At 40.1% G+C, this 72089-nt stretch overlaps 3 protein-coding genes and 1 pseudogene across 4 annotated transcripts in view; 3 read left to right on the top strand and 1 right to left on the bottom strand.

Annotated features, from left to right (window-relative positions):
• The window catches only part of LOC308509652 (uncharacterized protein), a 14923-nt gene extending 10576 nt beyond the window's left edge, over positions 1-4347 (top strand). Inside the window, exons 3-4 of the mRNA XM_081077959.1 lie at positions 1-16; positions 424-4347. The exon at positions 1-16 is cut by the window's left edge and continues 54 nt beyond it. Coding sequence (XP_080934085.1) covers positions 1-16; positions 424-2179 — 1772 coding nt within the window. The 3' untranslated portion in view covers positions 2180-4347. The remainder of the gene's footprint in view (positions 17-423) is intronic.
• Positions 4348-17750: 13403 nt separating this feature from the next.
• LOC308509125 (uncharacterized protein) lies at positions 17751-26088 on the top strand. Its single transcript, XM_081076811.1, has 5 exons — positions 17751-17884; positions 20592-20650; positions 21865-21991; positions 22194-22254; positions 22640-26088. Exons 2-5 carry the CDS (start codon positions 20621-20623, stop codon positions 24351-24353), a joined length of 1932 nt encoding a protein of 643 aa, XP_080932937.1. The 5' UTR covers positions 17751-17884; positions 20592-20620; the 3' UTR covers positions 24354-26088.
• A 14658-nt stretch (positions 26089-40746) lies between these two features.
• LOC308509053 (uncharacterized protein) lies at positions 40747-54341 on the top strand. Its single transcript, XM_081076663.1, has 4 exons — positions 40747-40925; positions 49359-49485; positions 49706-49766; positions 50170-54341. The coding sequence occupies exons 1-4, from the start codon at positions 40875-40877 to the stop codon at positions 51911-51913; spliced, it is 1983 nt and encodes a 660-aa protein (XP_080932789.1). The 5' UTR covers positions 40747-40874; the 3' UTR covers positions 51914-54341.
• LOC308508958 (transcription factor BTF3 homolog 4-like) lies at positions 41064-44984 on the bottom strand (annotated as a pseudogene). The gene is made up of 2 exons: positions 44446-44984; positions 41064-41201 (listed from the first exon to the last, which is right to left on the bottom strand). The product of its transcript is annotated as a transcription factor BTF3 homolog 4-like (transcript).
• Positions 54342-72089: the final 17748 nt, after the last annotated feature.

The following is a 72089-nucleotide window of genomic DNA, read 5'->3' as shown; positions in this document are numbered from 1 at the left end:
AACTAAGAAAATTAAGGTAAGTGATATTCACAGTAGAAAGTAGTGATTTGAGAATCTTGTTATGTTAGGAAATTTAAAAAGAAGGAAACAAAACACACACCCCTGCTTCAAATTTAGTTATTAGAATTTTTTCACCAAAAATACCTTCTTTATACCTGTATGGCATAAAATGTTCAGTGTTTGAAAAATAACTCACTTCAAAATAGTATTATTAAATTTTATATATGAATATTACTGTTTTGATAATATTTTGGTGAAGTCCTCTTATAGACCATGTCTTATATTCAACTTTAAACAATTCAGACAAAACTGAAAATCTGCACTTTTGATATAATTCGTAAAAATGTGTTTCAAATGCCCTACTAAGAAATAAAAAACTGTTAATAAAGAAGTTATTAATACTGTATTTCTCATTTTTTACAGAAGTCATATGGTAGAGAAACTTTGTGAAAGTAAAGAGGGTAGTGAATGTGGAGAAAACTTTAGCCTTATTCCAAATATGAATCTGAACAAGAAAACCACTGGAGTAAAACCACATGAGTGCAGTACATGTGGAAAAGTCTTTATGCATCATTCATTCCTTAATAGGCACATCAAATGTCACACTGAACATAACCCATATGAGTATCAGAAATATGGAGAGAAGCCATATAAATTTAAGAAATGTGATAAAGCTTATAATTATCTCCAATTTTTTGATGAACAGGAAAAAAGTAATAATGGAGAGAAAAAATATAAATGTAAAGAATGTGGGAAAACGTTTTGTGTTCGTACATCCCTTCAAATACATAAAAGGATTCACACAGGAGAAAAACCGTACAAATGTAAAGAATGTGGGAAAGCCTTCATGTGGCATACAGCATTTCAAAGACACATGATAATGCATACTAGAGATTCTCCTTATAAATGTAAGGAATGTGGGAAAGCTTTTAATTGTTCCACTTCATTGCAAATACATGAAAGAACTCACACTGGCGAGAAACCCTATCAATGTAAACAGTGTGGAAAGGTTTTTAGATATCAAAATACTTTTCAAATACACAAAAGGACTCACACAGGAGAGAAACCATATGATTGTAAGCAATGCGGTAAAGCGTTCAGTTGTCCCAGTTCTCGTCGAAAGCATCAAAGAACTCACACCGGAGAGAAACCTTATGAATGTAAGGAGTGTGGAAAAGCCTTTGGTGAACTCTCAGGCCTTCGAGTACACATGATCACTCATACTGGAGAAGGACCTTATAAGTGTAAAGAATGTGAGAAAGCATTCCTTTCTCCCAGTTCATATCGAATACATGAAAGGATTCACACTGGAGAGAAACCCTATGAATGTAAAGAATGTGGTAAAGCCTTCAGTTATTACTCTTCCTTTCAATCACATGAAAGAATTCATACTGGAGAGAAACCCTATGAATGCAAGGAATGTGGGAAAGCCTTCTCTCGTCATCAAACTTTAAAAATACACATGAGAGTGCACACTGGAGAAAAACCCTATAAATGTAAAGAATGTGAGAAAGCCTACAGATGTTACCTTTCCTTCCAAATACATAAAAGAAGTCATACTGAAGAGAAACCCTATGAATGCAAACAATGTGGTAAAGCGTACAAACATTACAGTTCCTTAGAAGCACACAAAAGAATTCATACTGGAGAGAAACCGTATGAATGCAAGGAATGTGGGAAAGCCTTCTTCCATAACCAAACCTTAAAAATACACATGAGACTGCATACTGGAGAGAAGCCCTATGAATGTAAACAATGTGGTAAAGCCTTCAGGTATTACTTTCCCTTCCAAAAACATGAAAGAAGTCATTTTGTAGAGAAATCCTATGAATGTAAGCAATGTGGTAAAGCCTACAGAGATTATAGTTCCTTACGAACACACAAAAGAACTCATACTGTAGAGAAACCCTATGAATGTAAACAATGTGGTAAAGCCTTTACGTATTCCTTTTCCTTCCAGAGACATGAAAGAAGTCATACTGGAGGGAAACCTCATGAATGTAAGGAATGTGGAAAAGCCTTCTCTCGTCACTATACCTTAAAAATACACATGAGACTACACACTGGAGAGAAGCCCTATGAATGTAAACATTGTGGTAAAGCCTTTAGATATTCCTCTTCCTTCAGAATTCATGAAAGAAGTCATGAGAGAAATCCTATGAATGTAAGCAGAATGTAAGTTCTACAGAGCTTATAGTTCCTTAGAAACATAAACAAATTCTTATACGAGAGAAGCTTTATGAATGTTTAAGAAAGTTGGAAAAGCCTCAGATGTTATCAAAGTTTTTGATGACATGAAAGAAATCACACAGGAGAGAAACCCTATGAATATAAATAATGTGGTAAAGCCTACAGATACTAGATTTCCTTACAAACACACAAAAGGACTCACACAGGAGAGAAACATTGAATGTAAGCAATGTGTTAGAGCTTTCATTTCTCCTCTAAATTCATTTCTAAATACATGAACTCACGCTAAAGAGAAATTCTATGAATGTAAATGTGGTAAAGAAACAGCCATTCGAAGATATATGAGAGTGCACATTTGCGAGACATCATATAAATGTAAAGAATGTGGAAAGACTTTAATAGTCTCAGTTTTTACCAAAGGCATGAAAGGACTCACTGGGTAAAACTTCTTGAGTGTAAGCTGTGGGAAGCACTTCCACTGGCCCACATCCTTACATGTGGAAAATCCCACCAAACAGAAATAAAAAATGTAACATGAGAAATTGATGAAAATTAATCCATGTGTAATGTTCTAGGAATCTTTCAACATGAAAGAGTTAATAATAAGTTGTAAATATATTGTGTTTTTCAAACCTTTCAGTGTGAATCACTGAAATGTGGGTTTCTAGTAATTGTTTTCAGAAATGGATGTTGAAGAGAGATAATTCTGTGAGTCATCTTCAGTAATAGTATGTAAAATTAATAGGTAGTGTTTTTGTCTTAAATCAGTTAATATTTTCTTTTATTTTGAAGCCTGTTGGATTGATGGGTGAGTTGAAGTGTATTTCTAATTAGTTTTAATTTTTTTATAACGTTTTGTTTTGTGGTAACAGGCCATTGAAATTTGACAGAGTGGTATTTTGGGGGTATTTTCATACTGGCCTTGTGGCAGTTCCTGTAAATCCTTAGTTTATCATACTGTTTCCCCGAAAATAAGATCTAGCTGGACAATCAGCTCTAATGCATCTTTTGGAGCAAAAATTAATATAAGAAGTCTTATATTAATCCAGAAAATGGGCTAGGTTGTCCAGGTAAAGTCATATTAATGTTTGCTCCGAAAGACGCATTAGAACTGATTGTCCAGCTAGGTTTTATATAAGACCGGGTCTTATAGTAAAATAAGACCTGGTTTTATATTAATTTTAGCTCCAAAAGACACATTAGAGCTGATTGTCTGGCGAGGTCTTATTTTTGGGGAAACATGGTATATATTCTACCTTTCTTACTGACAAAGTTTCTTTTTTGGATCACAAGTATAAGAGCCTTTCTCCATTTTCCATACCTATAAATTGTTGGAATAATTGTTTTGTATGGAAGTTTATGAAAGAATATAGTTTCATGTAAATTATTATTTTCGTATTTGGACTTGTGCATTTTGCCCTTTTTTCTGGCTATTTGCTGAATAGACTTTGATTTAAGAAGAGAAACCTGTGATACGACAAAAATCTAGAGCTGGAGATATTCCCCTGTGGGTAATATTACTAACTAGGTTTTCCAGAATCTGTCCTCTGTATGGTTCCACCTTAGAATTCACCAATAACCTCACTGAAATGAGATTTTGGAGCCACCATTCAGGAAGAGAGAGAGACATAGGCGTTTCAAAGACACCATTCTAGCCCATTTTCTGGATTTTTTGTACTTCCAATTAAGGGTATCCTCAACGATCATCAGCTGTTTCATATCAATTTTCTAAGAGGCATAGATTTCCACTCATACTTTCAGAAGATCTACATCAAAGATCCATCAGAGCTTGGAGTTTTCTGTAAGCTTTCTTGTATCCACCAAGAAACTGATTCAGACTTTTGTGCTTGGGAATATTGTGCGATTCCCCTTTTCTCTAGATTATACTGTCTATAATTTGTATAGGACACACCTTAAGTTGTTAACAGTACTACTGAGTATGTTTTATTGATTCACCATGACATCTACAATGGTGCCATCGAAAAGAACAACATGGGAGTTTGTTTCTCTACTGCACTGTACAGTGGCTGCCTTGACCCACTCCTTCCATGTGAGAAGAAGCACCTTTCTCTTATGTGGAAGACCTTGGGTGTTTGTTACTTGGAGCTGAATATATTCTTTCAATATGTTTATAATTACATTTGATGATACATGATTAGAAGTATGTGTAGTTTTTTCTCAAAAGAATGCTTCTCTTGTGGTTCCATTCCAGAAATATTTTATTACTGTTTTCTAAGTTGTCAAGTGCTAAGAAATATTACAGACATGCACCACTTAACAATGGGGATACATTCTAAGAACAGCATTGTCAGGTGATTTTGTCGTTGAGCAAACATCATAAAGTGGTTACACAAACCTAGATGGTAGCCTACTACACACATAAACCCACACTGTACAGCCTGTTGCTCCTAGGCTATAAGTCTACACAGCATGTTACTATAGTGAATACTGGAGGCAATTATCACACAATGGAATTTGTGTGTATAAACATATCTAAACATGGAAAAGGCATACTAAAAATATGGTATAAAGAATAAAAAGTGGTACAGCTGTATAGGGCACTTACCATGAATGGAGCTTGCAGGACTGGAAGTTGCTCTGGGTGAGTCAGTGAGTGAGTGAGTGGTGAGTGACTGTGAAGGCCTAGAACATACTGTACACAGCCGTAGACTGTAAACACTGGACACTTAGGCTCCACTAAATTTATAAAAAATATTTTTTTCAATAATAAGTTAACCTTGGTTTACTGTAACTTCTACTTTATAAACTTAAATTTTTAAACGTTCAACTTTTGTAATAACACTTAGTTTAAAACAAACACATCGTACAGCTGTACAAAAATATTTTCTTTATATTTTCATTCTGTAAGTTTGTTAAAAACTAAGACATACTCACATTAGCCTAGGCCTACACAAGGTCAGCATCATCAATATCATTGTCTTTCACCTTCACATCCTGTCCCATTAGAAGGACTTAAGGGACAGTGACACTGATGGAGCTGTCATCTCCTATGATAATGCCTTCTGGAACACCTCCTGAAGGACCTGCCTGAGGCTCTTTTTTGAGGAGGTGCCACTTTTTTTCAGAAATATGTCCTCGGTGGTTTGCTTTTTCATCATATCTGCTTGTAAGCAGATAATGAACCATGAACATTTCTCTTAATGAAAATCATTGTTGGGGTCCATGTTTTCAAACTTTAAGGAGCATGTTGAAGTTTGTAAAAGCTGATTTTTCTTGGGGGTTCTTTATCTTCAGTTTTCTCTTGCTGCTTTCATCTGTGTGTTCCTGTTCTAATTACAACAACCTCTCAGAGTCAGTTCCTCAGGAACCCCCTCTCGGAGCCCCTCAGTGTCACCCCCATCTACACTCACGTTAAAGTTATTTGTCATCTCAGCCACAGCCTTGTGGATTTTTACAGCCTCATCCTTGGCAAATCCTTTTTAGTCATGCACGAATCTCTTGAGTGTGTTCTTCCACATGCCATCCATACACTCCTTGGTGACATCACCCCAAGCCCAAGCAAGGCTCTTGATGCAGTCACAGGTGCGGTAATCCTCCCAGAATCGCATCAGTGTCTTCTCAGTGTCTTCCTCGGTTACAGCAATGGCCTGGGCAGAGGTCCTCAGGTAGGAGTCCATCCAAGCTGCTATAACTTCTCAATCCATTGTTTGGATCATAGAGATGGTGTTTGGTGGGAGAAACACCACTTTGCTAATGGGAAGAAGATCTCCATAAAAGGAATATGTCCAGGAGCATTATCAACAATAAGTAAACTCTTGAAAGGTATGTTATCCTCCAAACAACTTCTCCATTTTGCTGCCGTAGTTATTCAGGAGGGCATCTTGGGAGGGGAGTTGGGTCATTCATGACTTATTCCTGGGGTTCACGGGCACTGTGTGCCGACTGATATGCTTGAAGGCCCTGGGCTTCTCACTGCCAGCTGCCAAAGGGTTTCAATTGGTAGCCTGCAGTATTGTCCTAGGTTAGACCGATATCCTGTCCTTAAAAGCTTTGAAACCTGGCATTGACATGGCCTCCTTAGGAATGGAAATCCTCTCAGGCATCCATTTCCAGAATAGGGAGGTTTCATCCATACGGACTATTTGCTTTGGCAAGTAATTTTACTCTAAAGTTTTTCTTGAGTTTCCAAATAATTCTTCAGCTGCCTTAGTATCAGCACTCAGAGACTCACTACTCACTTCCACTTCATGTAATGAATAACAGTTCTTGAATTGTTTCAAGCATCCAGAGCTAACAGAAAGTATAACATTGCAAATAAACTTTGTGTTCTGGCTGTAATCATCACTGTGCAGAGAGGGCTAATGCTTCTGTATCTGGTCTTCAGGTCATTAGAAGTTCCTCCAGGTCTGATATAGGTCCTTCTCAAATTTTTGTTACTCGCTGCCTTCAATGAAAAAACCAAAGTTGGAGGTACCACACTTCCTAATCTCAAAACTCACTAAAAGTTACCATAATTAAAACTATGGTACTGGCATGGCATATAGACCAGTGGAACAAAATCTAGAGCCCAGGAACAAACTCTCACATACGTGGTCAAGTGATTTTGAAGAATGGGGAAAGTGGAAAACTGAAGGTAATGTTGGAGTATTTCCTTCCATGTGTGTAGAGGCCAAGGCAGAGTTCTTGAGAGGGCACCATTCCCCGGTGTGGTCAGCCCTGGGTGGTAGGGCTAATTTGGACTAATCTGGCCATAGAAAAGCAATGTGTTGTTCCCTCTGAAATAGATATTTACTCTGGACACAGATTTGCCTTCCCTGCATGCAGTGCTTCTGTGAAAACTGCCCCGCATGGACTCACAGATGTCTCATGCACTGTCATGGTGTTCCCCACAGCATTGCTTCCGATGAAGGAACTCACTGACAGGAAATGAAGTGTGACAATGAGCAAACAGTCACTCCTCCTTTCATGTTCCCACCGTCCTGAAGCAGCTGCCTGGCAGCAGTAGAAGAGGCTTTGAAAGACAGAGTCAGTATCCATGGGTTGGTAATACCATGCAGGACGGGCCATGCTCTCCAGGAGACTGTGTGTGCTCTAAATCAGCATCCATTACATGGCACTGATTTTCCCATAGCCATAGTTCACGGGTCCAGGAATGGAGGGTGGAAATGGGAATGACACCACTTGTATTACCACTATTACTCCTGGTGACCCACCATCAGAATTGTGGCTGTATGTCCCTGTGACTTTATGCTCTGCTGGTCCAGAGTTTTTCATTCCTAAGGGAGCTGGGCTTCGACCAGGAGACATTTTGATTCCACCGAACTGGAAGTTAAGAGTGCCCCCGGTCACTTCGGTCCCCTCAGGCCTCTGCACCAACAGGCAAAGAATGGACTGTGTGTGCTGGCTGGGGTGACCGGTCCTGTTACCAAGTGGAATTGGTCTGCTTCTCCACAATGGAGGGAGGGAAGCCCATGTCTGCAATTCAGAAGATTCCTTAGGGTACCTCTTGATATTGCCACTATGCCCTGTAATTAATGTCAATGGCAAACTATAAGAAACCAATCCAGGCAGGACGACTAATGGCGCAGACCCTTCTGATTTTGGAAGTTAGGGTTTTGAAGGTTAGGGTCATTCAACTAGGCAAAGAACCACGACCAGCTGAGGTGCTTGCTGGGGACAAAGGTGAATATGAAATGGCTAATGGAAGAAGGTAGTTATAAATACCAACTATGAAAAGGGACCAGAGGCAAACACGTGGATTTGTTATGAGCATTCTGTTTTGTATAAGTTTAAGGGCAATATATATATATAAAAAGATGGGTGACTATAGACACTTGCTGCAAATGTGGGTCTCTTCTTGCTGATGATCAGTGCACTCTTTCTGTCAGAAGACCAAAGTTGCAACACATCATCCCTCCTTTGCCATAGTTGTACCCACAAGACATGAAATGTTGCTACATGCCAAGTCTGCTCTCGGAGTCCTTACAGTCCTGCAGGAGGACGCTTCAGACACCAGGGCCTTCCTCCCTGCCCTGGATGAGCCAGGGGACCTGGCGCTGTCTTTCTCTTTGGAGGGAAAGTGCAGCCTTACCTGTCTGTCCTTTAGCAACTCACTTTCCTGGAGAGCTGTACCCTGTCCAAAAGGGTCTTGGCACCAGGAACCAGGATTTATACTGACTATACTGAAAAGGTCTCCCTGGCAGAGCCCAGCCTGCTGTGTGTGTGGGTGACGTGCAACTGTCGGGGGGGGGGGGTAACCCAGAATGCCAAGCAACTCATCTGGCCCTCTCTTTTACAGGGTGTTTCCAGGGCTGAGGTTCCACCTGCCAGGTGGTAACCCTTTAGCTCCTGATCATGGGGTGGGGACTCAGGGTGAGCTCAGAGCAGTGACTGTTTACCAACCAGATGGGAAGCATGTCAGTATTTTGTTAAGCCTGTGTTCATGAATGCCTGTGGCTCATCAGTTTAGTGGCACTCCCCTGCTGGACCCCTGCCCTTCTCATGCCATATCTTTCGAAGTTTCCAGTGCATCCGCAAGTCCCAGCTGTGTCCCCATTTGAACTGGTCTCAGGAGTGTCATCTGCCACAGGAAGTGCTCATTACCATCACCCATTTCACCCAGGAGGAAACCGAGCCCTGAAAGGTGAGGACAGTGACCTCATCACAGGCCTGCTTGGTAGTGGAGCTGGGATCCCAGCAGCGGCTGTCCAACTCTCCAGGCCCACGCCCAGCCCGAAGCTCTGCTGAATCCCTGAATCCAGTCACTGCTGGCCCCTCACTCGGCCCTGGTCCTGATGATGGTCATGCCTTCTTGGCCTTGAAAAGCATTCTCATCTTGCTGGCCCAATGGTTTGGGGGCTCCAGCTGGCAGGACAGGTGATAGCTACGGGACCAGGGGCACCTATGAGATCCTAGGAGTCACCTCAGGCATCCCTGCCAGCACCTGCTGGAGTCCCAGTGCTCCAGGGGTCACCATACAACAAGGTCTGGGACTGACCAGGAAGCCACGTCTGCCGGTTCTCGGGAGCTGCCCATCAGAGAGAGTGGGTTCTGCCTTCACCTGGCTCCTCACACCTTACCTCCATCCTCGCTGAGCAGCTCCATGGCCTGGAACCAGGCTCCAAATTGTAGCAGGCTCCAGGTTGTATTGATGTGCAGCCTCCTGGAGGAGCTGCATCTCCCTAATTACTTTGATTTTCTGAAACAGAGGGAAGGACAGGAAGGCCCCGGTTGGGGACGCCTGGGGATTGGAGGGCAAGGAGTGGGGCAGGGGGCCGGTTCTGGGTCTTTGCTCACAAGGGAAACTTTCTTCCCTCCAATTCCATCCAGGCTCCGTCTGTTCTAACAGCTGGGTGTAAATAACGCCTCGTTCAGGAAGTTCCTCACCCACCCATTCCATTGGTTTCCCTACTCTGTGTATCAAAATGGCCCATTAAATGTAAGACCTAAGGGATAGGGCCAGAGAAGTCCTACCCAGGGGGGCTCTCTTATTTCCAAACGCTCCCCTCCAGTAAGGAGGCCATAGCTGCTCACATCACTCCTTTTCTGGAAGGCAGACAGCTAAAGTTCATCAGGAACAGCCCCCTTCCCCAATCACTAGCCCCCATTTCTTCTTCTCATATTGCACTACCGCCAGGGCCCACCAGGAGGCAGGCGCGCCCAGTAACAGGACTTGGACGTGGGCGGGCTCTGGGCTCCACAGAAGTGGGGACAGGGAGGCTGAGGCCAGAGAACTTCCAGCCCAAACCGTCTCTGATGACAGAAGGGCATACTGAGGCTGAGGTGTGCCCAGTATTGAGAGTTCAGCGCTCAGTGTGGGGCTTTCTCCTCCCAAATCTCAGGATCCTGCTCCTTCTTCCAAACTCCAGGTTCACTCACCTCCAGATGATTCTCCATCAGTGTCCAGCAGCTACAGGTAAGTGAGGAAAGTTCTGAGGAAGGGGACGACATCCATTGTCGTCAGGGTGAGGGTGGTGATGAGCTCGGCTCTCAAATGCCTCCACAGAACCTCCCCTGAAGTCTCTCAACTTCAGCGTCCTGTCCCCAGCCTCCCCAACTCCACCCCAGGGCTCCCACATGGAGTCCCTAGGACCCTTAGCAGCCTCCCCTCTCTTCCAAGACACCAGAGCCCCTCCAGTCACCCCCCAAAGCTGGCTTTGGGCAAATCCCAGGTTAACTGGTCCCTGTCCCTCCACCCTTCAAAACCATCCTGCACCCAGCTTTTCCAGGCCACCACCTGGTCATGTCCAATGGAGGCATTCCAGGCTCTGTGACACCAGGAGCAGGGCTGGAGGAGGAAAACCCCATCTCTGGTGGAGGCCTCCAGCTGGGAGGGAGGAGCCCCCTCTCCTCTGACTCCTGGGCCCCTCCCCACAGGCACCGTCACCTGCTGCTACCTCTCTTGGGCTCCGTGGAGGTCCGTTTCCAAGGTAGTCAAAGTGGAGGTCACCCCCTGCAGGACCAAGGACAAATCAGTGAGGCCATACTCCCCTCCCACATGTCTCCCCAGGAGAGACTTCAAATCCTGGACATCTCGTCCAAGTCACCTGGTACCTGAGTAGCTCCCAAGTCCAGTGTGCTCTGATTCCAGGTCAATCCCAGCTCTACCACTCACTGGTGTGTGTGTGACCTCGGGCCTGCCCTGGCCTCCCTGAGCCTCTTTTTTTCATCTGGAAAATGTGAGGAGAACTCCCCTGCCTGCAAGGATCTCCTGAGGACACTGTCATCTGACTGTCATCACGGGTCTCCCTCACCCTACGGGAGGAGCCGGCACATAGCACATGCTCACTTGAACCTCATCACCCTGCGAGGACTGAGCTCAGAATCATCTCCCTCCACTTCCCGGGTAAGGAGACCGAGGCCCAGAGGGGCAGAGAGTGGCTCAGAGGCCACAGAGGAGGGGCTGCCCTCCCTCCCAGCCAGAGTCCCTGTCCCCACTGCCGTCACCCACCTCCAGTCCCACCACTGACCAGGGTCATGCCCTCTGGGCTCTCGGTGGGTATCCAGCAGGCTGAACCATGGAGGGAGAGGGACAGCGTGACTCAGGGGGCCTGGCCAAGTGGCTCCCACCTGACTCAGCCCCAGGGAGTCTCTTCCCCAGGCTGGGCCCAGGGCCATGGCAGAGACCTCATCTCCCTGGAACTCTCAGATGTCCCCCTGCGCACAGCTCTTCCTTCATTCACTCAGGAAGGGGACCCTCTGAGTGTCATCTGTGACTGACAGGTCGGGCACCGGTGGTAACATCTGCTTCCTCTTTTATATGTAAACTTCAGTCAGGAAGGATCTATTAGGCATCCCGCAGGTCCCCAGAAACTTCTCATTGCCATCAGGGCTTTATGTCATTGTCCACTGGGCACCAAGTGCAAATCCCACCAGGACTGATTAGCAGTGACCGCAATAAGGCCAGAGTGGGGAGTCACAGAGAGCACAGTTCTCTGTCCCTGGCTCACATTTCGGACCCCTGGCGGGGCAGCCCTTGTGTCCCCCTGGCCAGTGCAATCCCACAGAGCCCATCCCTGGTGCAGGCAGCGTGCCCTCCCCTGGGAGGTGCAGTGGAGACACAAGGAGCAGTGGGGACCTGGCATCCTGAGGGCAGACTCAGTGGGTTTAGGAAGAAAGGACCCCCACCCACCCCACCCGCCTCCGGCCTGGAGGAACCTGAGCGCCATCTGATGGACCAGCACGGAACAGAGACCTGCTGATTCTCCAGCTCCTCAGCATCCTGGGACAGTCCCGCCATCACCACTGCCCATGACCGGGTTTCCTGTGCCCCGACTGCCACCACCTACCCACAGACCACCCACATCCCTCTTCCTCTCAATTAGGACAAGGGAGACGGAGTTTTCAGAGACCTCTAAGTGACAAACCAACCGAACCACATCCTGCCTGGCCCCTCTCACCTCTCCCCTGTCCCTCCTTCCAGCTCTTCAGCCTCCATGTTACTTCCATGAGCACATTACAGCTCATCCATATACAAAGAATTATACACCGTGACCAACTGGGATTTATTCCAGGGTTAACATTTCAAAATCCATTAATATAATAAATGAGATCAGTAAAGAGCAAAAATGGCAAGATCCTCTCAACAGAGTCAAAGAAATGAATTCACAAAATCCAATACCTTTTCATGATTAAAACACTCAGCATCCCCAGAATAGGAGGAAATTTCCAAACCTCATTGTGAACATCTGTGGAAAACCCACAGCTAATATTATGTTTAATCTTGAAAGAATACTTTTCCCTGAAGACAAAGAATAAAGAACATCTACTCTTGTCACTATATTCAACAGTTTACTGGAGATTTTAGCCAGAACCATTAGGCAAGAAAAGAAATAAAATGCATGCAGATTGGATAGGAAGATGCAAAATTATCTTTACTTCCAGAGGAGATATCTTGTATATAGAAAAGACTTAAAAAAAAAGAAAAAAGAAAATAAAACTTTTGGAGACAATAATTGAATTCAGCAAGGTTGTAGGATTCAAGATTAATATAAAAGTCAAGTGTATTTCTATACACTTGCAATGAACAATCTGATAATGAAATTAAGAAAAGAAATGCATTTACAATATAATTAAAAGGAATAAATACTTAAGTAAATTTAACAAAAAAGGTCCAATATTCTGAAAACTGCAAAACATGGTCAAAGGAAATTAATAGGGCCGGCCTGGTGGCTCAGGCGGTTAGAGCCCCATGCTCCTAACTCCGAAGGCTGCCAGTTCGATTCCCACATGGGCCAGTGGGCTCTCAACCAAAAGGTTGCCAGTTCAATTCCTCGTGTCCCGCAAGGGATGGTGGGCAGCGCCCCCTGCAAGTAAGATTGAGCATGGCACCTTGAGCTGAGCTGCCTCCCAGATGGCTCAGTTGGTTGGAGCGTGTCCTCTTAACCACAAGTTTGCCGGTTCGACTCCCACAAGGGATGGTGGGCTGTGTCCCCTGCAACTAGAAACGTTAACTGGACCGGGAGCTGAGCTGCGCCCTCCACAAGTAAGACTGAAAGGACAACAACTTGAAGCTGAATGGCACCCTTCACAACTAAGATTGAAAGGACAACAACTTGACTTGGAAAAAAGGCCTGGAAGTACAACTGTTCCCCAATAAAGTCCTGTTAAAAACAAAGAAATTAATAAATGTACAAATAAATGGGGAAAAATCCCAATATCATGGATCAGAAGACTTAACATTGTTGAAATGGCATGACTCCATGAAATGTTCTAGATATTGAGCACAATACCTATCATGATCCCAGCTGCAATCTTTATAGAAATTGGCAAGCTGTTTCATAAATGTATATGGAATTACAAATGAACCAGAATTATCAAACTGTTGTTGAAAAAGAAAACAGAGCAGTAGGACTAACATTCATCGATTCCAAACATTGTACAAACCCAAGGGAATCAAGATAGTGTGGAACGGATACACAAATAGACAGATCTATGGAAGATATTCAGATTTGAGAAATAACCCCCTATAGCTACAGTCCACTGATATTTGAAAAAGGTACGAAGAATGGGGAAAGAATAAATTGGTTGTGGGTCAGCTGAATAATCACATGCAAAAATAACAGGCTGTACTGTTACTTGACACCACATACTATAATTTACCAAAAAGAATCAAAGACCTAAACTTAAGACAAAACTACAACAAAGTTAGATAAAATATAGAAAAAAATTCCTGACCTTGGATTTGGCAAAATATTGTTAGATATGACACAAAAAGTAATAATGGACAAAACAGGTAATTTAGACTTCACCAAAATAATGACTTTTGTGCTTCAAAAGACACCATCCAGAAAGTGAACACACCCATTAAAACCCTCGTGTGCTATTGCTGAGAATATAAAATTGTGTTGCTGGTATGGAAAACAGCATGGTGATTCATCAAAATATTAAGAATTGAATTACCATCTCATCTAGCAATTCTATTTCTGGGTAAACATCCAAAAGAATTGAAAACCAGGACCCAAATAGATATATGTCTACTCCTGTTCATATTGCCATTATTTACAATAGTCAAAAGGTGGAAGTAACCCAAATGTTCATCAACACATGAGTGGATCAAAAAGAATTGGCATGTCCACCCAACAGAATATCATTCAGCTTTAAAAAGAAAGAAAATCCTAACATATGGAAGCATTTTAAGGACATTGTGTTAAGTGAAATCAGACTGTCAAAAGGCCAAACATTGTATAATTTCATTTGTATGGGGGAGTGAAATTCATAGAGACAAAATGTAGAATTTCTATTGCCAAGAGATGGGAAGAAGGGAGAATGAGGAGTTGGTGTCTAATGGGTTCAGAGTTTCAGATTTGCAGGATGAAAGTAGTTCTGGAGATTGGTTTTATAATGTCAATGTCCTTTTCTGGACTGAATGACACACTTTAAAAACGCTGAAAATGTAAATTTTATGGTATACACATATTACCACAATTTAAAGTAAAAATTTTAAAGCAAGGGAGTAGGAAAACAACCCACAAATGTACGAATTTTGAAATACGAGGTGTGATCAAACAATACAGTGCATATTTAAGTAAAAAAATTTATTGCAGGGGGAGAGGGTTATCACTTTGTGAGGGGTGAAATGTCTATTACATTGTTTTGTACACCTGAAGTTGATAAAAATTAATTAAAAAATTTATTACAGTAAAAGACACATTGCAGTTAATCTCCCTCAAAATATTTCCCCTGGCTTTGAACACGCTTATCTCATTGTTCTTGCCACTCTCTGAAGCAGTTCTGGAAGTCCTCTATCATGAGTATCTTTAGTTGTGCTGTCATAACTGCCTCGATGTCCTGAAACTTTTTGACTTTGGGGAAGAGACTGAAGTCTCACGGTACCAGATCCAGTGAATAAAGTAGATGAGGACACACTGTAATATGTATATTGGACATAGATCGATGTACCAGAAGTGATGTGTGACACAGAGCATTGTCATGATGGAGGATGATTTACAACACATTTTAAAATACACCTTCTCTCAACTGTAGCTCACACCTGACTGACTGCACCGAACAAGTTGAAACTTGTCACACACTGTTCCTAAAGTTCCACGCACCACTTCCCATATTGAAGATCCCTGCCTTTCCATTGGATGGCACTCGGCAGCAGCATTCACTGTATTTTATGATGGCAATGGAAAGACTCCATGTCATACATCACTTCTGGTACAGCAATTTCTGTCAAATAAAAACATTACACTGTGTCCTCATCCACCTTATTCACTGTGAGACTTCTGGCTCTTCCCCAAAGTCAAAATGACCCTGAAAGGTAAATGTTTTGAATTGATTTAGGACATCGAGGCCATGACAGAGCAATTAAAGACACTCACAAAATAAGACTTCCAGAACTGCTTCAGAAAGTGGCAAGAACGATGGGATAAGTGTGTTTGAAGTGAGGGTGAGTATTTTGAGGGGGATTAAATGGCAATGTGTCTTTTACTGTAATAATTTTTTTAAAATTTAAACATTCACCGAATTGTTTGATCACACCTCATATTATATATCTGATAATGAACTTGTATGGAAAATATCTGAAGACCTCTTATAACTTAATTATAGAAAATCAAACAACTCAATTTAAAAATGACAAAGTATTAAATACACCTTTTACAAGGAAGATACACAAATGGTCAAGAGCACATGAAGAAATTCTGGATATTATTACCCACAAAATGCTAAAATGAACACTAAAGTGAAATGAAGTCATTAATCAAAACACCAATGAGATGCTACTTCACAACCACGAGGATGGCTAGAATCAAAAAATGAGACAGTATCGAATGTTGTCAAGGACATGTGAAGGTATTTGAACTCTCATACACGGGTGGTGTGATATAAAATGGTGCAGCCACTATGGAACACATCTAGAATTTTCTCAAAAATTAAACTTAGAAGTACCATATGATTCCTCAATTCCTCTCACAGGAATATGCCCAAGAAAAATTAAAACACATCTTTGAACAAAAACTTGTACACGAAGTTTATAGCAATGTTATTTATAGTAGTCAAAAAGTGAAAATTAACCAAAAGTACACTAACGGATGAATAAATAACTTGTACTTTATCCATCCAATGGAGTATTATTTGGCCATAAAAGTAAATGAAGTATTGGTCCAGCTATAGCATGGATGACTTTGAAAAAAATTATTCTGTGTCAGTGAAGTCAATCTCAAAGACCATAGATAATAGCATTTCTGTCCTATGAAAGCCCCAAATAGGGAAATCTCTAGAGATAGAAAGTAAATAAGAGGTTGCCGAGGCCTGGGAATTGGAGGAGGAAGATGGGAAGATTGGGGGTTACAGCAAAAGAGTAGAGGGGTTTTTAAAAAATTTTTTTGACGTGATAATATTCAAAAATAGATAGTGGTGATTAATGCACATAAATATATATGAATATACTGAAAAACTTTGAATTGTACACTGCAGTGAGGTGCAGTGCATAGTATGTGGATTATATCTCAATAAAAGTTGTTCACATAAATAAATAAATAAATAAATAAATAAATAAATAAATGCATTAAGAGTTTTGCAATGCGAAAGTTCCACAATCCAATCTCCCAGGCATATTAGTTTACGTAAATTAACCCCTCCATCACCTCACATAGTTGTTTTGCGTGTGTGGTGAGATCACTTAATTCCCTGTCTTAGGAAATTTCAAGTATATTGTACAGTATACATATATCAAATCATCATATTATAATCTTTAAATGTAGATGATTTTATTAGTCAATTATACCTCAGTAAAGCTGGGGGGAAGTTTCCAGGTACATCCCACATTTATATAACCATTTATTGTTTTTCTTACATTACTAAAAGTAGGAATCAATTGTCTTAAGGATATTTCAGTCATTTGTATTTCAAAGTTCCCTAGAGACTGATGCAAAAAGTGAACTAATTAAACTTCCTTCCAGTGTAAAATGTACACCTGAGAATGTAATGAATACATCTCACACCCTATAATTAGACAGAAGAATCTCTGAGCCCAGGCTAGGGCTGCCAGGGTTCCAACTTCACACCACAGCCAAGTGCTCTGGAATTCTTTCTCTTAGGACCAAATGAGTTGGGGTGGGGAAGGGATGGGTGGAAGGCTCAGTGCTTGCAAGGATCAAAGACTAAAATGGAGCCAGAATCTATTAAAGATCGTGCGGTCACATGACAATGTCTGTGTTTGTAAACAAGGGTCACAGTACTATGAGTTGACTGAGGCTTACAGCCCAACCCTTGTCCCTAGAGACCATAAGACCCTCCTATTCCAATGTGGCCTGGCCTGGGCTACCTGCTTGTCTCTACTTACTTGCTCCATCTGGAAACTAAATCAGGAATTCCCAGTGCACACCTGTGCCCTGGCTGTCACAAAGAGCTGGGGGGAAACAACACAGGCAGTCGCAGGACTAGAAAAATTCTGTTTATGCAAATATACCAGGCTAGGTCGGGTACCATTCACAGGCGGAAGCGGTTTCAGCAGAGCCAGAGTTCTCCCACCAGCTGTCACTCAGGTACGAGGGGGCGAGGCCTTAGGAACTGTCCAATCAAGAGCGCCGCTGGGCCAGGTGGGTGGGGCTATGCCCCGCACAGGCGTGGTCCTTTCAACTCCCTCCGGCCCCTCGCAGGATCCCGTGTCGCGGGCCCTTAACGGGCCCTGCTGATTCTGTCACAACTGTGATCTGTCGCGCTGGGATCTACACTGGTCGTGGGAATCGTAGCAGGGACTCAGGGAGACCCAGGAAACCTAGAAATGGTGAGTGTTCTGCTCGAGGGTGAGGACACAGGGACGAGAGGCTGGTTGGAACCGGCCGCGGCGGAACCCGGGCCTCCCCGCTGTCAAGTCGGAGTCCGCCACCCGATTGCGCCTCCGCCGTGGGCGCCGCTGGGACGGGAGTCCCCTCCGGCTCGCAGCGTGGGGGCTGGGCCGGCAGGCGGACCCCGGGCGTCCTGTCCCGTCACTGCGCGCGGCGCCTCCCTGGGCAGCTGTGCCCGAACCCCCGCGTGTCCCCGGATGGTGCGGTGACCACGGGGAGTGTTGTTGGGGAACAGCCGTGACTGGGGCGCGGGGCTTCATGCGTGGGAGGAGCTGTGGTCCGTGGGGTCCCCAGTCTCTTCTTTCTCCCCAGATGGGACCGGGTTTCTGCTGAGCTTTCCAAGTATTTGAGAAGCAGGGTCTCTAATCCACGACCCCCTCCTGCCCCACGCCCACCTGTCTCCACCGGGGGCGGCAGCGAGGCCCTAAATTTCCCGTTTCCTACAGGCATTCCCTAAGCCGACGTCCCCTCCCCATTCGTAGCATCGTTATCAAATGTTTGTTCTCGTGGTTTATTTCGGAGTTCCAATACGTATTTCAATTGTTTATCTTTTTCCCACAGCGTTTTGCAATGCTCTTTTTAAAAGATTTATATTTGTCTATGGATATTTTGAGTGAGAAGAAAGACGACGATAACCACCTGGAAGACGTTGTATGAAATCCAGGTTCCTCTCTCCCAAGACGTTCCCTGGGCACAGACGTCCTATGGGAAGTCCTTTGGGTGGAGGCTCCTCTTTGGAAACTTTCCTGGGTGTTGTCTTCTGTCAGCACTGCCCCCCTGGGTTTGTCACTTGAAAACATTTATTGACTTATTTAAATCTCATTTTTTCAATAGGGTTAAAATGTTTTTAATCAGTAGAGCTTGAAAGACAATATAAAACACTTCTAAACAGCCACAAAAGAGGTGAATTTAGAAAAAAATAAAGTATTGCAGTACTACATTGCATTTTTATAGAATTCTTCTTTCAGTCTTTCTTCCTGAGCATGTTTCTGAGGTTTGTTTTATTTGGGGTGTTTTAAAATACAATTCCTGGGTTTAGCCTTGCACAGCAAAATTGTTCAAGAAGATTAATTATTTACAAATTACTTTCTTTCCCTGAAAATATAATTAACTGATATCTTTTTTTAAAGTAGATATTTAGGGTTTTCTAATTGAGCTAGTAAAAGATCTTTGCAATATTCTTCCTTTCCACATAAATACTGGATTTAAGTGATTTGGGTGGATTCTTCCAACACTGGGTTTCTATCATTTAAAGTATCAACAATGTTCCAAAGCAACTCTACTGGGGAGCAGAGGCCTGTGGTCAGTGATTCAAGCCAGGGCTCCTTTGAGCCTATAGAGTGCTAACCTAGGAAACAAAACAACAACAGAAGCCTTTCAAAGTGAGAGGCAAAAGCATCTATTGGCCATCACTAAGAATAGCTATTTGGGAGGGTTTGATTCAGGAAGAAGCCCAAATACTGTTTCAAGTAGGAGATAAAAGCAAGAGGTATTTATGAGAAAACAGGAGCAATTATATCAGTAGAAGGAAAGCATTTTTATTGATGCAGGTGACATAGCATAGTGATGCTAATTCTAAACAATGTTTTTAATTTTCACTTTGTCATCAGTCCTGTAGAGATAACTGCTTTATTGTTGTCCTTGCAAACAGTTCTTTGGAACAGTGTTGCTTTAGGCCTGGTCCAAATGTTTTTTTGCCCTGTTTTCATTTTCCAAGGTTTGAGTCATAACTCCGTACCAGGCAGTTTTTCTGAGATGGCAGCTCTGGTTCCATTTTAATGTGGCTCCATTTATTATTTTTTTACAAAATGGGAAGTACTTGAAGGCCCAGTGGGTCTTGCTAATATTACTATTATATCATTGCTAATATTATTTTAAACAAAGTATCATGTGTTTTATAAGAAATACAAAAGATGTTTTACCTTTATTCCTTTTCTGATTCTCTACTTTTATCATTTATATTCTTTCTAATGAATTTTTGAACATTTCAAAGTTGGTGTTCTAGTGACAAATTTCCTCTATTTTTTGCCTCAGAAAGTCCTTATTTTGCCTTTATTTTTAAAGGATAATTTTGTCTGGCACTGAATTCTATGAGAGTGTTGCTTTAATTTCAAAACATTCAATATTTCACTCCACTGTGTTCTTGCTTGCATGTTTTTTTCTGAAGCGAAGTTTGATTTAACTCAAATCTTTGTTTCTCTATACCGAACATCTGTTTTCCCCTCTGGCCTCTTTCAATAAATTTTCTTTGTCTTTGATTTTTGTCTAATTTGAATATGATATACTTGGATATACAATTTTGGTATTGTTCATATATTGTGTTTTTGAGCTTTTTGGATCTACAGTGTGCCATCTATTACTAATATTAGGACATTTTCATGATCATTCCTTCACTTATCGCTCCTGTTTCTTTCTGTCCTTTTTGCCCCAAGTATTTCCATTATGTGTATTTCAAACCTCGTATTAAAGAGGGTTGCCCTAGGGTTCATGGAGTGTTCTGTCTCTTGTTCTTCATCATCTTTGCATTGGACTCTGATAAAATTGATTTTTTTTTGAGTGCAGGCCTTATGAAGAATAGGCCTTATGAAGAATATTTCGGGTATATTTCAAAATACTGACTTATTTTTCCTTTTTCTATTTTGGAAGTGCTGGTTTTCCCTGTGACATCAAGGCTGATGGATCTAAGAAGAGTTGTTCATTTCAAGGTTTTTTTCAGTTTTATTTTTGTTTGTTTTGTTGGACTTTGGGGGGTGGGGCTGTGTTTTGTGTGTGTTTGTGTGTTTTTTTTTGTGTGTTTTAATATTACTATTATTATTATTTGTGAAAATGAGAATGACAGCTCCTAAGTTTTCTAAGTGCCACACCAGCAGTTGGCAAGGTCCTCTAGAATGACTTGTTGATAAACACTTCCTCCTGAAATTTGAGAATGGAAATTTTGTGTTCTTTTGGAGGAAAGTACTGTTGAAAACCTTACGTATTCTATACTCGGGGGAAACTCAGCATTAACCCATGTGGACTTCAATGAACTCCCTTGCAAGCTGCAGCTCTTAACCTGTTGTTCCTCAAGAGCATTGAGGCCCAGAGTATCCTGTTATGATTTTACCAGAAAGGGCTCTTCTGGCATATTCTCTCACTATGTGCTCTAACATTTGACTGGAAGCAGCCCTGAGCACATGAGTGAGTGCGGAGATCTTGTGGTCTCACTTGTCTTCTTCCTCGTATCTCAGGTCTAAGTTCCAAATAACTTTCTATCTTCTTTAAGTTAGACAGAGAGAGAAAGGAAGAACTCAGTCTGTGATCAATATTATACAAGTTACAAGCAACGTTTCTCCACAAGCATGTTATCATTCAGCCAGCTGTACCTGATCGCTGACTGATAGAGGCCTGGAGGACTTGAGGACGACATGGTCAGCTGGCTCTGTTGGAAGTTTGATTTCCGCAGGCCTCCTAGACTCTTATATGTTTGGTGATGGGAAAAGCTTCCATGTTTTTACTATATTTTATTCATTGAAACTTTATGCAGATTTTACCCTCTGCCTCCTGGAGTGCTATAAATGGTGGGTAATAAGGGAGAAGACAAAAGAATTGTTTTTCACAGGGAATTGATGGTCTTAAAATGATAATATATGTTTCATCCCTATAGCATTTTTGTTATTTCTCTACAAGTTCAAGATCCTAACACTAGAGATAAATAAGACATAAAATGATAACAGTAAACATTTGTAATTTCCATGTGTTAATGATGGTATTAGATTTATGAGAAAGTAAGTGTGGACAGAGAGTAAGTTTTTGATGATCAAGTCATAGATGAGATGTTTGGAGATGAGAGAATCATACCTGACCATCCTATAAGTGGAGTCTAGATGCCCAGTGCTGTCAGTCTCTCACATCCTACTCTACATATATTGGGATGTTTTAGGACTCTGTGGCCTTTGAGGATGTGGCTGTAGCCTTCACCCTGGAGGAGTGGGCCTTACTGGTTCCTTCACAGAAGAAACTCTACAAAGATGTGATGAGGGAAACCTTCAGGAACCTGGCCTCAGTAGGTAAGGATGACAACATTCCTTCAGTTTTCAATTAGAGAACTAGTGTTTCTTGCTCATCGACATTGTTCAAGATGTGTGATGTGGAAAGGGAGGATGCAGGTAAATAAACTAGGTATGGTCACAACTAATCATGGATCCAGAAGCTAGTAATTTTTCTATAATTCTAATGCTTTGGAATCATTTTTCTGGTTCTGCATTTTAGGAAATAACTGGGAAGATCCTGACATTGAAGATCAGTACAAAAACCAGGGGAGAAAACTAAGGTGAGTCGCACAATAGAAAGCAATATATTGTGTGAGAATTCTAGTTTGTTTCAAAATTTTGAAAAGAAGCAAACAAAATTAATAAACCCTGGTTAAAACGTCTTTCTTAGAAAATTAAAAAAATACTTTCTTAAATGTAACGTACATGCTCAGTTTTTGCAAAATCATTCACTTGTTGTAAACAGTATTAATAAACCCTATATATGAATATCACAGTTTGATAGAAGCAAGGGTGAAGTCTTCTTAGAGAGCATTCAGTATATTTAATTTCAGACAATAATTTAGATAAGACAAAATACCTGCACTTTTCCTAAAAATCATTAAAAAAATAATATAAAATTATTAGTGAAGAAATCATTAATAATGTGCTGCTCATTTTTTAAAGAAATCATATGGTGGAGAGACTCTGTGAAAGCACAGAGAATAGTCAATGTGAAGAAAACTTCAACTTTATTTCAAATTTCAATCTGAAGAAGAAAACTACTGGAGTAAAACCTTGTGAACGCAATTCATGTGGAAAAGCCTTTGTGTATCATTCATCCCTTGGTAGATTCATCAAATGTCACAATGGATACAAGTCCTCTGAGTATCTAAACCATGGAGAGAAGCCATATAAATGTAACATATGTGGGAGCACCTTTAGTTATCTCTACTATTTTGAACAACATGAAAGAACTCACAATGGAGAGAAAACATATAAGTGTAAGGAATGTGGGAAAGTCTTCATGTGCCTCAAAACCCTTCAAAAACACATGGTAACATACACTACAGATTCTCCTTACAAATGTAAGGAGTGTGGAAAAGTCTTCAGTTGTAGAAGTTCACTTCGATTACATGAAAAAAGGCACCCTGGAGAGAAACCCCATGAGTGTAAACACTGTGGTAAAGCCTTCAGTATTCCTAATTCTCTTCGAATGCATGAAATAACTCATAATGGAGAGAAGCTCTATGAACTTAAGAAATGTAGAAAAGCCTTCAGATACTATCAAAGTTTTCAAACACATGAGAAAAATCACACTGGAGAGAAACCCTATGAATGTAAAAAATGTAGTAAAGCATTTCGTTGTCTCAGTTATCTTCAAAAACATGAAAGAACTCACATTGTAGAAAAACCCTATATATGTAAAATATGTCATAAAGCATTCAGGTATCCCAGTTATCTTCAAATTCATGAAAGAACTCACACTGCAGAGAAACCCTATGAATGTAAACTATGTAGTAAAGCATTTAGTTGTCTCAATTATCTTCGAAAACATAAAAGAACTCATACTGGAGAGAAACCTTATGGATGTAAGGAATGTGGAAAAGCCTTCAGATGTTATCAAAGTCTTCAAACACATGAAAGAAGTCACACTGGAGAGAAACCCTATGAATGCCAAATATGTAGTAAAGCATTTAGGTGTCTCAGTGATCGTCGAAGACATGAAAGAATTCACACTGCAGAGAAACCCTATAAATGTAAAATATGTCATAAAGCATTTAGGTGTCCCAGTTATCTTCAAATACATGAAAGAAATCATACAGGAGAGAAACCCTATGGATGTAAAATATGTAGTAAAACGTTTAGATGTCCGAGTTATCTTCAAACACACGAAAGAACTCACACTGGAGAAAAACCCTATGAATGTAAAATATGTATTAAAGCATTTAGATGTTTGAGTTATCTTCGAAGACATGAAAGAACTCACAGTGCAGAGAAACCCTATGAATGTAAGATATGTAGTAAAGCATTTGGGTGTTTTAGTTATCTTCAAATACATGAAAGAAATCACACAGGAGAGAAACCCTATGAATGTAAAATATGTAATAAAGCATTCAGATATCCCAGTTATCTTCGAACACATGAAAGAACTCACATTACAGAGAAACCCTATGAATGTAAAATATGTTATAAAGCATTTAGATGTCTGAGTTATCTTCAAACACATGAAAGAACTCACACTGGAGAGAAACCCTATGTATGTAAAATATGTAGTAAAGCATTTAGGTATCTCAGATTTCTTCAAATACATGAAAGAACTCATACTGGTGAGAAACCTATGAATGTAAGGAATGTAGAAAAGCCTTCATTTATCACACAAACTTTCAAAAATACCTGACAGTGCACACTGGAGATAAACCATGTAAATGTGCAGAATGTGGAAAAGGCTTCATTTTATCCCAGTGCTTTTTGAAGGCATGAAAGTACTCACTGAATAAAACCTCTTGAATGTAAACAGCATGGAAAAGACTTGCATTGGCCCACATCCTTACATGTGAAACTTTCCATGGGAAAGAAAGAAAAATGTTACATGAGAAAGTTTGATGGAAATTAATTTATGTATAATGGACCAGAAAACTTTTCAATATGCAACAGTTCTTATTAAAGTTGTAAATACATTGTGTTTGTTAAACTTTTTTCTTAAAGTTCATTATTGGACCTTGGATTTCTACTAATTATTTTCAGAAATGAATGTCCAGGTGCGATAATTCTGAGACTTGTCTTTCAACAATTAATATTGCTTTTTCCTTAAAGTGTTTAATAATATTTCTTCCCGTTTTGAAGGGTGTTTCTTATATGCAGTTAGGTTAAAATATTTTATAATGTTTTATTTGTTCTGTGTTAAGAGACCATTTAAAAAGAACAGATTTGTAGTTGGATTTTCCTAGCGTCACTGTGGCAATCTTTTATAACCCTAGATTAGTATATATATTCTACCTTTTCCTCTGATGAATCTCTTTTTTGGGGGTGATGGGGATAGTCTTTTTCCATGTTTGATACTGATAATAGTGTGAATAAATTTTATATATGGCAATTTTATGAAAGAATATAGTTTCGTGTGAATATTATTTTTATATTTGTGCCTTTGCTTTTGTTCCTTTCTTCTGACCTATATTTGGTGAATTGACTTTGATTTAAGAAGAGGGACCTGTAATAGGGCAAGAAAATTGTACAGTTGGAAATATCCCCACTGTGGGTAATGTTAGGAACTTGATTTTCCAGGATCCATCCCATTTTTGGTTCCATGTTGGAATTCATTAATAGCCTCACTTGCATTATATTTGGAAGGCAAAAACAAAGAAAGCATTAGTCAGATTTTGGAGCCACCATTTGGATAGACAGATAGATAGGAGCTTCAAGGGTACCATCTTCCAGTCCATTTTTTCAATCTGTTGATTTTCCAATCAAGACTATCCTCACAAGCTCCAAGAACTGTCTGATATCCATTATCTGAGAGGTGCAGCTTTCCACTGATGTCTTCACAAGATCTGCAGTAAAGATCCACCACAGTTTGGAGTTTTCTGTCAGCCCTCTTGTGTCCACAGGAAACTGATTTAGACTTTCCTACTTATGTCTGACTTCCCTCGTCTCTAGATTGTATCTGTATAAGGTCTAATTTGTATAGGAAACACCTTTAGCTGTCAAGTGCTAGTGACTATTTTCCTGATTCACCATGACATGGTGCTGCCAAAAAAAAGAACATGGGTATTGGTTTCTCTGCTGCATGTGCAGTGGCTGCTGTGACCCGGTGCTTCCATATCAGAATAAGCCCCTTCCTCCTGTCAGGAAGCCTGTGGGTGTTTCCTGTTACTTGTAGCTAAATGTAATCCCTCAATATGTTTTCAATTATGTTTGATTGTATGTGATTAAAAGTATGTGCATTTTTTGTGTGAAATGAACACTTCTGCATGTTTTTCATAGAAATATTGTTTCTTAAGCCATGTGGTAACGAATATTATGTTTTTCATTTCTTAAGAGGATATGTTAAAATACCTCATTATAATTACAGATTTTCAAATAAACTTTGTGATTCTTTTCCTTTAATCATTATATATTTTAAGTCAATTTTAATATGTGCATTCAAGTTCAGGCAATTTTTCTAAGACTTATGTTGTTGTTTTACAGTTACAGTTTTTGTCATGATACTAATATTCATTCACTCTTAATCCCAAAAACTTAAGTCATGGTTTTCTTCACTGCCCTCTTTCCAGTGACCTGCAGAATCATGCCTGTGGTCAGAGAGGGGTGTAATGAATTCTAATAAGAAGAATGACAACAAAGTACACATGACTGTTGGTTGTAACAAAGAAGGGTGATGAGGACTGTGATAGGATTTGGCTTGTGTTAGATGATTTGATGGCTATGCAAGGCACCAGGACATTTTTGTATATTGAATCCTATGAGGAGGTGGACTTATTATGTTATTGGTAGATATAAACATTGTATTCTAGCAGGTAAAAATATCTATGGCCAAAATCAATATGAAGTCTCAAATTCCATAAAACGATGTCCAAACTCATGACCAAACTCTATACATAAAATTTGTAAAAATTGTATAAATGAAGATCAACCACATCTATATCTTTGTCTCTTATTGTTAATCAATGAAAGCAGAATATCCTATATTCAGCCCTTTGGCTCTGGTTTCCCTGAGCACTGTGTAATTTTATTCCCTGTGAGAGAAATAACATTTTTAGTGGCTTTGGCTTAAAAATGTAAGTTGAGTGTGGGACTTCGGGGCACGCATGCGGGAAAACTTCCCCAGTGTCCCCTCCATCCCGTGTCCCTATCCTCCCTCCTGCCCATCTCCCAGCATGCCTACAGTCCTCATGAGGCTGCTGCTTGAGGAGATTCCCAACCTGCTGAGTATCTGCACACCATCCAAGAATTGGGGCCCAGCTCCTAGTTGAGGTCAAAAGGGACAGGTCTGCATGGCAGAAACACTGGAGTTCAGCGACATCTATCAGGAGGTGAAAGGCTCCATGAATGAGTGTTGGCTGAGATTGAGCCATCAGGGAATCATATTTAAGAACAGCAAGATGGGCAAAGTGGACATCGTCCAGACAGGGAGTTGACGGAAGGCACCAGGCACCGCGTGGCTCTGGGCCCTGGCCTTAAACTGCTTACAAAGAACCGCCATGTCTGCAGGGCTATGAGGGCTTCCGAGAATCGGAGTTTGAGAAACTCTCTGATTTCTTCAAAACTCACTATTGCCTTGAATAAATGGAGAAGGACCTATGTGTGAAGGGCTGGAACTGGGAAATGGGGACATTTGGTGGGCAGCTGCTTTCCTTTGACATTGGGGACCAGCTGGTCCCCAACAACGTGTCTCAGTGCACTACAGGCAAAAATGAGGTGACATTGGAGTTCCTCCAGGATGATGATGCAGAGGTATCTCATGGAGGTGCACTTCTGTGTGCCTCCTACCCAGGAGGGTGGCGTGGACCCCACGGAGGCCTTTGCCCACAACGTTCCGTCTTAGGTGGACGTGATCCAGGCCACTGGGGACGCCATCTATGTCTTCTGGGAGCTGCAGTATCTGACTCCCCGAGGCCAATACGACACTCTGATCTATCCCACCTTCCTGTGGTGGTCGCACCAAATAAGCCCCTATTTCCAGTCCCCAGCATTATGGAAATTACTGCCTCCATCCACTCAGCTATTGGTAAATATTTTGCTCCCACAGATTTGGTTAAGTCTAGTCTGCTCAGTGCTTATGTCAACAGCCTCTCAGCTGCAGTTGACCTTCACCTCTGAAGGGACATGATACCTTTATCTGGTTCCCCCTCAGGGAACCTCAGCACCATTACCACCGCACACAGTCTCTGCAGGCAGGGTATGAATCGCAGCCACCTTGCTCCAGGAGAACAGGTATGATGTTACACTAATGACATTCTCTGAGGACATTTATTTGACATTCATTCAGAACATGCACATATTGAACAAAAGGAGCCTACAAAGCACATGGCCCACACATACTGTGGGGCTGTACAGATTTTCTGTTTTCATGAGTCAGTCTTGGTAGGTTGTATATTTATCAGAATTTATCTGGTTCTTCTGGGTTATCAAATTTGTTGGTATATAATTGTTCATAATAGTCTATTATGATGTTTTGTATTTCTGTGGTATTGATTATAATTGCTCCTCTTTTATTTCTGTTTTTAGTAATTTGAGTATTTTCTTTGTTTTCTTAGTCTAGTTAAACATTTGTTAATTTGGTTTATGTCTTTAAAAAGTCAACTCTTAGTTTCTTTGACCAGTTTTATACTTTTATATGTTTTCAGGTTACTAATTAGCATCCCTTAAACCTAATAAATCAATAAATCTTTTTGCAGACAACATGATTCTTTATATAGAAAACCTTAAAGACACCACAAAATACTGGTAATGGTAAACAAATATAGTAATGTTGCAGGATGTAAAATCAATGTACAAAAATTCTTGTCTTCCTATATACTAACAATGAAATTTTGAAAAAGAAATGATAAAAACAATTCCTTTTGCAGTTGCAACAAAAAGAATAAAATACCTAGGAATAAAATTAACAAAGGACATGAAGGATCTATACACTGGAAACTACAAGACATTAAAAGAAATTGAAGAAGACATAAAGAAATGGAAAGATATTTCACGTTCATGGATTGGAAAAATCAACATTGTTAAAACATGTTAACCCAACACAACGTACAGATTTAATGCAGTCCCCATCAAAATCCAAATGGCTTCTTTAAAAAAGAAATAGAACAACAGCAAAAAAATTATCAGATGTATGGAATCACAAAAGACCCCAAATAGCCAAATCAATCCTGAGAAGAAAGAACAAAGCTTGAGGTATCACACTTCCTAACTTTAAATTATACTACAAAGTGACATAAAAGCATGGTATTGGCAGAAAAACAGACACACAGACCAATGGGACAGAATTGAGAGTCCAGAAATAAACCCAACTTTACATTGGCAAGTAATTTTCAACAAAAGAGCCAGAAACATACAATGGAAAACAGAAAGCATCTTCAATAAATGGTGCTGGGAAAATTGACAGCCAAGTGCAAGAATGAAACTAGACTGCAATTTGTCTCCATACACAAAAATAAACTCAAAATGAATCAAAGACCTAAACATATGACCTGAAACAATAAATTGCATAGAAGAAAGAATTGGTACTAACCTTATGGACCTTGGCCTTAGGGAGGATTTTATGAGTTTGACCTCAAACGCAAGGGAAGTAAAAGCAAAAATAAATGAATGGGACCGTATAAAAGTAAGAAGTTTACGCACAGCAAAGAAATTAAACCATCAAAAAAACAATGAGGTAACCAAGAAAATGTGGTAAGGTATTTGTAAACAACACCTCTGATAAGGGTCTAATATCTAAAATATGAAAAGAACTCGTACAACTCAACAACAACCAAAAAATCCAATTAAAAAATGGGCAGAGGACCTGAACAGACACTTCTCCCAAGAAGACGTACAAACAGCCAACAGATATATGAAAAGATGCTCAACTTCACTAGCTATTAGGGAAATTCAAATCAAAACCACAGTGAGATACCACCTCACACCTGTTAGAATGGCTATTATCAACAAGACAATAACAAGTGTTGGAGAGGCTGTGGAGGAAAAGGAACCCTCATACTCATACAGTGCTAGTGGGAATGTAAATTGGTGCAACCACTATGGAAAACAGTATGGAGGTGCCTCCAAAAATTAAGAATAGAAATACATACGACCCAGCATTCCCTCTTCTGGGTAATAAGTGCCCCCCAAAATTTCAAAACCTTTTTTTATAAAGATATATGTACCCCTATGATCATTTCAGCATTATTCACAGTAGCCAAGACATAGAAACAACTACATTGTCCTTCAATAGATAATTGGATAAAGATGTGATACATATATAGAATGGAATATTATTCAGCCGTAAGAAAAGATGAAATACTTTCGTTTGTGACAACCTGGATGGATCTTGAAAATATCATGCTAAGTAAAATAAATCAGACAAAAAAATCAAGAACTATGTGATTTCATTCATATGTGGGACATAAAACTGAAAGCAACAAAGGAACAAGACAAACAGAAACAAAACTCATAGACACAGTCAACAGTTTAGTGGTTGTCAGAGGGAAAAGAGGGTCAAATATATGGCGATGGAAAGAGATTTGACTTTGGGTAGTGAACACAATGCAATATGTAGATGATGTACACTTGAAACATAATTTTACTAACTAATGTTACCCCCAAAAATTGAATTTTAAAAAGTGCACTTAATCAATTTGTTTTTATTTTTTAAATGTGTTATTCAAAAAGTTGAAAACCCTTATCGTGCATTATTGTTTCTACTGGACTTGGCTGGACAAAGCATAGGATAGCTAAGGCCGCAAGAGTGCACAGGGATGAATTCCCAAGGGAAAGGGAGCTCTGCCACCTTCCAAGAAGGTGCAATTTACCCCACCCTGACAGAACACACACACACACACACACACACACACACACATACAGCCCTCATACTGTGAGTTGATAGATGTGTTAACTAATCTTATTGTGGTTTTCATTTTTCTATATATATGTACATCAAATCATCACAATGTATAACTTAAACTTACACAATGTTAAATGTCAATTATATTTCAATATATCTGGGGGGCGAGGATTTATCTGGAGTTTCATAGGAGCCATATTTGTATTCATCTTTGTAGGTTTGTGTAGAATGTGTGGGTGGTATGTGTGTGTAGAGTATGTGTATGTACTATTCCACTTTAGCTGAAGATCAAATAGGTGTTGTTTTCGCACATTCGTTTTCTTTAAGATAGCAGATGTTTGAGCATACTTAAGTGCTGATGAATAGAGGAAGATACCCATTGTCTCCAACACCTAGAATATTACAGGTGCTTAATAAATATTTGTTGCAAAAAATATATTAATTAATTTAGAAAAAGAACGTTAATACAATAAAGTAAATATGATTTGGAAGAGAGTTCATGACACCCTTAAATTTTTTTCAATCTTTTCAGGTCAGCGAGTCTTCTCAGCATTTCTGGACCAAAACCCACCTGAGGGGCAGGATTCACTGAACCGGCAGGGGCCAGGGGTCCAGTCTGCATCCATGGAGGGGCATGACCTCACCCCCAGTGATGGCCTCCCTCCATTGCTCATGGGAGCCCTATCTCCTGCCCTCAGGCTTCAGCTCTTCCCTCAGGTCAGACTGAAGCTGCTGTTCGCTCCCAGCTTGGGACACAGCCAACCCCTCCTCCGAGATTTCCACCCATCATGGTACTTGGTGGCCATTCTGCTCCCCTATTGCCCCCCCCCTCAAAACACACGCTTTTGGCCATGTCTGGAGACACTTGCTTGTCACAAATTGGGAGGAGGGCGAACTACTGGCATCTAGAGGGTGGTGACCAGGGATGCTGCTGAATGTCCTAAGATGCACAGGACAGCCCCCATCACAAAGAATCATCCAGCCCCAAATGGCAGTAGTGCAGAGGTTGGAAAACCCTGCTCTAGGGTTCTGGGGGTTTAAAATCTCTGGAGTCCTGAATTAACTGGGGAAATTCTTTACAATTCAGTCGAGTCACTTATGGAACTCTACATGACAGGCTGCATTTAAAGCGTCTGCAGTTACCATAAAAATCTCTACCCAGCCAAGTGAGTTCAGTAAGTCAAATGCACACAGCATGAAGGTGTTTTCTGCTACTTAGAGCGCAGATGGCTGGATGGAAATCAGGAAAATCCAGCCATGGCTAACAGGGTGGACCTTTATTACATCTTAAATCAGTAAATACAAAAAAAAAAAAATGAGTGGGTGATCTTTTTATCCAACAACTATTAATATATTCCTGCCCTGTAAAATCCTCAAAAGCAATCTTTATGCCTTTTTTTTTCTCCAGACAAAAATGGATCTCTGGAGCTCAGATTTGTGTTGAAACCAGCCTTAAGATCCACCTGTCCTCACCAATCAATGGATTTCTGTGTGAGCCGGAGAGGAGCATGTGGAACTTGTGACATCAGGTTCCAGCAGCTTTCTCTATGCTAGTGGGTTTTCCTGTGCTAAGGTTGTAAACACAAGGAGACACTAAGGCTTTGGGGTTAAAATTAAACTATTTGGTTTTCTTATAAAATATTCTAATGTTTAAACTTTTGATTGATCTTTTTTCATTTGGTTGTAAACTAAAATGTGTAATATGTTTGCCATTAACGGCACAAAGGACATAGTTGTGAGCAAAGCTGTACTGGGCTGAGGAAATGACTAAAGATGGTAAAGAAATAAGTGTAACTATATTTTTCATTTATATTATTAATAGATATAACCTGTATAACAATAACACCACAAAAAATGGCAAAAGGGAATAGAGTGATATAGGAGTAATGTTTCCATGTATCACTGGAATTAAGCTAATATAAATCCGAAGCTCATTCTTACAAATTAAGAAGTGTATGTTAAACAGTAGAGCAGCCCTCCCAAAAATACTTCAAAAAATATAGTGAAGTCATTTAAAAATTAAAATGCTACGTTTGGAAAAATTAATGCAATAAAAAGCTACGAAGGCAAAGGAAGAGTAGAGAAACTAAAAACAATATGAGAACTGTAGAAAACAAAGACTAAAATAGCAGGTGTACTTGCAACTATATCAATAATACTAAATGTGAATGAATTATATAATCGAAACAAGAAGAGATTGTCACCCCAAATTTTAAAAAAATCTAAATATATGCTATGTACAGGAAACACACTTTAGATTCAAAGATAAAAGTAGATTGAAAGTAAAAGCATGAGAAAAGGCACATCTGCAAACAGCATCAACATGAAAGCTGTAAAGATCATACAAATAACAGGCAAAAGGTGCATGAAAAGTGAAAAATACCACCAGAGATGTTGAGAGAAATTATAGCATGCCAAAAAGGTCCAAGCTTGTGTTCTGCATCTATAACAATCATATTTAGGAATTTATAGTCATTTTTGTTAATATTAACAAAGAAAAATATCAAATCAATAACTTAAGCTTCTAGCTTAACAGAATAGAAAAAATGTGATACCAAACCTAAAGAAGGAGAAAGGAAATAATGAAAATTAGTGCAGAAATAAATGAAATAGAAAAAAATCATAAAGAAAATCAATGAAACCAAAAGTGGTTCTATGGAAATAGTAACAAAATCAAAAAATCTTTAGCCTGATTGATCTAGAGCAAAGGGGGGAAGATTCAGATTCAAAGAATCAGAATGAAAGGGGAACTTACTAATGTCATTACAGAAATAAGAAGGATTATAAAGGAATTCAATGAATGATTATATACCAAAACTAGATAACTGAGATGAAATGGACAAAGACATAGAAAGACACAAACAACTGAAAAAGCTCAACCATAAATGGAAAATCTGAAAAACTATGTATCGTGTCAGGTGGGTACTAGACTAATTGGGGGGATCGTTTCAAAAATTGTATAAATGTCTAATGACTCTGGTGTACACCTGAAACTAATATAAAATAATATTGAATGTCAACTATAATTTTAAAAACATAGTCACAGAAATTAAAGTACAGCATAGGGAACATAGTCAATAATATTGTAATAACTATGTACAGTGTTAGGTGGTAATAGATTGTAATAACTATTGTAATATTGTCAATAATATTGTAATAACTATGTACAGTGTTAGGTGGTAATAGATTTATTGGGGTTATCACTTTGTGAGTTATATAAATATCTAATCACTATGTTGTTCCGTATACCTGAAACAAAAAAGAGGTAACAAAAAATGAATAATTGGGAAATCTGAATAGAAATATAACAAGTGAAGTGGTTGAATTAATAAATAAAACCCACCTATAAAGTAAGCGTAGGCCTAGGTGACTTCAAAACAATTCTCCATAACTTACAAAGATTAGTATGGAATAGAATGGAGAACAAATAGAATGGAGACAACCGTTCACACACATTTGCTGAGGCATACCTATTTCTTTTGTGAATGTGGATGCAAAAACCCTCAACAAATACTAGCAAACACAATCCAGCAAAAGATACAAAGACTTATACACCAAGAGGGATTTATTCCATGGTTGAAAGTTTGGGTTAACATCTCAAAATCTATTAATGTAATGAATGAGACCAATTGAGTAAAAAGCAAAAATGGCAAGATTATCTCAATAGACTCAAAGAAAATAACTGACAAAATCCAATACCCTTTCATAATTATAACACTCAGCATCCCCAGAATAACAGAACATTTTCAAACCTTGTTGTGAGCATCTGTGGAAAATCCACAGCAAATATCCTATTTGATCATGAAAGACTGAATGCTTTTCCCTGAAGACAGGGAACAAAGGAAGTCTACTCTTGTCACTTCTATTCACCAGTTTACTGGAGATTTTAGCCAGAACCATTAGGCAAGAAAAGAAAATGTGTGCAGATTAGTTAGTAAAATGTAAAACTATCTTTACTTCTATATGAGGTATCTTGTATATAGAAAGCTCTAAAGAACCCAATAAAAAAGCCTATTGGAACTAGTAATTGAGTTCAGCAAGGTGGTAGGATTCAAGATCAAAATATAAAAATCAATTGTGTATCTGTACACTTGCAATGAACAATCTGATAATGAAATTAAGAAAAGAAATACATTTACAATAGAATTAAAAGGAATAAAATACTTAAATAAATCTAACAAAATGGGTACAAGCACATACTATGAAAACTACCAAACATGGTCAAAAGAAATTAATAAATGTATAAATTGTAAAGATTCCAGTTTTGTAGATCAGAAGATGTAACATGGGTGAAATGCCATTACTCTACAAAATGATCTAGAGATTCAATGCAATGTCTGTCCTGATCCCAGCTATAATTTTTATAGAAACTGGCAAGCTGTTTCATAAATTTATGTGGAACTGCAAATGAACCAGAATTACCAAACCATTATTAGAAAAGAAAGCAAAGTAGTAGGACTAACATGTCTTGATTTCAAACTTTTGAATCAAGATAGTGTGGTACTGACACAAGGATAGACCATACAGGTCTGTAGAATAGGTTGAGATTTGAAAAATAAACCCCAATATCTATGGTCAACTGATACTTGAAAAAGGTACCCAGAATGGGGAAATAATTTTTTTTATCCTAAATATTTTTCATAAATCAGTGCTGAGCCAACTGGACAATGGCATGCAAAACAAACAAGTTGTACTGTTATATCGCACCACATACTAGAGTTTACCAAAAAGGTTCAAAGATCTGAACATCAGACAAAACTACAAAAAACTTAGATAAAGCACAGGAAAAAAATTCCTGACCTTGGATTTGGCAAAATATTGTTAGATATGACACAATAACGAAAAAATATTGATAGTTTAGACTTTGTCAAATTAATGACTTTGGTGCTTCAAAGGATACCATCCAGAAAGTGAGCACACCCTTTGGAATCCTCCTGCACCATTTCTAGGAATATAAAACTGTGTTGCCAGTTTGAAAAACAACATGGCAGTTCATCAAAAAATTAAGAACTGAGTTCTTAATCAGGACTCAAGCAGATGTATGTCTACTCGTGTTCATATTAGCATTATTCACAACAGTCGAAAGGTGGAAGTAACCCGTGTTCAACAACAGATGAATGGAGCAAAAAAAAGTTGGCACATCCATACAACAGAATATCATTCAGCTTTAAAAAGAGAGCAAATTCTGACACATGATACAATATGGATGAAAGTGAAATCAGCTTGTCATAAAACACCAAACAGTATATGATTTTATTTATGTGAGATACTGAGAATAGTCAAATTCATAGAGATAAAAGGTAGAATGGTTGTTGGCAGGAGCTGAGGTGAGGAGAGATTAATGAGTTGTGTCTAAAAGGTTCAGAGTTCCAGTTTTGCAAGCTGAAAGTAGTCCTGGAGATTGGGTTCACAATGTCAGTGTCCTCCTTACTGAATGATACACTTACAAAGTGTAAATTTTGTAGCATGTACATATCACCACAATTACAAGTAAATTTTTTAAATAATTTTTAAATTTTCAATTACAGTTGACATACTCGTACGATACATTAGTTTTAAGTGTACAACATAGTGATTAGACATTTACATAACTTATGAAGTGATCACCCTGATAAATCTAGCAACCATCTAACATCATACATAGTTATTACAATATTATTGACTGTATTCCTTATGCTATATTTTCTATCCCCCAAAAAACTGATTATTTTGTTTTTGGGGTTTTTGTTTTTCCTATTTATAGCCATATATTTTTAAATTTTGTGTTTTTCCCTTTATATACATTTTTAGAAAGATTTTTATTAAAATGTGGCTAACATATAATATTATATTAGTTTCAGGTGTACAACATAGTTTATGTACCTAAATAAGTGATCACCATGATAAGCCCAGCAACCATCTGACACCGTACCACGCTATCACAATATTATTGACTATATTCCCTATGCTGTACATTACATCCCCATAGCTTACTTGTTTTATACCTGGAAATTTGATCCTCTTACTCCCCTTCACCTTTTCCCCGTTAAAAATTTTCAATTACAGTTGACATTCTATATTATTTTATACAAGTGATTCTTTTAGGCAAGCGAGTGAAAATACAATGCATAGAATGCATAATTTTGCAAATATATCTGATAAGATATTTGTATCAAAAATATCTAAAGACCTCTTATAACTTAATTACAGAAATTCAAACAACTCAATTAAATACACCTTTTTCCAAGGCAGGTAGACAAATGGTCAAGAGCATGTAAAAAATGCTGGACATCATTACCCACGAAATGCTAAAGTGAAATGAAGTCATTAAAACCCCACTGAGATAACTACTTCACAACCACGAGGATGGCTAGAATCAAAGAGTGAGACAATAACTAATGTTGTCAAGGACACACAGAGATACTTGAACCCTCATGGGTAGTGTGATATAAAATGGTGCAGCCACTGTGAAAAACCATCTGGAAGTTTCTCAAATATTAAACTTTAGAATTACCATATGATTCCTCAATTCCTCTCAGGTATATGCCTCCCAAAATGAAAACACAGTTTGAACAAAGACTTGTACATGACATTAATAACAACATTATTTACAGTAGCCAAAAAGTGAAAACAAACCAAACGTACATTAATGGATGAATAGATAACACGTGTTTTATCCATCCAATAGAATATTATTCAGCCATAAAAATAAATGAAGTATTGAAACATGTTACAACATGATGTCTTTGAAAAAATTATGCTGTATCAATGAACTCAATCACAAAGATCATAGATAATAGAATTCCTTTCGTATGAAAGCCCTGGATAGAGAAACCTGTAGACGGAAAGTAAATTTGTGGTTGCCTAGGGCTGGGGATTAGAGAGAAAAATGAGAAGTTTGGGAACTATAGCTAAAGGGGAGAGGGTTTTTATTTTCGATGTGATAAAAATGTTCATAAATTGGGGTGATGCACACATGTGCAAACATAAAGAAAATCTTTATGTTGTACACTTTAATGAGGTGCACAGTATATGCATTATATCAATAAAAGTTGTTCATGTGTAATGAGGAGCAGGGAAAAGAAAAGGGAGGGACATGCTAGAGAGGGGCTAATTAATTTTTTTAGCAATATCTAATCCATTTAGCAATATGCAATAGCAAAAGACAGGCACTTAAAAGAATGTGCTAATGACGGATGTAAAGGTGGTTAAGACTAAACTATATACATTGGTAACAATGTTATGTCAAAGGAGTAAACACACATACAAGTTTAAGAGATCTCAATATATATTTACAATTGATCAAAAATCACTTGACTAAATACACAAATAAAATCAATAAGAAGTATCTAAAAGCAGTAATAAACTCTAGAGGTTAGCAACTATTACAATAGATGCCAAAAGCCTCACCAAACCGTAGGAAAAACAACAGTGGAAAGGTCAGGAATCAAAATCTTGCCAGGTCTGCAGCTGGGAAAGCTGAGGCGTCTCCCACTGCTGCTTACTAGTTCCCAAGATTGTTGCTGCTGTTGCCATTGCTGTTGTTGTTGCTAGAAGTTAGGGCATCTCCTGATGTTACAAGCTTCAAGCTGCGTACAAGTTTCCTAAATGCTAACCAGTTCTCAAAAAGGCTAACCGTGGAGAATAACACTGAAGAGATTGGGAACCAGCCAGATCTCACCAGGTCCGTGGCTGGAAGTCAGGGTGTCTCCTGGTGTTGTAAGCTGTATGTTGTATGAGTTCCCAAAATGTTAACATGATGAAGAATCACCAATGACAAATGACAAAATGACGAAATGCACACTGCCAACTGAAGTCTGTGATACATTTTTTCAGATGTACCTTAGAGCCAAGCTCCTTGTTCCTGCCTCCCCCTCAGGGAATGGCCAGTTCTGGGAGGGTCCAGGAGGTACTGTGATACAAATATTGTTTATCTGGCTGAAGAGCCAGTTCATTCGGACAAACAATATTTACTGTTTTTGCCTGGGATCATTGGCCCAAGGCCTTCCAAATCCTGGCAACATGCCTGTTACGTCATTCTGATATAACTCAGTTACTTTTTCTACCTCATCAGCTGATGTGGGCAAAACAAGACAGAAAGCAACATCATCCTATATCTCTCCTGCCAGGAAAACGATGAGGGAGAAATTCTCTTAACCCTAAGCTAATCGATACCACATGTGCAGTCTCTCATGGGAGGGAACAAAAAGCTGACAGACGAAAGCTAACTATTACCTCACATGCAGTCCTCCACATGTGAGGGGACAAACAGACAAAACTCACATGCAGTCCTCCACATGTGAGGGGACAAACAGACAAACCTCACATGCATTCTTCCACATGCAAGGGAACAAAAAGCTAACCAGTACCTCACATACAGTCTCTCATCTGGGGGAACAAAGGTACAAAAAAACTAACAGACAAAACCTCACATCAGCCAATGAAGGCAAATTTTCCTAACATCTTTCCCACATCATGTAAATAAATAAATGCATTAAGAGTTTTACAGTCCAGTCTCTCAGGCATATTAGTATTTCCATGTTAATGAACACATCCATCACCTCACATAGTTACATTTTTGTCTGTGTTATTAGAACGCTTAAGTCACTATTTTAGCAAATTTCAAGTATTCTATACACTATATGCATATCAAATCACGTAATCTTTAAATATAGACAATTTTATTAGTCAATTACCCCTCAATAAATCTGGAAGGAAAAAGTTTCCAGCTGCATCCCATATTTACATAACCATTTATTGTTATTCTTAATATAACTAAAAATAGAAATCAATTGTCTTATGGATATTCCAGTTGTTTGCATTTCAAGGTTCTCTAGGGACTGATGGAAAAACTGATCTAAATTAAATTTTCTTTAGTGTAAAATGTACGGCTGAGAATGTAATGAACACATCTTACATCCTATGGTTAGACTGAGAAGAGTTCTAGTCCCCAGGATGCAGGTTTCAACTTCCCACCAGAGCCGAGTGCTCTGAGACTCTTTCCCTTAAGGATCAAATGAGTGGAGGTGGGAGGAAATGGGTGGAAGGCTCAGTGCTGTGAAGGATCAAAGACTAAAATGGAGCCAGACTCTATTACAGATGGTGAAGTCACATTTAAGTGTCTGCATTTCTAAACAAGGGTCTCAGTTCCATGAGTGGACTAACAGCCTTACTGCCAAGCCCTTGACTCCTGGAGGATACAGGATCCTCTTGTTCTGGTGTAGCCTGGCCTGGCCTCTCTCCTGTTCTGCTCTTATGTCCTCCATCTGGAAACGGAATCAGGATTCCCCGTGCACACCTGTGCCCTCTGGTTCACAAAGAGCTGGGGGGAAACAACAAAGGCAGAACTGAAACTTGAACCTTCTATGCCTCTAAGAAGCTGAGAATGGGAGAGTTTCAGATAGTACTGAAGTTTGCCTGCAAGTAGAGAATTGAGAGTGTGTGCAACGCTTATTTTCTTTTATCTGGGCAAAAGCTGAAACACATTCCTTGGAAGAGAGCTATTGCTGCCTGTTTTATGAAAAAACTTTTCGTTCTGAGGGCTGTAGTGAATGGATGAATGTACATCTATTCACCACATGCCTGCATCCGTGGTGCAGGATTATACCTGCACCTTTTAAACTCTTTTAAAAATATATAAAACACAAAATTAAAGTTGCTGTCAGTCTTAGTATTGTACATTATTTGCAAAAACAACTGTTACCGTTTTATTGTTCTGAGTAACTGACAAAGCAGAAACAACTCAGTTTTTGTAGTAAAGGCATCACATGCAAACAAAATCAATGAAAAAGTCAAATGGTTTGTCTCATTTTCCAAGAGGCACAACTCCAGCTGAAATACAAATGTGGTTTAACACTGTATCTTAGGCAATCATTTTTTCCCTTCTCCTGTTTTGTATTTATTTTATTTATTTGTAATCTGATTTAAAACAATCAGATTTAGTTGGTTAATTTTACCTATGTAATAACTTGACATGATGGAGGAAAACAACCTTTAAAGGGATTGTGTCTGGTTTGATTCACTTAGAAATTTAATTTTCTTATAACTTAAGTGCAATAAAGTGTGTGTTTTCGTGTTAAAAAACAAGATAAAAAAACAACAACAAAACTACACAGGCAGCCCCAGGATTACAAAAATTCTGTTTATGCAAATATCCCAGGCTGGGTTGTGTTCCCGCCTACCAGGGTAAGCTGTTTCAGCCGCGCCGGAGTTCTCTAGCTGGCTGTCACTCAGCCTTGGGACTTGTCCAATCAGGAGCATCCCTGGGACAAGTAGGTGGGGCAACGCACCTCAATGGCATGTACATCCCTACTGGCTCCAGAGGCGCTTAGGCTGGAGTGTGGGCTTCCCTTCACGGTCCCTAGTGGGTCGGCTGCGGCGTCTGTCGCGCTGTGATCTGTAATGGTCGTGGGAGTCGTAGGAAGGATTCAGGGAGACCAGGAAACAGAAATGGTGAGTGTGCTGTGCGGATGCAGGCAGGGGAGGAGGGGCGGGTTGGAACCGGTCGAAACCGGCTATGGCGGGACCGGCCTCCCTATGGTCACCTGGGAAGTCTGAGGACCTGAGTCCATTGGGGGCGCTGCGGGGACCTCAGTCCCCTCCCGCAGGGAGCGTGGGGGTTGGTTCGGCATTTGCTCCCTCCAGTCCTGTCCTTTCACAGCGCACCGTGCCTTTGGCCCCGGCCCGGAGCCTCTCAGGTCCGCCCTGCGCCCTCAGCCCCGCGTCACCCTAGATGGTGCAGTGGTCAGGGGGAGGGTCATCAAAGGACAGTCCTGACGCGGTCTGTGGGGTTCGTGGGTAAGAGGAGCTGTGGCTTGTGGGGTCCCCAGTATGGATGAAAAAGGAGTGCTGTAATCTAACCGAAAGTAACCTCACAGGGTGATCTGATCGTGAATTCCTAACTGGGAAGGTCACGGTGGGTAGTGACGCCCAGGCACGTAACTCTTAGCAAAAGGTTTATCTTTGCCTTAAGCAAGCTCTGTCCATTGTTCTTGTCCATTTAGGTTAACACACCTTTGAAATGCCTCTTTTTCCAGAAGTCTTAAAAATAACCACCCTCCAGAGAGCACAGAATCTTGTTAATTGTCCTGTAATCCAATCCCAGCCTTACTCTCCCACGGTCAGGCAATTCCAAATGCATAAAAGAACTGCAAACTGTCATTGTAAGAGGCGTTTTTCTCAAGTCTATTGAGATTTTGCTTCCAGGCTTATTCTCTGTTTGGATCTAATAAATACACAAAATTTTTCTATAAGTTTGGACATTCATTAATTGGACACCAGTCCTTCCTGTGCCCCAGGGGGACCCGTTTTCTCCTGAATTTTTCAAATGTTTGTGCTGCTGGGTCTCAAATCCACACCTCTGTGCCCCTGGCCTAGCTCTTCCTAAGACCAATCTCTAAATTTTTAAAGAGTTATTGTTTTCTCTGTGGATATTTTACATGAGAGGAAAGCCGAGAGTAACCAACTAGAAAACTTGAAATCCCCCTTCTTCTCCCCTGGGCACAGACGTCCTACTCCCAGGAAGTCATTCTGGTGGAGATTCCTCTTCGGAAACTTTCCTGAGTGTTCTCTCCTGTCAGCACTGCCTCTCCGTGGGTTTGTCACCTTGAAAAGATTTGATGAGTTACTTAAGTCTCTATTTTTTAAATAGGGGTATAATTTGTTTAATAGAGCATGAAAACAGTATACAATAGTTCCAAACAGGCAAGAAAGAGGTGAATTTCAGAAAAATAAAATGTTCCAGTATTGCATTCCATTTGTGTAGAATGCTTTCATCCATCTTCCCCAGAGTATGTGTAGTAAATTTGTGAGGTCTGTTTTTTACTTCTGGGTATTTTCAAATCAAATTGCAGGGTTTAGACTTAAAGAGCAGAAGTGCTCAAGTGTGATTATTTACAAATCAGTTTTTTTCCCTGGAAATATAATTAACTGACATCTTTTTCTGAAAAGAATAGATATTAGTAGTTTTCTGATTGAGCTACTGAAAGACCCTTACAATTTTCTTCCTTCCTTTCCATATAAAAGCCTGATGTAAGTGATGGTGGTCCCTAGCATCTAGAGTGGGGAGAGGCCTGTGGTCAGTGACCCAGGCTAAGGTCCTGGAGCTGCAAAGGGAAGTACTTGAAGGCTCAGTGGTTCTTCCTGGAGAATCTTCCCTGCAGGTGTCCTACCTGCTCACATCCACTGTGGAGGGGCCTTTACCCTGAGAGAAGCTGCAGCCCTGGAGAGCTGGGGGTGCTGTGTAGAAGGAGGGAGGAAGTGATGATGTATGTGCATTCGGAGGTTGTGGTTGTAGTTTTTTTGGCCTTGACATTTTTAGATCTTATGGTTGAGTTTTGTATCCAGTGTAGGCACAGAGTGTGATTTTTGCACATTGAGAACTCTGGAAAGATCAGTTCTGTCTCATGAACAGAGGGTTTATGAATTGGGGGATTCATTTGGGTCAGAACCTTAAACTGAATCAGGCTGAGAATTTCCTCACTGTGAGAATGGAAGCCTGGGGGAGGGAGCACTTACATGCTTACAGGAGCGGTATGTGTGGAGCTCCCAGACAGAGTTCATTCCTGGGACTGCTCAAGTGTCCCTCCCTTTTCCCCAGGGACTGACCCACTCCAGGGGTTCTGTCTCAACCTAGTGTGTCTAGACCCCAAGCGTGGGGATGTGTTTAACTTTCTGAACATGGGTTTTTCTTAACTGTGGGTAAGCAGGCTGCTTACCTGTTTTGATTCCAATGTTTGTGATCCTTTTCACTGGATTCCTTTAACCATTGGCTATTGTAGCCCTTTCATTTTCATTTCCATTAGCAGCTGGGCTTTTAACATATAACTGAAGGAAACAATGTGAATGAGGCAAGATTGATTGTGGCAATAAATATAATTTTGGTTCCATATAGGCAAGAAGACGAGGTGGGTGTTTTTAAGTTCTCAGGTGCATTTTCCATTTTCAGGTCAGTTTTGTATGTGTTCTTCCCTAGAGAACTTTGACATGTAAAAGGCTATACTATTCTTAAGGTAAATGAACTCCTGTTTTAATAGATATGAGGGGGAAAATTGAATTTTTATTTTCATTGGTATGAGGAAACATCAAAGCTTATGTAAATCTTTGAAATTTCTAGTATAGGGCTAAATTGCAAACCCCTAATCCATTTAATATTCTATTTACTCTTAAAAATATCCAGTGTGAAATATAATGGATGGAAAAGTATTATAATGCCCCTTGGGGTTTTTTTTAGTTAGAAAAGGATTTGTAAATTTTTTATACTCTGCAGTTTTATAGCATTTACTGTTTAAAGGATCAAATCTTGGAGTAAATGGTTTCCTATGTAGAAAAGTTAAAGTTCAATTAATTTTAAAAAACAGTTAATAATGATGATTAATCATGGGAAATATCGTATATATAAACTTCTTTCCTTTTAAATAATGAATGGGAACGTTTTTAAAAATGCCTTACAAAGCTCACTTAGAAGATCACTGCCCACATGTCCTGCTCCTCTGCTCTGCTTACTCCATCCACCTTCCAGTAACCAGGTTTGAGCAGTTGTAGGTGTTTCTTTATATAAAACAAGACAGTGTGAATGCCTATTTTTCATGTGTGTGTTCTTTTTTTTTTTTTTTTTTTTTTTTTTACAAATGTAAAGATTTGTTTTATTTCTACTGGGGGAAGGAAGAGGATAAATAGAACTGTTTTCCAGTTTGCTCTCCACTGTATACACACATATCCACACGCATACATAAACATATGTACACCAAAAATACCCCAAACAAAAAAATGAAAGAAAAGGCCAAGAATCAAAAATCAAAACACCCTCAAACTGCATCAGTACTTCATATTTTGACCAAAAGAACAGATCCTGGGAGGAAGTGCAAAATGCAAAATCAAATGACAAAAAAATATGCTGAACAAACAGCATTATTAATATACAAAATATTTATATCACTGAACTAGTAACAGTTGCTGTTCTCCGTGTCTGTACAACTTTGGAACCACAAGCTGGTCTGTTAAATCTAGTCCATGCCAGCTTCCAAAAACCAGAAGAGATTTTAGTTAGCTTCATTTTTGATGCCTCATCAAAATTTTCTACAAGATCTGGAACATTCTCCTCCTCCTTGTCAGTATCTTCTGGTTTTGGTGCTTTGCTATCCAACATTTGCCGAGGGACCTGTTCAGCTAACTTCCTAAGACTTGTTAACGCTATCAGCACCAAGTTGACTTAATGTTCCAGGTAGCGTCTCTGTGATTGGTTTGGTTTCTGCATGACCAGTAATTGCAAAGGTATTAGCAGAAAGGGAAGCTTGGACTTTGGGATTGTTGAAATGAATAACTGTCCCATCAACTTTAATCATGTTTATCTCTTCAATACCAGCTATATTATTCACAGCCAGTATTTTTAGAGAACGCTGAAATTTTTTGTCATCAGCTGTAACTGTTCCATGTACCACCTTCTTTCTGTGACCTGCCCCCTATCTGGACCTGAGCCTGAAGTTTGGCTAACTTTTCTTGATTCATGCTGTTGGTAAATGTGAAGCTAGGAGGGTCCTCCAACACCAGCACGCGGCAAGAGCCTTATGTTTGTTCTTATAATGAGTAGTACAGGTTCACCTATTTGATATTTGACTCCTGAAAACTTAAGCCCCACCCTTCCCACTCTCCCTCCTGCTTCTTACCTGTCAGGCTGATGAGAAGCCTCGAGGCTCCTGCACTGGGAGCTGCTGGGAGCTGGGGAGCCCTCCTGTGAGCTGTGCTGCCCTGCGCTATATCGTGGACCCACCCAGCCTGGGGTCTGTATACAGAGGACTCTGAGTTGATAATATGCTGTCCTTTGGGAGCAGTAGTGTGGGAGTGGGGTTCTCCTTATAGTGGTTTTGGGTAGATGTCTTGGCTGGAACCTCTCTGTGTGTTTCGCATGAAGATGTGACTAGGCTGAGTTCTTCCCCACAGTAGGATGGGCCTACGGGAGAAGGAGGATGATTGTACCCCCTGAAGGAGGTGAACTCATCAGATGCTCACTCCTTAAAGAGCAGGTATTTCAGAGAAAAAGAAAGAAGAGACAGGGAAGGCAGCCAGAGTTGGTGGGCTTTGTCCACTCTTCTGATACCAAAGGGTTCCCCGGGTTCCTTCAGTGCCTCTGCTGCTGCTGCCCCTGCCTCTACTGCAGCCCAGATCCGGCTGTTGGGGACAACACCCATGGCCTCACTGGGGCACAGCGAAGGATTAGTTCAAACAGGACTTAAGCCCAGGATCCTTAAATTCTACACAGCAGCCATTTCCATGGGGGAGGCCTGTAACCCAGATGGTGCTGATTTGGGGCCCTCTGGAGGAAGAAATGATAAATATCAGGGTAGGGGGGACACCCACTCTGTCAATGTTTACCCAGTGATCTAACATACAAAATAGGAAAGGACAGGAGAGGGAACAAAAGGAAAAGTGTATTGAAAAGGGTTCACAATTTGACCCAACTGTAAATCCAAAATATACTAAAGGAATTTACATAATGAAAAACGGTAAAAGGGGACTCCTTAGCTTTTGAGCCTCTAAAACAGGTTTTGAATGAATGTTGCCACCTCCTGTAACACAGTAATTGATAAACCCTCACACAATTACTCAGTGCTAGGTCTCAAATTCGTTACACCTGGGATCTCAATAAATTGAAGCAAGGTTGTCCCCCATAGTCTTAGGGAAATTACTGAATATAATATAGATGACACAATGGTGTACCTCACCTTAAACATCAGAAATCTTTGCCTTTTTTCACACAGTACCTATTCTCTTGAAATACCCCATAGTAATTGTTGTTGTTGTTGTTTTTTTGTCTCTTCGTTAGACTTTGCTGAAATAAGTTTTTTTGAGTACAGGCAATGTTAAGAACAGAGTATTTGGGCATATTTCAAAATATCGTGTTTATTATCTCTTTCCCAATTTTGGAGACACTGGGTTGTCCTATGACCAAATTCTTTGATAAATCCAAGAAGAGAAGTTCATTTCATGTTTTTCTTTCCCCCCTGTGAATTTGGGAATGACAACTTCTGAGTTACTTAAATGCCATACCGGAAACTGGCAATCACCTGCTCTTGTTTTATTTATTTATTTATGCTTTGTTTGTTTGTTTGTTTTAGTTTCATGTGTACAAAACAACATAGTGATTAGACATTTACACCCCTCACAAAGTGATAACCCTAACAAGACTGCCCATCTGACACTGTATGTAGCTATTAAAATACCATAATAATGGTATAATCCCTATGCTGTACTTTACATCCCATGACTACACTTTTTAAATTTATAGTTGACATCCAATATTATTTTAGATTAGTTTTAGGTGCACAGAATAGTGGTTAGGCATTTATATAATTTATGAAGTGATCCCCCTGATAAGCCCAGTACCCATCTGACACCCTACATACTCTTTACATGTTTGATTATATTCCACATACTGTATGTCACATCCCCATGACTATTTTGTAATTACCAATTTGTACTTTCTAATCCCCTCATCTTTCTCACCTGCCCCTCTCCCCATCCTAACCCCCATCCCATTTAGCAACCATTAGTTTGTTCTTTATATCTGTGAGTCTATTTCTGTTTCTTTCTTTTTTTAAAAAATTTATTGGGTGACAATTGTTAATGAAATTACATAGTTTCAGGTGTACAATTCTGTATTACACTATTTCTGTTTCGTTTGTTCATTTATTCTGTTCTTTAGATTCCACGTATATATAAGTGAGGTCATACAATATTTGTCTTTCTCAGTCTGACTTTTTTCACTTTCCTGCTCTAGTTCTTGATGATTGATGGCTGATGGCTTTAGAGCCCCTGTGCCCCACATCTATACAAGGTGATAAGAAACCTTGGTGCTCCCTCCTTTGTGGTAGCAAGTGATTGAATCCACACAAGCTCACCCTAGCCCACACCCTAACCTCAATAATAATAAAAAAACAAATCTGTACACCTTTCCTTTCTCTCACAGGCTATTTCATGCATGCTTGAGAGGCCTGCTTTACTCTCCCCAGAGACCTCAATTATAGAAGCAATAACTTCTTTCATACCCTAGTGGCCGAGTGTGGTGTCATCATCTACCCTCCCATGCTCAGAGGCTGAGCTCTCATGTTCCTTTACTCCACGGGGGAGCTTGGACATGACAGAAGAAGGGAGGGCGGCCTCTAGGGTGCCTGGTCAGAAAAACTTCCTCTTGACTGGGGAGTGGAGATGTTGTGTTCCTTTGGAGGAAAGCACTGCTGACACCTGTCTGTATTTTATAATCATGAGCAAGTTCACCATCACACCATTGTGAATGTCAGTGCACTCTCTTCCAGTTGTTACCATAGACCCAAAGGGCCCACTTGCCTACATGCACTCAAGCCAAATACCATACGAGCAGGAGATTGTGGCAAAGAAAGTAAAGGTTTATTGAAGAAGTTGGTGCCAAGTCTGGAGACAGAGGTGGGCCTGTGCTCTCAAAAACCTGGCTCCCCTATCTCCTCTAATGGCTGGGTTATAGCAGGGCAAAGTCATTAATCATGGTTACTATGGGAGCTGGGGTCATGAGCTCTACTGATTGGTCAGGGATAAGGCAGGGAGCATTTGGTCATGGCTTTAGGTCCTGGTGTCAGTCATTGATTGCCTTGTTCAATCTCATTTCCAGGGGATGTGGACTGTGGTCCCGTTCAGCTTTCATAAGTCCAGAGCTGAAACATAAGTGAAGCCAAGCTGATACTTTATTTTTAAAACCTTATTCTAGTTAGATGTTTGGCTATTATATCATGGTCATGGTTGATAGACGTGAAGTTTTATTCGTAAATGAATTTGGTGTTGACCAGAACCTAATGTGCTATGGGCTTAATGATTAAAAGGCAGGGACATACAATATATGTACAGGCAGGAGGATCTGGGGAAAGAATGCAAGTGAGTAATGGTTCTATCTGAATAAACAAAACTAGCTTGGATTAAAGCAAAATGCATGTTAAAGAACTGAAGTTCATGGATAATTACAGTCTAAAGCTCTTAACCATATCCTCAATGTCAGCAGGACCCAGGGTAGACTATTATGGTTGTACTGGAAAGAGAACTTCTGGCTATTATTATCTCAGTGTATGTGTCTATGTGTGCCAAAAATTGATTGGAAGCAGCCCTGAACACATGAGTACAGGGATTTGGTGGCCTAACTTGTCATGCCTTCTTCCTTGTCTGAGTTCTAAGTTTGAAATAACTTTCTAGACAATCAAATTAGACAGAGGGAGAAAGGGAGAACTGAATCTGTGATAAATATTACACAAGGTAAAAGCAATCCTTCTGCACAAGAATGTTTCCACTCAGCCCCATGCATATGGTTACTTCTAATGTCCTGGAAGAATTTAGGATATCATGGTGAGCTGGGCTTTGTTAACAGTTGTATTTCCACAGGCCTCCTGGATTGTCATGTTTGGTGATGGGAATAGAACAAAAACCTTGTAGCTCTTCACTATGTTTTTATTTGTTAAAACTTTATGCAAATGTTAACATCTGCCTCGTGGAGTGCCATAAGTGGTGGACAGTAACGAAAGAGATGAAAGAATTTTTCTCAAGGAATTGATGACCTTAAAATGATAATACTTGATTCACTTGAACAGCATTTCTATTTTTTTCCCAACATTCTCTGAAACCTGCCATTAGAAAAAAAATAAGATGTAATGTGATCACAGTAAGAATGTGTAAATAATTTCAACGTGTTCATAATGCTGTTAAATTTATGAGGAAGTAGTTGTGTTCAGAGATTAAGTTTCTGATGATCTAGTCATAGAATCAATATTTGGAGACAGCAGAATCATACATAACCTTCCTATAAATGAAGTCTAGGTGTCTAATGCTGTCAGTCTCACACGTCATATTGTACACATATTTGGGGTGTTTTAGGACTCAGTGACCTTTGAGGATGTGGCTGTGACCTTCACCTTGGAGGAGTGGGCCTTACTGGATCCTTCACAGAAAAAACTCTACAGAGATGTGATGCGGGAAACCTTCAGGAACCTGGCCTCAGTAGGTAAGGATGACAAGTTATCTTTATTTTGTCAATCAGAGGACAAGAGTTTCTTACCCATCAACATGGAAAGATGTTTAATTTCTAAGATGTGTAATGTGGGAAGGGAGGACATTGGTAAGTAAACTTGGCATTGTCACAGCTCATCATAGAACTAGAATCTAACAATTTTTCTGTAAATTCTAATACTTTGGAATCATTTTTTGGGGGGTCTGCATTTTAGGAAAGAAATGGGAAGACCATGACATTGAAGATCAGTACAAAAACCAGGGGAGAAAACGAAGGTGAGTCATACAATAGAAAGTAGTGTCTCAGGTGAGAAACTCATTGTGCTGTGAAATTTTAAAAAGAAGCAACCAAAACAACTCCATCTTCAAATTTATTCTTAGAAAAATTCCACAAAATTACTGTCTTGTATGTGACATAGATGTTTAGTGTTTGAAAAGTAGTTCAAATGGAAAACAGCATTAATAAACCCTATATTTGCATATCACACTTTTGATAATAACAACACTGAAGTCTTCTTGCTGAACATTCAGTACATGTATTGAATTTCAAATCATTCATTCAGTCAAGGGGAAAACCTACAATTTTGCTGTAAATCTTGAAAATATAGTTCAGATATTCTCATGATTATAAAATCATTAATGAAGAATTCACTAGTAATGTGCTTCTCAATTTTTACAGAATTCCAATGTTAGAGAGAGTCTGTGAAGGTGAAAAGAGTAGTCAACGTGGAGAAAATTTCAGCCTTATTCCAAATCTCAGTCTAAAGAAGAAAACTATTTCTGAATTAAAACTATGGGAACATAGTATGTGTGGAAAAATCTTTGAGCATCATTCATCTCATAACACGCACATCAGATATCACATTGGACACAAGCCATATGAGTATCAAAATTATGGAGACAAGCTATATAATTATGACATATGTGGCGGAGCCTTCAGCTATCTCCAATGTTTTGACAAACATGAAAGAAATCAAAATGGAGAAAAAACCTATAAATGTAAGGAATGTGGGAAAACCTTTAGTTCTTCAACTTCACTTCAAATACATGAAAGATCCCACACTGGAGAAAAACCCTATGAATGTAAACAATGCAGTAAAGCTTTCAGTTGTCTCAGTTCTCTTCGACGTCATGAAAAAATTCACACTGGAGAGAAACCCTATGAATGTAAGGACTGTGGAAAAGCCTTCAGATATTATCAAAATTATCGAAGACATGAAAGTAAATTCATTGGAGAGAAGCCTTATGAATGTAAGGAATGTGGAAAAGCTTTCATATGTTATCAAAGTTTTCGAAGACATGAAAGAAATCATGGTGGAATGAAACCATACATATGTAAGGAATGTGGCAAAACATTTAATTGTCTCCGTTATCTTCGAAAACATGAAAGAAATCACACTGGAAAGAAACCCTATGAATGTAAAAAATGTAGTAAAGCATTTAGGTATCCCAGTGATCTTCAAAAACATGAAAGAAATCACACTGGAGAGAAACCCTTTGAATGTACGGAATGTGGTAAAGCCTACAGAGATTACAGTTCCTTACAAACACATGAAAAAACTCATACTGGAGAGAAACCCTTTGAGTGTAGGGAATGTGGTAAAGCTTTCAGTTCTCATCAATGTGTTCAAATCCATGAAAGGAATCACACTGGAGAGAAACCCTATGAATGTAAAATATGTAGCAAAACATTTGGTTATCCCAGTTCTCTTCGATATCATAAGAGAACACATACTGGAGAGAAATCTTATGAATGTAAGGAATGTGGTAAAGCATATAGATACCTCAGTTCCTTACGAATACACCAACGAATTCATACTGGAGAGAAACCTTATGAATGTAAGGAGTGTGGGAAAGCCTACAGATGTTATCAAAGTTTCCAAACACATGAAAGTAATCACACTGGAGAGAAACCATATGTATGTAAAAAGTGTAGTAAAGCATTTAGTTGTCTCCATTATCTTCGAAAACATGAAATAAATCACACTGGAAAGAAACCCTATAAATGTAAAAAATGTAATAAAGCATTCAGGTATCCCAGTGATCTTCAAAAACATGAAAAAAATCACACTGAAGAGAAACCCTTTGAATGTAAGGAATGTGGTAAAGCCTACAGAGATAGCTGTTCCTTACAGACACACGAAAAAACTCATACCGGAGAGAAACCCTTTGAGTGTAAGGAATGTGGAAAAGCCTTCAGATGTTATCAAAGTTTTCAAACACATGTAAGAAATCACACTGGAGAGAAACCATATGTATGTAAAAAATGTAGTAAAGCATTTACTTGTCTCCGTTATCTTCGGAAACATGAAAGAACTCATACTGGGGAGAACTTGATGAATGTAAGCAATGTAGAAAAGTCTTCATTTATCACACAACCTATTGAAAATGTGAAAATGTACACTGGAGAAAAACCTTATTAATGTGCAGAATGTGGGAAAGGCTTCAGTTATCCCACTTTCCTTCAAAAGCATAAAAGGACTCACTGCATAAAAACTCTTTGAGTGTAAACAGCATGGGAAAGACTTGAATTGGTCCACATTCTTACAAGTGAAAATTCCCCCACCAAAAAAGAAATTAAAATGTAAGTAACGTGAGAAAGCTTGATAGATATTAATCCATGTATAATGTGCTAGAAAGTTGTCAACATGAAAGAGTTCTCATTGATGTTGTAAACATAGTGTGTATTGAACCTTTTATTACAATGCATCATTGGACCTGTGGATTTCTAATGACTTTCAGAAATGAATATTCACATGAAATAATGAGAGTTGTCTTTCAATAATAGTACATAATATTAATAGGTAGTGCATTTCCTTAAAGCATTTAATACTTTCTCTCCATTTTGATGCCTGTTAGATACATGGGAAAATTGAAGTGTACTTTTTATATGCAGTTAGGTTAAACATTTTTTATAATTTTTTTTTTGTTCTGTGTTAGGGGACCTTTGAAAAATGACAGTTAGGTGTTTGGGTTTTCCTAGTGGCTTGTGGCGATTCTTTATATCCCTAGTTCATTATATATATTCTATCTTTCCCTCTGACAAAGCTCCTTTGTTGTGGTGATAAATATAGGAACCTTTTTCTAAAAAATTGCAATAAATTTTATGTATGAAAAGTTTAGGAAAAAATATAGTTTTGTGAATTATTTTCATATATGGCCTTTTGCTTTCTGTCCTTCCTTTGGGTTAATATTTTGTGAGTAGACTTTGAAATAAGAAGAGGGACCTGTGATAGGGCAACAAAATCTAGAGCTGGAGATTTTCCCTCCCATTGGGTAATGGTAGGAGCTTGATTTTCAGAATCCATCTCCTTTAGGGTCCTTGTTAGTATTTATTAATGGCCTCATTTGTACGAGATTTGGAAGGCAAAAACAAAGAAGACTTTAGTCAGATTTTGAAGCCCCATTCACACTGACAGATACGAGTTGTGATCAAACAATGCAGTGAATGTTTAAATAAAAAAAATTATCACAGTAAAAGACACATTGCCATTAATCTCCCTCAGAATTCTCCCCCTTGCTTTGAACACACTTATCCCATCATTCTTGCCACTTTCTGAAGCAGTTCTGGAAGTCCTTTTTTGTGAGTGTCTTTAGTTGTGCTGTCGTGGCTGCCTTGTTGTCCTGAATCATTTTGATTTTGAGGAAGAGCCAGAAGTTGCACAGTGCAAGATCTGATCAATAAGATGGATGAGGAAACACCACAATGCTTTTCTTTGACAGAAATTGCCGTATAATTTTTTTATTTGATAGGAGTGTTATGTGACATGGAGCATTGTCATGATGGATGATGATTTATGGCACACTTTAAAATACACCTTCTCTCAACCATAGCTCACACCTGACTGACTGCATCGAACAAGTTGAAACTAATCATACACTGTTACTAAGGTCCAGGCAATGCTTCCCATATTGAAGATCCCTGCCTTCCCGTTGGATGGCACTTGGTAGCAGCATTCACCATATTTCTTGATCACAGTGGAAAACCTCCATTTCACACTTTGCTTGTGATATGGCAATTTCTGTCAAATAGCCACGACAGCGCAATTACAGATACTCATGAAAGAGGACTTCCAGAAATGCTCCAGAAAGTGATAAGAACAATGGGATAAATGTGTTCGAAGCAAGGGGGAGTATTTTGAGGGGGCTTAATGGCAATGTGTCTTTTACTGTAATTTTTCTAAAAATTTAAACATTCTCCATATTGTTTTTCATCACACCTTCGTACATAGGAGCTTTCGTTGACACCATCTTCCAGCCCATTACTTGGATTCTTTGCCTTCCAATCAAGACTAACCTCAGAACCACCACCAACTGTCTGATACTTATTTTCTGAGAGGTATAGGTTTCCACTGATGTCTTCACAAATTTCACACCAAAGATCCATCAGAATTAGGACTTTTCTGTCAGCCCTCTGTGTCCACCAGGAAACTGATTCAGACTTTCATGCCTATGTCTGATTCCCCTCTTCTCTTGATTTTATCCATATAATGTATGAATTGTATAGGAAACTATGCTGTTAACAGTGCTAGTATACTTTCCTGATTCACTGTGACACCTGCAATGGTGCTAGTGAAAAAGGACACCTGTCAGGAAGACTGGATGTTTTTCTTTTTCTTGTTGCTGAATATAATCCCTCAATATGCTTTCAATCATGTTAGATTGTATGTGATTAAAAGTACATGTATTTTCTTGTCAAATGAATACTTCTGTAGGTATTTCATAAAAATATTAACTGTTTTCTGAGCTCTTGTATGCTAACAAATACTGTGTTTTCCATTTCCTGAGAAAATATTTTAAAATGTTCCATTATAGTTAAGGATTTTCAAATAAACTTTGTAATTTTCTTCATTAATCATTTTCCTTTATGGGTTAATTTTGTGTGCATTCAAGTTTGGGCAATTTTTCTTCAGACATATTTTTCTTTTATAGTTACAATATTTGTCATGTTTAATTGTCATTCCCTCTTAATACAAAAATCATGGTTTTCTCAGTACCCTATTGTCTGTGACCTGTAGGATCACGATTGTAGTCAGAGAGAGGAGTGTGGAATTCTAATAAGAATGACCACAAAATGCACGTGATGGTGGGGTGTAACATAAAAGGGTGCTCAGGAGTTTTATAGGATTTGGCCTCTGTTAGATGATTCTATTGCTATTCAAGGCACTAAGACGTTTTTGTATCTGGAATGCTATGAGGAGATAAACTTATGTTGTTGCTAATTATAAACCTTGTTCTCTAGAAGGTAAAAAAAAAAATGTAGTAGTGCAGCTAAACTTCATTCGAATGAGTCTTCAGTGAGTTGTATTAGTAACAAGTGGGTGATATTGGTCACTTTTATGACTTGAAATTGACACTTTCACCATTTTGTGAGACATGGTTACAAAATATGTTTTTGTCTTGGTTCCTCATGATCACTGAGTACTTTTGATGAAGGAGGTTTGTGACATCTTTTTCTTTAACAAGACTTGGCCTTAGAAAGATTGCAGGCCAGCTCCCTGTCCTCTGAAATGGCTTATGTCATTAGTACTGATGTATTTCCTACAGTGCATTATATCACTTACATAAAGTGCCTCAGTTAAAATATATAATTTCTTGGTATACTGTATAATGTTTTTAATATCACCTTTCTGGCTCAACTGTAAGTTTAGGTAAATTGTGGGAGAACTCAAGCCTAGCAAGGAAGAAAGACAGGACCACTGGTTTAATCAAGCATTTCCTGCTCAGAAACTACACTCTTGATGCTAATTCAATATCCCTCATTACCAGACACTTTAGAGTCATCAAACCCAATTTAGCAGAAATATTAAGGCACTGTTGTATTTGGATGTAGCAACATGAGACAAACTTGTTCTTGTAGTCCTGGTGCTTGTATTTTTGTGGGAAAAGAGATAGTTAACAGATGGTAAAGCTTTGGTTGATAGGATGGAAATAAGGGCTTTGAAGGAAAGTAAAATGATGTGCCATAATAGGGGGGCTGGGTGTGTGTATTTCTTTTCTATGAGGATAGAAGCCCCAGTGAGTGAGGATGTCATTACTGATCACTTGTATTTCAACCATGCAATATGTCTTTAACACTGTTTCTGGAACTGCTTGGTTATGGAAATAAATAATGAGTGACAATATAGAATGTCCTGGTTTCACTGATTAACAGTAAAGATTCACCGTAGAGATATAGACATGGTCCATTTTCATTTATGGAATTATTATAAATTTTATGTGTATAATATGTCATCATGAGTTTGATACAATTTTATGGAACTTGAGACTTCCTGTTGATTTTGGCCATGGATATTTGTGGTGTCTTTCTGTGTTTAATATCATTTGAGAGGATTTATCACTTATCTTTAAATAAATAAAATGTTACAGTATTTAGCATTTTCACATTTCTGTTGTACACACTGAGTGACACAGTGTATACTCCATTACACCATGGAGCCCTCCCTGTTGGGTAGAATCTTCATTGTTCTAGCCCATCCTGAGTTTACTTTATGCGTAGAGTTATATCTGTTCAGGTCCACTGCTAATCCCCAGTGGAAACACCACAAAGAGGTGTGGATTTGTAAGGAAATCATCCAAGGAATAACTGAGGTGAGCTGCAGGAGGAGGATATTTCAAGTAATGTCCTAATTGTGTGTAACAGGAGAGATGGGAAATTTTTTCTTTCATTTTTTCTTTTTGTGAAGGAAATTCCATATCCATTTCCATGAAAATTCTAGGGGCATTCTTGTAGAGATATAAGGAGATACCCAGAAAAATATAGATGGCAGTGAGTACAGGGCATGTAAGCGATGAAGGAGGATGGCAGCCAGAGATTCTGATTGGGGCAAGTATAGAAAAGCAGAGGTGGGGGTGACATTATTGCCTTGCATTCGGCCAAGTTCACATTGCCTCAGAAACTCAGAGACAATGTATCTCCCACATGTAGGCTCAGCTTTCTTCTGTACCTCCCACCTATAGGCTCATCAGGAGGCCACACTGGGACTAATTTCTGGCCTGAAATGAGGGAGAAGAGGGACCCCTAGCCGTGAAGATCACTGTCCATCCTGTGGCTGACCTGGTTCTGACTTTGGCTCTCAGGTTCTCTATGAATGAGTTTAGTTACCTGATGCTGCTACCTATAACCCCTTTGCATACCTGGATTGACAACCTGAATCTTAAACATGACTTCAGACTTGTTCAAAGGGACTCCTATGTGTTCCACATGTCTGTTTGTCTTATGCTTGTCTCAGATCCACCGTCTAGGTTCATATATATCCTATGATATATGATATATCCATATATCCTAGTTTTGACTGGCAGCAGATCACCATCTCATGACTTTGAATTCAGGACAGGTTTTGGTTCTAGTCCTTTGTTGCTCTGGCTTAATGTAGTCTCTTTTGATTCCTGATCTGAACCGTGTAGGAGATATGAGTCCGAGATGGGAAGTTTTTAATGTCTTTTTCTTACATGAGTGTTTGGAAGCCTGTTGTTTTAATGAACCACACAGCCCCACTGCCCATTTTTCTGTTCACAGGATTCATTTCCATATGTTCAAACTTCCAGCACATTTGATAGGAGGATGGAAAATACACATAACAGCTTCAAGTTTTATTAAAGAACAAAGGAAATTCAATCTATTTCATGTTTTTTACTGTTAATATTTTGGAGGGTGTTTATTCAAATGGGCACCACAAGAGTGTTCTCTTGAGGAGATGGCATGTTATTCATCTTTTCATGGCAGTATTTCTTGTGAAAACTCACAAGTACATTGAGTATTGTATACCGGGGGTGCCAAAAAAATGTATACACATGGACACTCTGGTCAATGTTGCTGAAGCAATCGTTTGCCATAATCAGAAATGTCTGGACACTGATGGTAACCACTTTGAGCACCTCTTGCAATTGCAGAAATCAAACGTGACTTGTATTTATCTTTTCTTATCAGTATATATTGAGTATTACAATTTTAATATGGTTTTCCTTTCTTAAAATGTGTGTACATTCTTTGGTACCCTCTGTACATACACATAATTACATATATTTTTATATGTATAATTTATATATAAATATATAACATGTAGTTTTGTATATATAATCAAAGAAATGAATAACACACTCACTTTCATTAGCCTGAGAGAATGCTAAGTTCTCCCAAACCTTGATTTTTTTGTGTTCAACACTGTCGCGTCTAGTGCAACACAGGCTGTGGGGAGGCGAAAAGAGGCGGCTTTGGGTTAAGCTTAAAGAAAGAAGCAGAGTCTCAATGCCGTTAAATCTCAGAGTGCCAAGGGTCTCGCAGCCTGGAAAGACTGGAGCCCCAAATCGGACCGACTGATGGCTTTTATTGATTACACACAAGGAAGTGGCATTGTTTTAGACATGGTCTGTGAAACATCCACTACGTCAAAAAATTACCTCAAACCGAAATTATTTGTCCCAAAACAGCCGAGGCATATAGTCCCATGATGACTAAGATGCAGTATGCACCTCCCTGGGGGGGCAAAGTCTCTCCTGGTGAAACAATTCTATGAGCTGAGCAGAAAGAGCGAGATCTTATCGCTCTAAAGACCTCTCTCACAATTAGGTGAGAGGGAGCAGCAAGAGTCAGCAGCAGCTTTTCTCAAACATGGGGAAAGGGGAGGCAAAGTCCCTTCCCAGATCTCATAAGGCAGCTCATCGGGGGTCTCTGTAGGGTCCGGCCTGGCTTGAGTTGTGTCCCCCCCCCCTGTGGGGAATCTTACTCGTCATTGGCTGCAGACCCTCTTTTTGGAGACCAAACAGAGAAAAACAAGGTGTAACAACTCAGGCCCAGAGAAGCACAGTCCCACAGACTCTTCTTCCCTTAAGGAAAGGTATGGGGGGACAGACGGCTAGGCTGTTGTGTGACTGCACAGCACTCCTTTCCACAACTGCAGGATCCTCTTTGGGATCACTCCCTTATGTCTCCTCCCTCCACCTCTTCACCAAAGAGGCTTTAGCAGCCCCCTATTATACATCCTAAACCACCCATGGGGAACTAAACTACCCAAGGCATTCTTGTACCAGAAACTATTTTACTGAGCTGGTGCTGCAGACACACAATTAGAGAAGTGCTCCTGGTAACTGACAGTCTTTTTGTAAGGGGAGACCCTCCCACAGTCGGAGCTGCTGACTCTCCACAGCCAACTTCCCATTTTACCTGGGTCATAAATGCAGGACCCTCAGGCTTGCTAACCAGAGGCTCCTCATTGAAAAAGTATGGATACTTGCAGGATAGAGCATAGTTGTCCCCTCTGGTATGTTCAACTTACAGGGGGGAGTGTATGCCCCTCACATTGATGCAATCTGTTCTGGAAGAAATCTCATTTCTAGACACTTTGGCCTCTTCGGGTGTCACTTCGGAGCACAGGAGTGACCAGGGCGTTCATATTCTTTGTAGACAGTGTGTCATTCCCACACCTAATGGAATCCACGGCACAGATGCTGTGTTCTGTCCCTAGATCAAACAGGCTATCGCTGATCAAAGACTGAACCCAAGGATCAGATTGATTACTCATCTTCCATGTAATCATGCTAGTGTTAGAAAATTCTCTGGCCATGTGCACATTTTTACAGATCTTTCGCCATTGATAATGATCTAGCTGTGTGGTCCCACCCACAGCAACAATTGTTTATCCAAGGTCACCCCCTTTGGTGTGAAAATCCAGAATAACTTCCCCCCAATACCCAAGTCCAAATAAAGGCCACTTCTTATTCTGCACATTTTAACTTCAATCTGCAGACATTCATTTCAATGCTCAGGGAGATAAATGGACTTGAATTTCTGACCTCATGCTCATACCTGAGATCTGATGGTATTAACCTTGGCCCCATGAACACTCATGATCTGTAACCATTTAGAGGCCTCTAAACCTGAAGATTAGGCAAAATTCAAGGGACTTCCCTTTTCTGCCATGCTAACTTAGTGACTGACCAAAGCACCTGTTGTCAAAAAAGAAAAAAATGCCCCTTGTAATATAATTGATGGACATATGTTTTGGACCACTGTGAGGGCTCTATAGCTGATGGAAAACAAAACACTTCGGTCTGCTGGATACCTACTGTGCTCTGACTATGTCAGATACTTATATAGATAAATTACTCATCCTTCATAATGAGCCTGCTGAAAGCAATATGCAGGGACTCACCAAGACTATGTCGAAATTATTGATATTATCAACTCAGTTTTGAAAATAAAAAACTCTTGACTCTTCAAAAACAGTCTGTGGACCTTGTACCTCTCTTACTTCCCTTACTGGCTTAAATTTTGCTACCTTATACAGAGGTCTTCCTGCTTTTTGAGGCATTAGTTAGATACAATCCCCAGTTATTCTGGCCAGTTTCTTTGTTCTGATCATCAGGCTTATGAGCCACTTAAAAATACAGGTCTTTCTATACTAGACATTTCTGTCAAAATGGTCACTGTATAGTCTTTGGCTTATTATAATGATGCACCCCAGCAACCAGTCTTATATCTGACTCCTGGGTCTTCCTCCTAACACCACATGTAGTCTGTGTACCCTGAATATCAATATTTCCCTTTGCATACCCTTCTTCAAAACCCATCTTACCCATGAAACATAAATGTGGTTTTCTGTACTAATTGTCCTCATATGCTCATTGTTGTGAAACTGAATTAAGGAAACCTCATTTAAAATTGAGTTAGGAGGCAAGGGGGGCAGTTTCCTAGCACTACTGCTCTACATCAATTACCCCAACAGGAAGCAGAGTTAGTTACAGACTCCAACAGGAAGGGACACACCTTGCGTTCCAGCAGAAATATGATTTCTTCTTGCCCAGTGACAAAACTACCCAATGGGAACTGTTACAACTCAGCCATCCAGGAGCCATGACCACCCTGAACTCTCCTTTCCTTCCATGGATCCAGTCAAAGCACCCTTCCCAACTTCCTTCTTTTTCTCTCTATAAAGTGACATTCCTCTTCTTTGTTTGATGGACTTGCCTGTAGATTTTGCTATTGAGTGCTCATCCTGAACTGCAATTCTCTGCCATTCCCAATTAAACCCACTTTACTGGTGAAGTAACTGGCTTTATAATTTTTTAAGGTCAACATTGTTGTGGGAGTCCTGGTAATGACATGGAGGTCATTCAACAAAAATATTAATACCAATCAAGAAATGCCCAAAACACTCACATACATGGAATTTATGTTATATTGTATAATTATATGTTGCTTGTGCTTTTCACATAACTTCTCAATTAATATTCAGATTCAAAGTCACTTAAATGAAACGCGTCATTCAGTCATCATGAATAAGACATTGACCTCCTTTTTGATATTTGACCCTTAATTAGCTCTAGATATCTGCTCACCTGGCCTGGCCCAGAATGGGTAAAACAAGTTAGGAAAGTTCACACATGTCCCTTTTTGTGTCCATGGGTAGGAGGGTCAAACCTTGAAAACCCTCAGCCTCCACACCTATGCACATTAAAGGGCCAACCCATTCACCTTTGCACAATCCATATGAACCAGCTTATCCTTGCCCTTCTCTCCTTTGAAAGTACATTTGAGTAATAAACAATTTCATTCAATTCATGACTGTGGCAGCATTAGTCTTGATATCCAATCCCATTTTATTCAGGGTGTTAATACTGCTCCCAAAGGGACAATGATGTAACAGGAGTTGAACTATGGAAAATGTCTTCAGGGTAGGTTTTGTGTTGGGCTCAACCTATTAATAGCCAATGTTGTGGCAGGACCAGCCCTTGTGGTTCTTGTTGATTGCAAGGTGCCCTTCAAAAATAACCATCAGGAAACATAGAAAAGATGGGATTTATTACTTACAATACCTGGAAATTACACAACACGCCTGGGGCCAGAGAGAGAGAGAGAGAAGGAGGGAGAGAGAGAGAGAGAGAGAGAGATCGAATGCTCATGGGTCTGGGGTTCTGCTTTTATTGGGGTTGAGGGTGGAGGTCTAGTGTTTCATGAGCTCTCTCTTTATTGATGAATTTAAAACACAAGAACAGGATTTTAAAGCATAGGAAGAAAAAAAAAGTTGTCCAAATGCTCAGTTATTGAAATCAAACAAGATTTCTAAAACCAGGAGCCTCAATGAGGGGAGGTAGCCTGGCTCTGAGCTAGTCCAGTGGCTGGCAGTGTGTTTATTGAGATAGCTGTGTTTGAAGTGGATGCCTTGGCAATCAAACCTTAAGTCAGATACTTGTATTACAACAAAGAAAAAAAATACCCAAATGTCAGGCCTTACACTACTGGGTGACAAAAAAATATTCAGGGTAGGGAATTTTTATATCATGAGAAAAAGAAATCCAAATGCAGAGATCCCAGTATGATAATGTTTCTAGATTCACTGATCACAAAAGAAAAACTTTGAAACCACACACATGGACTCTAGAAGTAGAGTAAAGTGAACATAGTATTGTCTCACATGGGAAAAATAGAGAACAGAAGTGAATGTAAAGAGCTCTGAGTGGTCATTCTCATCTTCACAACAGAAAAAACAAAAAGCTGAACAACCTGAAAAACAACGCCTCTTCTTAGATCCTTGAGACATTTGAGATCACATGGCAAAGCAATACTCCCCAAATGAGAGACAAGTGACTATAGAGAATAACTGTTTTCCTTGTAGGAGAAAAACCTGGAGCCAGCATCTTCTAAATCCATAAACTGTTAATGATTAATTTTCTGGAGACACAGATTAGACCAGCTGGATAGTTAAAAGCTTTAGGGGGTACAGTCTTAGGGAACACTACAAAATTCATGAATTTTTTTCTACAGGAGTTCAAGTAGGTTCTCACCATGAAACTGGAAAAGAAAATGCCTCCTGCTTTAGGCAGGAAACTAGCAAAAACATGTTGATACCCACATAAAGCATTTTGTTCTCTATAAGAGAACATCCATCAAAGAAAACAATTTTGCAAAAACCTGATCTGATTGTGCAAAGAGCTGTCAGACAACTCCCAGACCCTTTAGGTTTCCCCTCTGACAAAAAAAAGGAGGAATCAATGTTGAGAACCTCTTCTGAAGTTCATAGTTCAGGGATTCCATCCCAGAAAACATGACAGGTTTAATCATAACGTAAGAACATTTTCCCACCCAAATACCTGACCACCATATCACGAGGGCTCCAGTATAAAACCAGTTGATTAAAACAGAGAGCTGTTAGATCTAGTCTCTACTTAGGAGTTTCTAGGAACCCAAACACATAAGAGGAGAAATATACAAGGGCACTTGTATGCAGTACAAGGAGTAGAAAAAGAGAGGTTTATAGCAATAAACTTCTATGTTAAGAAAAGATAGGGAATTAACAACCTAAAGTCACCCCTCAAAGAACTAGAAAGAGAACAAACTAAACCCAAAGGACAAAATGAACCCTTTGAAAACTAAAAAACATGGTCAAAGGAAATTCAGAAATATATAAATAAGTGAGAATGTAGCCATGCCCCTTGTAATTTTAATGCCCCTAGTATTTGGGGTACCTAGAATTAAATAATTTAATTAAAAATTATTATTATTGGGGTATATTGGGGAACAGTGTGTTTTTCCAGGATGTCAAGTAGTTCCTTTCAATTTAGTTGGGGGTGGGCGGGGACGCGGCTCAGCTCCAAGTCTGTTTTCAATCTAGTTGTGGAGGGCGCTGCTCACTGGTCCATGTGGGAATCAAACCCCACAACGTTGTTAAGAGCTCACTCTAATCGAGCTATCCGGCCGCCGTTATTTAATTCTTAATTAGGCTTTTGTTCACAAGTTAAACACTCTTCTTGCTCAACTCCTTCTGTTCTCACAGTATAATTTTGTGTTGCTGATGTGCTGTTTGTCAAGCAGAAGGAGATAACTTATGAGTTTGTTTTGCAGAAGGAGGGAACATCTCCAAGGGAGCTGTGACCAGCTGCTGGAGACCCCCTTTTTCCAGTGCGCGTGATCTGGGCCAAGTTCTGTACTTGCTCCATTTGGAAACTGAATCAGGAATTCCCTGTGCACACCTGTGCTGATGTGGTAAGAAAGAGCTGGGCAAAAATACTGTGTTTCCCTGAAAATAAGACCTAGCTGGACAATCTGCTCTAATGCGTCTTTTGCAGCAAAAATTAATGTAAAACCCGGTCTTATTTTACTATAATATGGACCGGGTCTTTATAATGTAATATAATATAATAGTATAGTATAGTATAACATATAATACCCAGTCTTATTTTACTATAAGACTGGGTATAATATATAATATAATATACCAGGTCTTATATTAAATTTTGCTCCAAAAGACACATTAGAGCTGATCATCCGGCTAGGTCTTATTTTCGGGGAAACATGGTAATAGAGGCAGCCCCTGGCCAGGAAATAGTTCTGTTTAAACGCAAATAAATGTGCCAGGCTGAGTCAGGTTCCTACCTTCCAGCCCTGGCTGGTTGCGAAGAGCCAAGACTCCTCTCACCCACTGTCACTCAGACACAAGGAGGCGGGCCTTGTGCATGGTCCAATCAGGGACGCTTCTCCGGGAGGTGGGTGGGGCACCGCAAAGCTCCCGCGTGCACTTCTCGCTCATACCTGGTTAAGTTGGGGAGTCGGGTGCCGTTAACGGTCCGGTGGCTCTGCGGCAGCCTTGTCGCACCATTTGTTACACTGATCTTGGGGCTCGCAGGAAAGACTGAGGGAGACTCAGGAAACCTAGAAATGGTGAGTGTGCGGGGTGGTGCGGAGGCGGGGATAAGGGGCTGGTTCCAAACGGCTGGAACCCGCGGTGGCGGACCGGCCTCTCCGCGGTCACTTCCGGAGTCTGTGGACCCGAGTCCACTGGTGGTTCCGCGGGGACCTCAGTCCCCTCCGGCTCGCAGCGTGGGGGCTGAGCCGGCTGCCGGGACCCGGCGTCCTGACCCGTCGCTGCGCGCACAGCCCTGCGTCTCCCCAGATTGTGCAGTGACTACTCGGAGGGTCATCGGGGGACAATCGTGATTCAGTAAGTGAGGGTTCGTGGGTAGGAGGAGTTGTGGTCTGTAGGGCCGTCAGCCCTCCTTTCTCATGAGACCCGTTTTCTCCTGACTTTTCCAAATTTGGGGGAACAGGCTCTCAAATCCTTGACCCTGTGTGGGGACAGAGCCAGGAGTGCAGTTTCCAGGCTCTCGGCCTCGCCTGGAAAGGTGCTGGCTCAGGTAGTAAATGGCCATCAACTGTGATTGGATGTCCGTCAGCTGTGGCTCGTTGGCTGTCCGCTGTAACCAGTGAGCCATTGGCCACTAATATAACTGCTGTGGCTACGCTAGCAACAAATGGGGGCTGGCAAGAAGACGGTGGTTGGCAAGCGTGATTGAGGATGGAGGCTAGCAAGGTGGGTTGGTTGGCAGAGAGAGAAGCGGAGGGCAGGTTGTGGATCCTGTGGCTCCTGCTTCCTGTGTCTCCAGCCCAGCCGCCAGCGTGACTATAGTGGTATGACTCCCCTATTTATGGCTCCGTGGGTGTTCCTTTTTGGCCTCACCATGTCCTGCGTTCTTATGTGGGGAGCGGGACCAGAGACTCCGCATGATACCCTATCCCCCCAGCTTAGCTCTTCTCCAGACTGGCAATAAGTTTCTAAATTTCCAGATCTCTCCCGAATTCTTCAAGCCAACTGGCCTTCAGTGATTCACAGCGTCATTATCAACTATTTGTCCTCCTGAGTGCATTTCAAACAGACCTGATATTTTAACTGTCATTTTGCCCAGAGCCATGCGTGGCTCATTTTTAAAGATTATATTTGTGTGTATTTTACATGAGAGAAATCAGAAAATACCCATCTGGAACTACTTTGCATAAAAATCCCCGTTCCTCTCCCACAGGACCTGCCCTGGGTACAGACGTCCTATTGGGAAGTCCTTTGGTTGGAGGCTCCTCTTGGGAAACTTTCCTGGGTGATCTCTCCTGTCAGCACTGCCACTCCTTGTGTTTGTTACCTTGAAAAGATTTACTCACTTATTTAAGTCTCCGTTTTTTAGTAAGGGTAAAATGTATTTGGTTGATAGAGCTTCAAAGACAGTGTTTCCAAACAGGCAAGAAAAAGATGAATTTCGGGGAAAAAAAATTCCAGTATTACCCACTCATTTGCTAACAATCATGGTTTCACTATTTTCTTCCCCTCAACGTGTATAGTGAGTTTCTGAGGTCTGTTCTTTACTTTTGGGTGTTTTCAAATAAAATTCCAGGGCTTAGACTTGCAGACCAGAAGTGTTCAAGTATGATTAATTATTTAAAACCAGCCTTTTGCCATGGAAATAAATTTGACTGAAATCTTTTTTTCTGAAAGAAATAGATATTTGAAGTTTTCTTGTTGAGCTAGCAAAGTGCCTTACAACTTTTTCCCCTCTTTTTCCACTTGAAGGCTGGATTTAAGTGATTTTGCTGGAATGTTCAAACACGGATTTTGTGCTATTTAAAATACCAGTTGTGGTCTAGCGCAACTACACTGGGACACACAGGCCTGTGGTCAGTGACCCAGGCTAAGGCCCCTTGAGCTGCAAAGGGAAGTACTTGAAGGCGCAGTGGTTCTTCCTGGGGAACCTCCCCTGCACGTGTCCTACCTGCTCACACCCAGTGTGGAGGGGCCTTTACCTGAGAGAAGCTGCAGCCCTGGAGGGTTGGGGGTGCAGGTACATGTGTCTTTTGGGGGAGGGGGATGATGTCCTTTCTGAGGTGGCTTCTTAGGCTTAGACGTTTTTAGACCTTATTTTTGAGTTTTGCATCCACAGTGTAGGTGCACTCAATAGTACAGTTTATGAACTTTGAGGAAGTCTGTGAAGATCGCGTGTTCTGTCTTGTGGACAAAAGGTTTATGAATTGGGGAATTCATGTGGGTCAGAACTTAAACTGAATCAGGCTGAGAGTTTCCTCACTGTGAGAATGGAAGCCTGTAGGAGGGAGTACTTCCATGCTTACAGGAGGGGATGTGTGTGGAGCTCCCAGAATCCATTACTGGAGCTGCTTGGGTGTCCCTCCCTCCTTCCCCAGGGACCGACCCATTCCAGGGGTTCTGTCTCAACCGAGGGTGTCTAGACCCCAAGTCTGTGGATGTGTTTAATTTTCTGACTGAGTTTTTCTTCTTAACTGTGGGTCAGCAGGCTGCTTATCTGTTTTGATTATAATATTAGTATTTCTTTTCATTGGATTTCTTTCTCCATTGACTATTTCAGCTCCTTGATTTTAGTGTCCATTAGCACCTGGGTTTTTAATATGTAAGTTGATTGAGAGATAAGATATAAGGCAAGAAAATTGTGAAAATAAATACTATTTTTTTCATTAGGCAAGAAAACCTGAAGATGTGAGATGGGTGTATTTAAGTTCTTGGGTGCTTTTTCCGTTTTTAGTTCATGATTGTTTGTACCTCTCCCTAGACTACTTTGACATTTAAGAGGCTATATTATTCCTAATTTATTTTAATGGATGTGAGGAAAAAGCAATTAAACTTCTACTTTTATTGATATGAGGAAAACATCTCAAAGCTTACGTAAATCTTTGTAATTCCTAGTCCTTTTCAGGGGTTCCTTGCAAACCCCTAGTGCACTAATAAGCAACTAATTTCTAAAAATATCTCCAGTGTGATATACTATATAGTGGAGGGATAAACTATTATACATCTTGTCATTTTAGTTAGAAAGTAAATATTTTATTGTCTGGTTTTATATTCGTTAATGTCTAAAGGGTGAAATCTTGGAGCGGTTTCCTATGTAGAAAATTTAAAATTAATTTTAAAGAGCAAAGGTGAATTAAAAATGTTAAGCATAGGAAAATGTGGTGTATATAAATTTCTTTTATTTTAAATAAATTGTGAATGGAAGGTTAAAAATATTCCTAACGAGACTCTGCCCATATATTCTGCTCCACTCCTGTGCTCTTACTCTATCCACCCTCCAATAACCAGGTTTGATCACTTGTTCCTCATCCTGTTAGTGTTTCTTTATATAAACACAAGCCATTGCAAATGCCTGTTTTTCTTACCCATGTTTGTTCTTGTAATGAATGTTCAGGCTTTACATATTTGATGTTTGACTCCTGACACTAAGCCCCGCCCTTCCCCCCCCACCCCTGCTTCTTACCTGTCAGGTTGATGAGAAGCCTGGAGGCTCCTGCACTGGGAGCTGCTGCTCCCTGGGGAGCCCTCCTGTGGGCTGTGCTTCCCCGCGCTGTTTCGCTGTATCGTGGACGCACCCAACCTGGGGGTTGTATACAGAGGACTCTGAGTTGACAGTTTAGGTACTTCCTCATCCTTTGGGAGCAGGAGTATGGGAATGGGACATGCCTTACAGTGGTCCTGGGTAGATGTCTTGGATTGAAATCTACTTAACTGTGTGTTCAGAGTGAACTAACACAGAGTGAACTGTGTGTTCAGTGTGACTAAATCTGGGGTCCTGCCAACATTAGAGGGCATCTTAGGGGAATACGAGGATGATTGTACCTTGTGAATGAGGTGAGCCCATCAGATGCTCACTCCTTAAAGAGCAATTTTCTCAGAGTGGGCTGAGTACCCCCCACCCCTATACCAGAGGGCTCACTGGGACCCTTAAGTAACTGCTACTGCTGCTCCTGTCTCTATTGCAACAAATATCCTGACCCTCTAGGTGATGGGGGACAGCACCCATAACTTCACAACAAAGGGATTAATTTACACCACTTTAAGCCCAGTGTACTTAAACTCAATTATTAAGCGACCGGTGTTCATGGAGGAGGCTTGTTACCCTGATGGCAGTGATGTGAGGCTATCTAGAGGAATAAATTTTATGAATACCAAGGTGGACAGGAACTTCTCCCAGCAAAAGTATTCCAGTGACCTTAGATGTAAAATGGGAAGGACAGCAGGAGGGAGTGAAGAGACAAAAGGTACTAAAACAAAAGTCCACAATTTGACCCAATTGCAAATCCAAAATATACTAAAAGAATTTACATAACAAAAAAGAAGAAAGGTCTCTGCTTGGCCTTTGATCCTCTACAACATAGGTTTGAATTAATATAATGTCGCTCATGTACTAATTCACAAAACTTCATGTAATTAATCAAATTAGGTATCAACTTACAGGTATACCTGGAGATCTCATTAAATTTAAGCAATTTACTTCCTCATATTAGGGGAATTTCTGAATCTAACACAGAGGACAAACAGGTATGTTTCCCCTTCACCAGCAGAACTCTCACCTTGCCTAAATTCCTCGTTGTCATGTCACCCATTGTCCTAAAGTGTCTATTGGTGAGCTGGAAAGCTCTGAACTCATTTATAAATTTAAATTAAGTCTTCACTACTTCCAAATTGGCTTGACAAAATGACTAGTTTTGATCCCTTCTTAATCATCCTGTTAGTATTTCTTTATGTAAAAAGAAGCCATTGCAGATGAGTATTTTTCGTACCCATGTTTATTGGTGATGTGTGGTCAGGTTCTACAGACCTTACCCCACCCCCAGTATAATTATTAATATGGCCCAGTGTAAATTAAGCAGGACCTTGAATTATTGAGAACTCCTAAAAGAAACCTATTTAGGAAGAAGTGATTATTCCCAATATCACTTTTAGCAGCCTTATTTGGTCTGTCCTTGAACTTAGAAAGAATGAATGTTACCTTACAGTGGATTGCAGCAAATATAGCCTTATTCCCAGTCCCCAACATTATGGAAATTACTGCCTCCATCCTCTCAGCAACTGATATACATTCTGCTCTCATAGATTTAGGTAAGTCTGGTCTGCTCAGTGCCTATGTCAGCAACCTCTCAGCTGCAGTTGGCTTTCACCTCTGAAGGGACATGACACGCCTTTACCTGGTTCCCCTCAGGGAACCTCAGTAGCCTTGCCATCCCAGAGTGTCTGCAGGCAAGTTCTGAACTACATTCACTTTCTTCCAGGAGCACAGGTATGACATGACACTAATGATGTCCTTCTTGGAGGACATTTGTTTCACATTCATTCAGAACATACAAATAGTGAAAAAAGGAGCTCACAAAAAAGTGGATGGGTCATTGATCCCCACCTAATGTGTGGTTGTAATACCTTGGTTCAGTTCCTGAAAGTTCTTTCAGAGGGCTGCTCCTTCCTGACTCTCAACAGCCCCTCTCAGCAACGGCAGCACCTGCTAGATTATTTTGGTGTTGGGAGGCAACATAGTTCTTTTTTGCAAATTTTACTTGAGCTCATTGATGCTGTTACTGGCAAGTTGGCCCACCTTGAGGGCACCTTTACCAGAGAAAGCTCTAGACTTTTTAAATTGCCGTAAAACAGGCACTCCTGTTAGTGACTTTGGAGTCTCCTTCCCATTGAGGCTTCAGTGATCTTCTCTCATGCCTCCTGGAGTTACCCATGATGGCCCTGAGTTGTCCATAGGCTTCTGATACAAAAACCTGCACTAGGCCCCACACTATATGCCATTTGCGCTGCAATTATCATCGTGTACTGGGACCTCCTGAACACAGAGGCTCTCATTAACACTGAGCATGTGACCCTCTGCTGAGATGACCGTTATGCCTTTGGCCTGGGAAAAGGCACCCCACCAGGTTAGGACTCCTGCACATACATCCATGTGACATGATGGAGCCAAATCTTGGCCCTCTGGCTTATGCCACCTGTAGGAGGGTGGCACCTTCTCTATTTAGCCCACTGAAAAATGCTGTGGTGTTGGAGGAGGTCATCACTCCTCAGACAGAGTTCCCTGGGATTCACTGAATGCACAGCGTGGGCAGCGCAGGCTTTCAGGAGGACAGCGCACATTCGTACATGATGGAGCGCCGTGGAGAGTTGCTGCTCTTCATCCCTGAATTGGGACGTTTCTGATGAAGGACCAAGCCCAAGGACCACACAGCTCACCTAACATCAGGTAGTCATTATGCTGCTGGCCCACGGTTGTCCCCGCCTGCATATGTTTACAGGCTCTTGGTCTAAGAGTTGCCGCTTTGTGGTAAAAGAACTCTGGGAATCTCTTGACTCAGATCCCCAGAATATAAATGTAGGTGACACTTGTCTGTCCATTACTAATTCTACATCCCAGGACTCACCAGGACACGCCTCATCCACTTGGAGTTCCAGACACTGACAGTGACATGGCGCTCCTCAGAATATAGATGACACGCTCTCCAACCCGGCGTTCCATGGAAGTTTTTCCTCCTTCCTGCTCTCAGGCTCCTAGAGCACCAGGCTGGCGTATTGACGTAAGGTCAGACCGGGTGAATGACACGTGGCCTGTTTCACCCGTCAGTCAGTCATCGGGTGAATTGTAATGAGATTGTATTCTGTAGATTTCAGTTGTTTTTAGAGCAATGTTAGGTTTACTGAAAAATTATTGGGAGAGTACAGAGTTCCCACCTGACCCCTGTGTATCCACACAATTTGCACTATTTTTCACATCTTGCATGACTGTGGTACATTTGTTACAATTACTGAGCCAATATTGCTGCATTAAAGTGCACAGTTCACATTGGCGTTGATGTTTGTGTTATAGGATCTGTGGTTTTGGGCAGATATTTAATGACATGTATCCCTTCTGTGTTTTGAAGTTTCATTTAAAAAAAAAAAGATTATAAAAAGCCCCCCCCCCAAAAAAAAACACAAAAAAAACCTTATTCCCCACCTGTTGTTTCATCCCTTCTTCCAACCTCAAATCCTTTACGGAGATCTTTTCATTGGCTCGTAGTTTTTTTTTCCCACAATGTCCTATTCTTAGAATCAGGTTACAGTGGACGTCCTGTTAGATTAGCATCTTTCACTTAGCAAAGTACTTTTAAGGTTCCTCAGCGTGTTTTTATGCTTTGATACCTCATTTCTTGCTCTGATTGAATAGTATTTCATCGTATATATTTACCACTAATTGATTGTCCACTCGGCTCTTGAACGACATTTGGCTGAACTCTAAATCTTGCCAAATATGAATAAAGTCCCTACAAACATTCACGTGTAGGCTTTCTTGACAGAAAATTCCTGTCTCTAATGCTCAATTCCATTCCCACCAGCAGTGAATGAGGATTACCTGTAGCTTCACATCTCCACCAGTATCTGCTGTTCTAAGTGTTGTGAATTTTCAGCCTCTGATTAAGTTGTTAGGTTTCAGAGACCCTGACTTATAGATAAAGCCTGGAAGAAATAGATATATTTTTGCAAGAAATACAGATAATGTCTATGTAGATATAGAAGTATAGATAAATAGATAATGTCTGCAAGAAAACAACAAAATATCTGTTGGCCTGCACCTGCAGACAGAGCCATGCTTGCAATAACAGAAAAGACAAAACACGGCTGCTGGCCTGCAGGCAGTCAACATTTTCTGTTCAAACAATGCCATCCTGTCAGCACCACCCCTTTATAACCCTCCTAACCCAGTCCCTCAGGGCTGCAGTGTCCTTTTGACTCAGACCGTCCAGCTTCCTCTTACAATAAAACTTTCTTTACTTGCCTGACTCTGTGTGTTCCTTTACCGGCCAACCTATCATAAGTATGTAGTGATATCTCTTATTTGTAATACCGCAGTGATGTGTTGAGCATGTTTTCATATTGCTTATTTACCCTCTATTTTTTGTTGGTGAGTTGTCTGTTCAGGTCTTTTGCCCATTTTTATTTAAATATTTGTCTTATTGCTGAGCTTTAAGAATTTTTTGGGTGTTTGGAATAGTAGTCACGTATTAGT

This window comes from Rhinolophus hipposideros, assembly GCF_964194185.1.
Source record: "Rhinolophus hipposideros genome assembly, chromosome: 16".
NCBI classification, from domain to species: domain Eukaryota; kingdom Metazoa; phylum Chordata; class Mammalia; order Chiroptera; family Rhinolophidae; genus Rhinolophus; species Rhinolophus hipposideros.
The sequence above is the reverse complement of the archived record's forward strand: the minus strand, read 5'-3'. Positions and strand labels throughout refer to the sequence as shown.

Bases quoted from the DNA above. Each gene is read 5' to 3' on its own strand.
- LOC308509053 (XM_081076663.1), top strand. From the start codon at position 40,875: ATGGTCGTGGGAGTCGTAGGAAGGATTCAGGGAGACCAGGAAACAGAA. The intron at 40,926-49,358 runs GTGAGTGTGCTG...GGGGTGTTTTAG, and splicing joins GAGACCAGGAAACAGAAATG to GACTCAGTGACCTTTGAGGA. The intron at 49,486-49,705 runs GTAAGGATGACA...TCTGCATTTTAG, and splicing joins CAGGAACCTGGCCTCAGTAG to GAAAGAAATGGGAAGACCAT.
- LOC308509125 (XM_081076811.1), top strand. From the start codon at position 20,621: ATGGATCTAAGAAGAGTTGTTCATTTCAAG. The intron at 21,992-22,193 runs GTAAGGATGACA...TCTGCATTTTAG, and splicing joins CAGGAACCTGGCCTCAGTAG to GAAATAACTGGGAAGATCCT. The intron at 22,255-22,639 runs GTGAGTCGCACA...CATTTTTTAAAG, and splicing joins AACCAGGGGAGAAAACTAAG to AAATCATATGGTGGAGAGAC.